This window comes from Bubalus bubalis, chromosome 14 (assembly GCF_019923935.1).
Source record: "Bubalus bubalis isolate 160015118507 breed Murrah chromosome 14, NDDB_SH_1, whole genome shotgun sequence".
Lineage (NCBI taxonomy): Eukaryota > Metazoa > Chordata > Mammalia > Artiodactyla > Bovidae > Bubalus > Bubalus bubalis.
The window spans coordinates 23,446,985-23,518,586 of NC_059170.1; the positions used below are offsets into that span (position 1 = coordinate 23,446,985).

The 71,602-nt window shown below is 48.3% G+C and overlaps 1 protein-coding gene across 1 annotated transcript; it reads right to left on the reverse strand.

The window, feature by feature from the left end:
* Positions 1-14,644: 14,644 nt before the first annotated feature.
* RSPO4 (R-spondin 4) lies at positions 14,645-49,490 on the reverse strand. The gene is made up of 5 exons (XM_044927777.2): positions 49,248-49,490; positions 21,927-22,115; positions 20,965-21,105; positions 17,664-17,849; positions 14,645-14,994 (listed from the first exon to the last, which is right to left on the reverse strand). Exons 1-5 carry the CDS (start codon positions 49,324-49,326, stop codon positions 14,891-14,893), a joined length of 699 nt encoding a protein of 232 aa, XP_044783712.2. The 5' UTR covers positions 49,327-49,490; the 3' UTR covers positions 14,645-14,890.
* Positions 49,491-71,602: the final 22,112 nt, after the last annotated feature.

The window sequence follows — 71,602 nt, forward strand, 5'->3', positions numbered from 1 at the left end:
CTAAATTGGAAACTTCTTTTTTTCTAATGACACTGTTAATAAAGTGAAAATACAATCCACAGATTGGGAGAAAATATTTGCAAAAACTATATCTGATAAAAAAAACTTGGTATCTGGAATATATTGGACTGGCCAAAAAGTTTGTTTGGATTTTTCCTCAACATCATATGGAAAAACCCGAAAGAACTTTTCGGCCAACTCAATAAAAAAACGAGCTTGCAAAATTCAATAATGAGAAAACAAATAATCCAATAAAAATGGGCAAAAGATTTAGAAAGATACTTCACCAAAATATAGATATTGATGGCAAATAAGCACATGAAAAGACACTTAATATTATCAATCATCAGTGAAACGCAAATGAAAGCCACAATAAGATACTGTGCTGTGTTGTTCTTAGTCACTCAATCATGTGTGACACTTTGTGACCCCATGGATTGTAGCCCACCAGGCTCCTTTGTCCATGGGGATTCTACAGGCAAGAATACAGGAGTGGGTTGCCATGCCCTTCTCCAGGGGATCCTCCCAACCCAGGGATCAAATCCAGGTCTTCCGCATCGCGAGCAGATTTTTTACAGTCTGAGCCACCAGGGAAGCCCAAGAATACTGGAGTGGGTAGCCTATCTCTTCCCCAGGGGATCAATTCACCCAGGAATTGAACCCAGGTCTCCTGCATTGCAGGCGGATTCTTTACCGGCTGAGTTACCAGCTATTCTTAAAGAGACGGGAGTAACAGACCACCTGACCTGCCTCATGAGAAATCTGTATGCAGGTCAGGAAGCAAGTTAGAACTGGACATGGAACAACAGACTGGTTCCAAATAGAGAAAGGAGTACATCAAGGCTGTATATTGTCACCCTGCTTATTTAACTTATATACAGAGTATATCATGAGAAACACTGGGCTGGATGAAGCACAAGCTGGAATCAAGATTGCTGGGAGAAATATCAATAACCTCAGATATGCAGACGACATCACCCTTATGGCAGAAAGCAAAGAACGAAAGAACCTCTTGATGAAGGTGAAAGAGGAGAGTGGAAAAAGTTGGCTTAAAGCTTAACATTCAGAAAACTAAGATCATGGCATCTGGTCCTATCACTTCACAGCAAATAGATGGAGAAACAGTGGAAACAGTGACAGACTTTATTTTGGGGGGGCTCCCAAATCACTGCAGATGGTGATTGCAGCCATGAAATTAAAAGACACTTGCTCCTTGGAAGAAAAGTTATGACCAACCTAGACAGCATATTAAAAAGCAGAGACATTACTTTGCCAACAAAGGTCTGTCTAGTCAAGGCTATGGTTTTTCCAGTAGTCATGTATAGATGTGAGAGTTGGACTATAAAGAAAGCTGAGCGCAGAAGAATTGATGCTTTTGAACTGTGGTGTTGGAGAAGACTCTTCAGAGTCCCTTGGACTGCAAGGAGGTTCAACCAGTCCATCCTAAAGGAAATCAGTCCTGAATGTTCATTGGAAGGACTCATGCTGAAGCTGAAACTCCAGTACTCTGGCCACCTGATGCAAAGAACTGACTCATTGGAAAAGACCCTGATGCTGGGAAAGATTGAAGGCAGGAGGAGAAGGGGGTGACAGAGGATGAGATGTTTGGATGGCATTACCGACTCTATGGACATGAGTTTGAATAAACTCTGGGAGTTGGTGATGGACAGGGAGGCCTGGCATGCTGCAGTCCAGCGGGTCGCAAAAAGTCAGACACGACTGAGCGACTGAACTGAACTGAACCAGGGAAGTGAGATACCACTACACACCTATTAGCATGGCTAAAATTAAAAGTAACGCTGATGCCAAGTGCTGATGAGGGTACAGAGCCACTGTAACTTGTGAAAACAATCTGGCAGTTTCTTATAAAATTAAACCTACAGTTACTATATGACCCAGCAATACTACTCCTTGATGTCTACCCAAGAGAAATTAAAATTGCGAAAAAATCAGACACAAACAGTTATAGCAGATTGTCTCATAATCACTCCAAACTGGAAACAACGTGGTCCTGCAACAGTGGTGGATGGATACAAGATGGAATACTACTCGGCAAAACAAAGGAATGGATCCTAGCAAAAATACAGATGAATCTCAAAGGCAAGATGTGAGGTGATAGAAATCAGACTCAAAAAGCTACATACTGTGTGATTTCGCTTCCACCACCTTCTGGAAAAGGCAAACCAAATGGACAGAGAGCAGTTTGATTAGTATTTGCCAGGGGCAGGTAGGGGAGGAGGGGTGGGTGGAGGAGATCAATTTAAAGGGGCAGGAAAGAACTTTCTAGGGTGATGAAGCTATTCCAGATCATGTCTGTGGTGCTGACTGCGTGACTAGCTGTTTTATTTCCTGGAGTAAATTGTATTTCAACAAAACAGTAATAAATTCAATATTGAATATTTTAGTATGGGAAAATATTTAAGGAAACCATACATTTATTTGTAAACTTAACTACTTCCAAATGCCCCACAGAGATAGAGATTGTGGCAGTTTGTTTGACCTCCTAGAGTGAGTGAGGGCAGGGCTTTGAAGGGTAGCAGGGCTTCCCTGGTGGCTCAGACAGTAAAGAATCCGTCTGCAGTGTGAGAGGTCTGGGTTCAATCCCTGGGTTGGGAAGATCCCCTGGAGAAGGGCAACCTACTCACTCCGGTATTCCTGCCTGGAGAATCCCAATGGACAGAGGAGTCTGGTGAGCTACAGTCCATGGGGTCGCAAAGAGTCAGACATGACTGAATGACTAAGCACGGCACAGGGGGTAGGGAATGGGGTGCTTCAGTGACCAGACGAGCCTGTGTTCTGGGGCTTTAGGGCCATGACTGGATGTGGATCTTCTGGGGCCTGTGCTTGTCAGGTCACCCCAGACCTCACTCTTGCCCAGAGTTACTTTCATTCACTCATCCCTTCAGCAGTGCCCAGGTCCCACCCTTGTACCAGACTGGAAACGGGCTCTGGGGACTCAGAGCTGAGTCAGACCCAGGCCTGATCCTCTTGGGGCTCTCAGTTTCGGGGTGAGACAGACACATAGAGTCAGGACCTCACAGGGAAGTTGGTGCAGAGCAAATGGGAGAGGTACTTGTCCTGCCTGGGGGGCTATCGGGGAAGACTTCCAGGAGGAGGCAGAGTCAAAGCTGAAACCTCCAGGATGATGGAGTTAACCAGGTGAAGAGGAGGGTGAGAGGACTCCAGGTGGAGAGCACAGCTGTGTGTAGGAGGTGAGGGGTAAGATGGGGTGGAGAGGGGAGTCACATAGTTCATACCTTCTGCAGCCACGGGTCATTCACTCTCGCTTGCAGTCGAGTTCCTCATTTCGGGAACAGTGCCATGACCCGGCCTCTCAAAGTGGGCAAGATGATTCAGGAGAATGTGTGTAAGGTGACCGAAGCACAGTTAGGTCTGCACCATGGGGGAAGAGGAGGAAGAGGGACATTTGGGGGCTTGAAGGGGAGTAGGGGGACGTCTGGTGGTAGCCTTTTGAAACTGGGTCAGAACCCAGGGGAGGAGGAAGATGTAAAAGGTCAAGAATTGGATAAGCAAGATCCTTTATATCTTGACAAAGGCTGTGAAGAAAAATTTCAAAGATACTAAGCAGAGAATGACTTGTAGGAAGGTGCATGCTATTCAGATAAGGTTACAAAGAAGGACTCACTGAAGAAGTGGCATTTGACCTGAGAGACTCAGAAGAAGAGATGGAGCCAGGCATGTGAAATCAAGAGGGAGCGCATTCCAGGCAGAGAGGTTAGCAAATGCAAAGACCCTGGGGCCAGAATGAGACTGGTGTGTTTAAGGAACAAAGGAAGCCAGCGTGGTTGAAACAGGCAAGGACAAGAGGACAGAAGACAAGGTCAGAGGGGGCATGGGGGCGGATTAGGTTGGGCCTTGTGGTCACTGTGAGCTTGTACCAGCCCTGACATAGTGCAAGGTGCCCTCCGGATCCTTGTTCCTGGTGGCTCCTGGCCCCCTGCTTCCTCCTCTGTTCTTGTCAAGGTCAGTGGGCAGGTTGGCCATCCCTAGATCCCTCCCAGTGCCCCTCCACCCACCCCGGCTCATCCAACAGTAAGGCCCACCCTCCCTGAACCCCCTTCTCATAGGATCCTCAGTCCTCTTGTTTAATGCTGGGTTAACATTGCCATTGCTCTCTACCACATCCCCCGAGATCATCAAGGAATCAGCAACATTCATTGACTGAATGGGTGATGAATGCATTGTTACCATTGTTAGGGAGGTGGCCCAAGGTGAGTATTCCTCCTTCTACTTTCTGGGGGCCTGAGCCTCAATTGTATCACCTGTAAAATGCAAGGGAATGTAGCCAACAAGAGTGTGAACAGATGCATGTAAACCTCAGCAGAAACTGGAGAAATGTGGGTTATGCAGTAAGAGACACAACCCCTCTGCCTACACCTACTGGACCGGTGGTTCAGATGGTAAAAATCTGCCTGCAGTGTGGGATCCCTGGGTCAGGAAGATCCCTTGGAGAAGGAAATGGCTACCCACTCCAGTATTCTTGCCTGGAGAACTCCATGCACAGCCAGGCTACCGTCCACGGAGTTACAAAGAGTCGCACATGACTGAATGACAAACACACACACAGTGGACTGGCGAAAATTAGGAAGCCAGGAGCTACCAAGTATTAGCGAGGATGTGGGAGATGGGAGTTCTTCATCCTGCTGGTGTTTGGACTGACATGGTGCCAACCCAGCCACCCTTCTCCTGCGTATAAAACCTGGAGAGATTCTCCCGCAGGCCCGGGAGGGGACCCTAAGAGGTAATGGGTCTCTCGCCTGTGCTGAGGTGTGAGGAAGGGACCAGTCAACAATAAGCCACATCTGATGTCACTGTAAGTGAGCCCCAGGGACGCGGGAGCAACGCAACTGGAGTTAAGAAACACCAGGTGCGTGGGGGGATAAAAGAAGATAGAAATCCGTAGCACGAGGCCATTTCTATAAATAAATGACCACAGACACCACAAAACATCCCCACATGGTTCACAAGGATCACGAGTATTCAAGCACACAGACTGGACCCGTAAGAGTGGGTGCCTGGGTGAGAGCGGAAGAGCAAGGAACATTAAGAGGGAAATCAGCAAGAGAGGGGTTTATGGGAACTGAGAACCATTAACTCAACTTTCTTGGCATCCACTCCATAAAAACAAAATGAAGATAAAATGGGTATGATGCAAGGGTGGCCATAGCAATGTTTTCCTCAATGAGCCAAAGTGGGCAGAGTACTCAGCGTGGACATGGCACACAGTCAAGCTTCTGAGGTGTGAGTCTTCCAGCCAGTGGCTCGTCTTCCTTCTCTAGCTTCCTAGGCAGTGCTGCCCTCTCGTGGCCAAAACAGTGATAACACTCAGGCCACTGCCAGTTGTTCGATCGCTCAGTCTTGTCCAGACTTACTGCGAGCCCATGGACTGCAGCATGCCAAGCTTCCCTGTCCTCTAGCTCCCAGAGTTTGCTCAAATTCATGTCCATTGAGTCGCTGATACCATCCAGCCATCTCATCCTCTGTCGTCCCCTTCTCCCACCTTCAATCTTTCCCAGCATCAGGGTCTTTTTCCAATGAGTCAGTTCTTCGCATTAGGTGGCCAAAGTGTTGGAGGTTCAGCTTCAACATCAGTCCTTCCAATGAATATTCAGGGTTGATTTCCTTTAGGAGTGACTGGTTTGATCTCACTGCAATCCAAGGGAGTCTCAAGAGTCTTCTCCAGCATCAAAACTCGAAAGCATACTCAGGCCACTACCAGGGAATCAGACGAAGGGTGTGAAAGAAGGAAGGAGGATGGAGTCACAAGAGGAAGGGGATTTCCGATTGGGAAAGATATGGATCAAGTGAGGCTTCCTGGAGGAGCATTTATGCTGAAGGATAGACACTATCTGGAGTCAGGGATATTGATGAGCTAATGAAAGAAAATGTGGAGTTATTAATATATTATCAAAAGCTGATTGCTGTGGACAGTGACTGCAGCCATGAAATTAAAAGTCACTTGTTCCTTGGAAGAAAAGCTTTGACAAACCTAGACAGCATACTAAAAAGCAGAGACATTACTTTGCTGACAAAGATCTGTACCGTCAAAGCTGGTTTTCCAGTACTCGTGTAGGAATGTGAGAGCTGGCCCATAAAGAAGGCTGAGTAAGCAAGAATTAATGCTTTCGAGCTGTGGTTCTGGAGAAGGCTCTTGAAAGTCCCTTGGACAGCAAAGAGATCAAACCAGTCAATTCTAAAGGAAATCAACCTTGAATATTCATTGGAAGGACTGATGTTGAAGCTGAAACTCCAATCCTTTGGCGAAGAGCTGACTCATTGGAAAAGACCCAGATGCTTTTCCAATGAGAAAAGGGGGTGACAGAAGATGAGATCTTTGGATGGCATCAGCGACTCAATGGACATGACTTTGAGCAAACTCCGGGAGACAGCGAAGGACAGGGAAGCCTGGCGTGCTGCAGTCCATGGGGTCACAAAGAGTCAGACACCACTTATGGACTGAACAACAGCCATGACTAAGCCATGCTGTGTGCCCGTCTTCACACTCCTGATATTTCATCCTCCAACACCCTGGGAGTGAGTGTTAACGCTTTTGGCCTTACTGACAGCTGTGAAAAGGAAGACTCAGGGAGCAAGGTGACACACCCAAGGATTCACACCCAGTCTGGGGGACTGGCTGGTATGCTCAATCGTTTTCACTTTGGGGTGGATCAAGGAAACCAGTGATCCCAGGCACAATTTACCCCTGAATCTTGGCATCCGAACAACCCTTTAGCAGAATTCCACATCAGGTTTGCACAAATAATGGAAATGGAACCCCCAGAGATAGAGGGAAGCTCGCTGTGGGATGGCCGGCAGGGCCTCACCTCGGAAGCTGCCTCTTGCTCTTTGGCAGGCAACTGGGGTGCCCACACTTGGGGATCAAAGGTGGAGTCTCACTCTCTGCACTCAAGGATGTGTCTCTAAGACCCTGTCTGAAAAATGCTTCATTTCAGAATTTATGTCAAAGCCTTTTGAATTTTTATTAAGGATATTATTTAATGACCAGTTTGCAAAATGTCTCCAAAGTATTTCATTTTTACTTTTTGGACTTGGTAATATATTTCTATCTCTTAAAAGTTAAAAGGAACAAGAGAAAAGCAAATCTCTTTTCCATGCCCTTTAACCGCAGCCCAAGCACACCACACTCTGCTGTGCAACTAGCCTTTCCCAGGTAACAGTGGGTCTCGGGAGCATTCTGGGCCAGCACATCGCCTGCTTCCTCAAGTTTCCTAGCTACACGGTGTTCATTCCATTGCAAGCTATGCGATTGTAGTGTAAACAGATCTCTTAGATATGTTCAGATGTTTCCAATTTTTTGTGATCACACATAGCCTGCAAGGAATAGCCAAGTACCGTGTATGCTTGTCCCTTTGCACGTGAACAAGGCTAATTAGAGGATAAATCACTAGAAGTGAATTTCCAGGTCAGGGGACATGCACAATGTAATTCTGATAGATGTGGTCCACTGTAGAGGCTGGGCTTCCCTGTCAGCTGTAGAGGCTGGCCTTTCCCTCTCTGTAGAGTTTGGGCTTCCCTGGGGAAGGTAGGAGTGAGCGCCAGAAGCTGACCCACAGCCCCGTGGTTTGAAATTCTGGCTCTTTGCCAATCAGATAGGTGGAAAATAGAAGCTCTGTGTGATTGTATTGTCATTTAATTTGAGTGAGCTTGACCATCTTCGCTAGTGCGTGTGAATTCTTATTCTAGATCAGTGTTTTTGCCATAAGAGAGCAAAGCCTTCGGGTGCCCATGCATGAATGAAAAGGCAGCCTGGTGGAGGGCAACGGTTTGAGCTCCCATTCCATTGCTTACTTTCTGAGACTCAGATTCCTTGTCTGTAAAAAAAAAAAAAAAAAAAAACAACAACAGGAATAATAATAAAATCTCCTCCAGAGAGATCTAGCAGAGCACAAATTTAAGTTTTTAATGTTAAGTGCCTGGCACAAGTTCCCGGCTCACACTTAGTGCATAAGAAATCTTTGTTGAGTGAATAAACAAATATGTCATAATAAAAACTTTTATTGAGCACTAGCTGTGTATATATAAACGCTTGCTCTTATATTAACCTATTTAAACCTCACAGTGACAATGGGAGGGACACCTATTTCCCCCTTCTACAGATGAGGAAACTGAGGCACAGAGAAAACCAGAGTGTTAGTCACTCAGTTGTGTCCAACTCTTTGCGACCCCGTGGACTGTAGCCCACCAGGTTCCTCTGTCCACGGGATTTTCCAGGCATGAATACTGGAGTAAGAAAACCAGAGGGTCTTGCCGAAAGGCTCAGCGATGGAGATGGGATTAGTGGCCTTGCTCTTTGTCCCTCCACCCTGGAGAGAGGTACCACGGTCAACCCCTGTTTCCATTGTCTGTTGCTATGAAACCTTCCAACCCGAGAGGTGGAAAGCATCAACCATTTTACTGTGCTCATGAGTTCTGAGGATCAGAGTCCAGACAGAACAGAGCAGGGCTGGCTTATCTCTGCCTGGGCCTTGGCTAGGAAGACACTATAGCTGGAGCTAGAAAGGCCAGGGCTGGCGGACCCACTCCGGAGATGGCTTCTTTAGTGGCAGGTCTGGTTGGATGACATTCTGCTTTGTGGGTGGCAGGTTGGATGGAAAAGCATTGCTAAAGGTGGGGCTGGGAGTCATGGAGGGCAGGGTGGGGAGCCAGCAGGTCCCAGGGCTATCCCCGTGTTCCAGGGTCTAACAGCCTAAGAGCCTTAGGAATTCTGGGCCTGGCACCCCCACGAGCAGCTTCCTCTCCAGGCCTCTCTGCACCTACTGTTTCCTTGAGCTGGGACCCTCCCCGCCCACCACATTCACACCTCCTCATTCATCAGTTCCCAGCTTGGCTCTCTGGCCCTGGAAGTGGAGCTCCCAGATTTGCTGTCCCTCCTCCTAGATCCTGTTCCCTGTGGAGGGGCCTTATCATACCATTGTATGGACTTGTCCACAGGCTGAAAGATCCAGGGACAAGATCTGGGTCCTTATCACCAACACCAAGCACAGTCCCAGGCACACAGCAGGCACTTTATGCATATTTACCAGGTGGATAAAGAGATGAGATCAATGGCTTTTGAATGGCTTTAACTTGAGCCTCAATTTCCTCTTCTATAGACTGTTTTCAGGGATGCTATGAAGGTGGCAGGAGATAAAGGATGTGAAAATATATGCGCATAAGAGGCAGGCAGAAAAATGGGAGTTCATATAATCTATACTGAGGGGAGGAAAGTAAAGAAAATGAGCTACTGCCCCTAAAACACTTAGCAGTGTCTGGCACACAGTAGCCGCTCAACACATAGAAGATATTCTTGTTATTAGTCAGCATTATTGGTATTACTTTTGTTTTTTTTTTTTTTGGTTATAAGAAAGCAGATTTCCTGAGCCAGAAGGACCAATAGCATGGTTTTCATACACGTGGAAATGGAAATGGAGACTATGAAGCTCCAGGAGTTGGGGGTGGGGTGGGGATGTTGTGAGTCTCGGCAGGAGGATCAGAATTGCCACCATCATGGAGACTGGCTATGGGATGTTGGGTGAGCGTCCTCTGCCGAGTCCGTTTCCCTTCTATGCGAGAAAGGGCCTGGGCTCCTGACCTCACGTCCGACGTCCGGAGCTGCGTGAATGCCACTCATCCCATTGCCACTGGTGGTCTGTTGCAAGCCTGTTTCTGGTTGGGCATCGCCCTCTAGTGACAGAAGGTGGGTAGAACAAGCACGTGGTGCCTGGTCAGGCAGGTATATGAAGTGAGCACAGGCCATGCAGAGAGGCCGCCTGGAGAGAGAGCCTTGGTGGGCCTCGCTGGAGTGGGGGGCTTACAGGGGTCAGGTAGGGGAGCCTAAACTTGGGCTAAGCTGTTGTTCTCTCCTTCTGGGTAGCATCCGGAGGGGCCATCCCCCAGAACCTCCCCATGTATTCTGTCTGACTGCCCTCTCTTGTTGGGTGGCCCCACCAGTTTCTGAGCTTCTCTCTGAGCTTGGTCTGTAAGAGGTGGTCACCTGGGAAGGTCTTCTTCCAAGGAAGGGGCTTAAATTCTGGGGAGATTGTGGGTGAGGCTGAGATTGTCAAGGCTGGATATTGTCACCTTGCTTATTTAACTTAGAAGCAGAGTCCATCATGTGAAATGCTGGGCTGAATGACTCGCAAGCTGGAATCAAGATTGCCAGGAGAAATGTCAACAACTTCAGATATGCAGATGAGACCACTCTTATGGCAGAAAGCGAAGAAGAACTAAAGAGCTTCTTGATGAAAGTGAAAGAGGAGAGTGAAAAACTGGCTTGAAACTCAGCATTCAGAAAACTAAGATCATGTACTTAATGGCAAATAGATGGGGAAAAAGTGGAAACAGTGACAGACTTTGTATTCTTAGGCTCCAAAATCACTGTGGATGGTGACTGCAGTCACAAAATTAAAAGATGCTTGCTCCTTGGAAGACTAGCAGTGACAAACTTCAACAGCGTATTAAAGAGCAGAGATATCTCTTTGCCAACAAAGATTCGTATAGTCAAAACTGTGGTTTTTCCAGTAGTCATGTACAAATGTGAGAGCTGGACCATAAAGAAGGCTGAATGCCAAAGAACTGAAGCTTTCAAATTGTGGTGCTGGAGAAGACTCTTGAGAGTCCCTTGAACTGCAAGAAGACCAAACCAGTCAATCCTAAAAGAAATCAACCCTGAATATTCACTGGGAGGACTGATGCTGAAGAAGCTCCAATACTTTAGCCACCTGATGTGAAGAGCCGAGTCACTGGAAAAGACCCTGATGCTGGGAAAGATTGAGGGCAGGAGGAGAAGGGGGCGACAGAAGATGAGATGGTTGGATGACATCAGGGCCACAATGGACATGAGTTTGAGCCAACTCTGGGAGATAGTGAGGGACAGGGAAGCCTGGCATGCTGCAGTCCATGGTGTCGCAAAGAGTTGGAGATGACAGTGACTGAACAACAGCAGGAGCTGGGGTGGAGGGGCAATGAACCGCCTGAGATCCAAAGGTTTTGGGAGGGGTTTAGGCCCTGAAGAAACTTCATCTCCTAACTTGAAAATGTTTAGAAAAAAAAACCTTGTCTATAGCCCCCAGTTGGGTGGGGCAGAGAACCAGGTTCTCTGAGGCAAAGAATATAGTCAGGGGATAGCAGGACTGGAACTTTCCACTCCTGTCTTCATGTCTTGGAATTTAGAACATTCAAAATCCTAGAATTTGATGCTTATCAGAAAACTCCATGTAGAATATTAACTCTGTAGAATCAGATTACGTCTTGAGATCAGAATCAGAAGTGCAGTCAACTCAACTTTAGACCTAGTAACCTGGGACTGGGAGTCAGCGTCCCTCGCCCCCAGTCTGGTCTTGGGATGAATGTTGCTCTCACTTCAGTTCAGTTCAGTCGCTCAGTCATATCCGACTCTTTGTGACCCCTTGGACGGCAGCACGTCAGGCTTCCCTCTCCATCACCAACTCCTGGAGCTAACTCAAACTCACGTGCATTGAGTCAGTGATGCCATCCAACCATCTCATCTTCTGTCGTCCCCTTCTCCTCCTGTCTTCAATCTTTCCCAGCATCAGGGTCTTTTCCAATGAGTCAGCTCTTCGCATCAGGTGGCTAAAGTATTGGAGCTTCAGCTTCAGCATCAGTCCTTCCAATGAATATTCAGGACTGATTTCCTTTAGGATTGACTGGTTGAATCTCCTTGAAGTCTAAGGGACTCTCAAGAGTCTTCTCCAACACCACAGTTCAAAAGCATCAATTCTTTGGCACTCAGCTTTCTTTATAGTCCAACTCTCACATTCATACATAACTACTGGAAAAACCATAGCTTTGACTAAACAGATCTTTGTTGGCAAAGTAATGTCTCTGCTTTTTAATATGCTGTCTAGGTTGGTCATAGCTTTTCTTTCAAGGAGCAAGTGTCTTTAATTTCATGGCTGCAGTCACCATCTGTAGTGATTTTGGAACCCAAGAAAATAAAATCTCTCACTGTTTTCATTGTTTCCCATCCATTTGCCATGAAGTGATGGGACCAGATGCCATGATCTTAGTTTTCTGAATGCTGAGTTTTAAGCCAACTTTTTCACTCTCCTCTTTCACTTTCATCAAGAGGCTCTTTAGTTCTTTGCTTTCTGCTACAAGGGTGGTGTCATTTGCATATCTGAGGTTATTGATATTTCTCCTGGCAATCTGATTCCAGCTTGTGCTTCAACCAGCCTGGCATTTTGCATGATGTACTCTGCATATAAGTTAAATAAGTAGAGTGACAGTATACAGCCTTGACATACTTCTTTCCCAATTTGGAACCCAGTCTGTTGTTTCATGTCCAGTTCTGACTGTTGCTTCTTGACCTGCACACAGATTTCTCAGGAGGCAGGTGGTCTGATATTCCCATCTCTTTAAGAGTTTTCCACCATTTGTTGTGATCCCCACAGTCAAAGGCTTTGGCGTAGTCAATTTGCTCTCACTGTCTGCTCCTAAATTTGTTCACAATTAGTTAAGTCTGGGACAGGGCCCTGAAATCTGAATTTTTAGGAAGCACCAGAAAATGCTGTTAGGCCATCTAGGCTTTTGTTGTTGCTCTTTAGTCACTTCAGTCATACCCGACTCTTTGCGACCCCAGGGACCGTAGCCCACCAGGCTCCTCTGTCCCTAGGATTTTCCAGGCAAGAATGCTGGAGTGGGTTGCCATATCCTACCCCAGGGAATCTTCTCCACCCAGGGATGGAAGCTGCGTCTCCGGCTTGGCAGGTGGATTCTTTACCAGTGGGCCACCTGGGAAGACCCCTCCCCCAGGTTAGGCAATGGATTTAACCCAGTTATGCCTCCTCTTCATCCATCAAAAGGGGGTATTGAGGCCCAGAATGAGGAAATGATTTGGCCTTGACCTCACCAATTGCCGGTGACAAGCTGAGACTTGGACTTGTGCCTCCCAGCACTAACCGCTCCCCACCCCCTGCCAACAGCAGCCCAGGGAGTTTAGACAGCTCTGGGGAACTGTCACACCTCCTAGGTGTCCCTGACCCTCTAGACGTGTCACACGGGCACAGATGGGTTCCTGGGGCCTCTCCTGTAATCTTGGGGCTGAGAGGTACGGGAGCAGGGGAGCACAGCTCTCGTCTGCCTCTGGCTGAGCCCCCTTCTCGTGAGAGGCCTGGAGGGGCTGAGGGCCCATTCCCCACCCAGTCCCTTACACACCCTGGTCCTCTGGCCCCCGGGCATTCCAGAGAAAACTACCGTACATGGTTTAGGTTCGATTACTCCAAATTTATCAGGATCGTGATTTTGCAACACCACTTGATGCCCAAGAAGCATCTGTGAATTTCTTTTCCCTTTATTAAAAAAAAAAAAAGTGGGGTCTTGAAACAACAACAGAGCATTTCAGAGGCACTAACTTTTGCAGAAGAGAAGCTAGTGGTCTGGCCAGGTGAGGGGCTCTCACTGACCTCAGGGAGACAAAGAGTGAGGCCTTGGGGGACACGGCCCCCAGAGTCTGCTGGAGGCAGTGATAGGGGATTGCCTGTGTCAGGTGGAGGGGAGCCTGAGGATGGGCGCTGTCTCTGGGTGGGGCTGTCCTTCTTCATCACCTTCAGCCTCTCCTCCGGCCTGCTGACACCCCCATTTCCAGGCCACCCTGGGGCCCTGGGGTCTCATGCGCTCCTTGTTCTTGGCTGCTGGCAATGCCAATGCAGGAAGCAGCACTTTCTGGGGAGTTAGGAGAGCAAAGGAAATGGGAGGCACTTGATGGTGGAGTGACAGGCAGTGAGGAGGTGCCTTGTCTTGCTCTTCCTGCTGGTGTATGGCCTTGGCTGGTGGTTGGAGGGCGAGCCACAGGCTGGGGTGTCAGGGGTGAGGTGGGTGAGGAGGGGAATCCTCCCTTACTCCTGACCCGACAACTTCCTTCCTCACCTCCCCAAGGCTCCCAAGGCTTCCTTGCAGCTGTGGGTGTGCTGAGCAGGTGAGCAAGTGGAAGGCACAGCCCATGGGATCCCTGGGTGACCTTGGCCAAGTCCCTTCTCAGCCTCAGCCTCCCAGAGATACAACAAGCAGGAAGAGCTGGAGGGAATGGAGTGGCCTGGAGAATCTCGAAGTTCCTTTCAGCCTGCATGGCCTCTTCTGGGATGAGCTGAGATGCAGGACATAGGTGACCAGCGGCTCGGGAAGCAGGGGCCAGGGCACCTTGAGAGGGAGGGTGCTGAGGGAGCACTGATGCGTGCAGCAGGCAGCTTCCAGAAGGGTGGACTCGGCAAAAGGCTGGCTGTCTGGCCAGAGGCCCTGTCACGGCTCTTCCATGGCGAGCTGGGGTATCCAGAAGCCCGCAGAGCCTCTTCCAGGGGCTTCCCAGGGAGGCTGGGGGCTGTGGAGATGCCTCTAGGGATGGGCTGGAGCTGGAGGCACCCATAGCTCAGGGTTCCAGAGTCTCCTCTGGAGTGGAAGTAGGGCTCTCAGGACTTAACCAGCCTGCCTGGCTGTGGCCTGGGCCCCGCTCTTAGAAACACCTTCTCTGCAATGGGGCTGAGGAGGGTCAGGGAAAGACCTAGAAAAAGAGGTGTGCTTTCTTTAAGGAGGAATAGAGAGTGAGGAGTTGGGGGCGGCGGGGTGCACAGGAGTTGGTCTCTGTCTTAGCATGTGCATGGTGGTTGTGGGGACACAGTGAAGAAAAATAGGAGGAAAGGAAAAGATAAAAGGAAAGCAAGAAAAAGGAGAAAGGAAGGGTAGGAAGGAGGGGAAAACCAAGGTGGCAGAAATGTAGGAAATGCAGGAGAAAAGAGAGAGGAGATGTGAGTGAGAAAAAGAGAACAGGGAAGGGAGAGGAGGGGGAACAGCTAGAGAGTGAAGGGGCGAGAGAGAACTCTTGGATTGGCCAAGGCCCTGGCTGCAGGTTGGGCTCCTAGGTGGGCGCTGGCCGGGGCCTCCCGTCCCCCCTGCCGTCCAGCTTCCGGTCCTTGCGCGGGCGCCGCTCTCTCTGGCCCTTCTTCCGATTGGGGTTTCTCTCTGCAACAAGAGCACAGAGTGTTGCTGCTGAGGCCATCCTGACAGATGAGGTGTACCCGCACTTCCCGAAGCAGGCTCGGAATGACACAGCGGTGCTGACCTGACAACCACTCCTTTTGAGAGTTGGGATGGCAGCATCACGTACCCTAAACCGGACACTCAATTCCTTAGAGGCTGAAGAGGGCACTGACTTGTGGGGCACCACCCATGCTGGGCATCTGCCTCATTTAGGGCTCGAAGTCCACGTGGAGCCCCCTTTGTCAAGAGCTAGGGTGGCTTTGAGGGCCGAGGGCCGTTGGGGTTGGGGGCGGGACAGGACCCGCCCACGTGCACTCACTGCGAGTTTTACCCGGCTCTTTGCTGGAGACGCAACACCTTTCACCGGGGTCTCAGCACCAACCTCCCCACTTAGCTCCCGGCCCAGCTCTGCCATCAAACAACAGTGACAGCAGCACCTGGCTGATGCTCCTGCTGTTGCCAGCTGTGGCTCCAGGTGCCCTGTGTATCTCACCTCCAGGATATCCGGGAGGCAAGGGCAGCCCGGATGCCCCATATGACGCCGTCACCGGGGTCTGTACCCACTGGCTCTCCCACCGTGGGGAGTGGATACAAACCCCAGACCTGCCGGGGAATCCTGACCCCGCTGTGCCCCCCACCCCCCACGGAGCTGGCGTGAGTGTCTAACACAAACACACAATCAAGTCCCATTTCTCAGATGAGGCCACTGAGGCCCAGGAGGGCCCTCACTTACTCAGAGGCACAGCCTGGGCTGGAGTTCTGGGCATTACTTTTGAGTGACTCCCAGCTCACCTGGAGCAAAAGACCACATCATCTCTGTGGCCTGTCCCCCAACCCCCGCCCTTGCTCATACCATCCTGGTCACTGGCAGGTTCATGCCACTGCCACACCTTCGCTCTGGCTCTGCCTTCTGCCTGGAATGCTCTTCCTGTTGTGAGCGATTATCAACAAGCAAGAAGATGGAGGCATGGGTGGGAGCAAAAAAGTGAAAGTTGCTCAGTCGTGTCCGACTCTTTGCTACCCCATGGACTATACAGTCCATGGAATTCTCCAGGCTAGAATACTGGAGTGGGTAGCTTTTCCCTTCTCCAGGGGATCTTTCTAACCCAGGGACTGAACCCAGGTCTCCTGCATTGCAGGTGGTTTCTTTACCAGCTGAGCCACCAGGGAAGCCCAAGAATACTATCCCTTCTCCAGCGGATCTTCCCGACCCAGGAATCGAACTGGGGTCTCCAGCACTGCAGGCTGATTCTTTACCAACTGAGCTATCAGGGAATCTGGTGGGACCAAGGACAGCCCTAAATTTCTGATTAAAAGTGTCTGCACATCCAGGCCATCTTCTTGCATCACTAGCCCCACACTCTTCTACAGGAGCTACTGGTTGCTTCCCCAGGTCTGGGGTCTCTTCGTTTCTCTGGTCCCATCTCAAACTCATCCCCTGTCCCCAGCTGCCCACCGTGTGTGGGACAGTTCCCCCGGAAGAAGGCTCATCCCATCCAGTTCCCTAACGGCTGCCCTAGCTTCACATAGTGAGGAATCAGCTCGCTCAGAGCCAAACTCTTGTCTCGTGTGTGAATGAATGCCAAGTGCTGTGGAACACTTGTCCCCTTGCTGACTAGTCTAGGGCCACCAGTGTGCTGTCAATCAGGAGGTGAGACAGCTCTGTTGAACTTTACAGAGAACTGGTCACCATTTGGGAAACTGCATCTCTGATGACAACACGGTGGTGCCTGAGGCCCTGACTGTGGACGGCTACCGCCTTCACTGTAATGTTACTTCAGTCAGTACTCTCTGGTGTGTTGGACCCAAGCACGGCCATAATGAAATTTGTTTCTCCTTATAGTTAGGCACTAGGCGTGGGTGCATGCTAAGTCCCTTCAGCTGTGTCCGACTCTTTGTGACCCTATGGATCATAGCCCACCAGGCTCCTCTGTCTGTGGGATTCTTCAGGAAAGAATACTGGAGTGGGTTGCCATGCCCTCCTCCAGGGGATCTTCCCGACCCAGGGATCAAACTCTCATCTCTTACCTCTCCTGCATTGGCAGGCACGTTCTTTACCACTAGTGCCACCTGGGGAGCCCAGCTAGGTCCTATACTGATTTTTCTTTTTTAATGACAAGTGCAAATAGGTCACATTATCCATGACTTTGTTTCAGAGTGTCAAGCAGTTGTCCCAAGTCCTTTATTATAGGAGGTATCAGTCTGAAGGGGTCTCAAACCCCTGCTGGAAAGGACAAGCTTGATCTTCATAAGGGGTCTGAGGCTGACCATTGCAGGTGGACACTGGGGAGGGCAATGCTCAACACACAGGAAGCTGTAGCTAGTGGGGCCTTCGGGCAGCCTTGTGCTGTGCTGTGCTGAGTCACTCAGTTGCCTCCGACTCTTTGTGACCCCATGGACTGTAGCTCACCAGGCTCCTCTGTCCATGGGGATTCTCCAGGCAAGAATACTGGAATGGCTGCCATGCTCTCCTTCAGGCGGTCTTTCCAACCCAGGGATTGAACCCAGGTCTCCTGCATCGCAGGCAGATTCTTTACCATCTGAGCCATTAGCGAAGCCCTCAGGCAGCCCTACAGGGACGCTTTGTGGGGTCTGGGTCCTTCAGTCACTACGCCCTGCCTGTTGCCCACCGTGCCAACCCTGGTGCTCACCTCCTGGGCAGGGCCTCCGGATGGGGCATTTCCTTGACTCAGACAGCACCTGGCAGGTGGCTGCCTCCTCCCGCCCGGCCCGGCCGGCCTCCCGCATGCGGGTCTCCAGGCCCCAGGCCGAGCCGCAGGTCTTCCCGTTGTGTGTACAAGGGCTCCAGCTGCCCCAGGGGCTCAGCTCACACTCCTCTGAGGGTGGGAGGGGGAGACAGACAGATGGATGGGGTCAGTTGACAGTGAGTGTCCCTCAGATCAAGTGCAGGGTCTGAGGGGTTTAGCTCCCTGAAGACACCATCTCCATGTGTTAGAGTCTCAGGCTACCATTAAGGAGCCAAAGGGGAACGTTTAAACAGCTACTTATGAGATCCTGGGATAAGAGCGCTACTAATGCAAACACAGGCTGCGGCGGACAGAAAGCCTAAGTGACCGACTGTGTGGCTTTAAAGGGGAAGGCTTCCCTGTGGAGGTGACATAGGAGCCAGAGGAAGAGCAGACTTATCAGGTGGCAGCGGAAAGAAGTGCATCCCAGGTAGGTGTGCACAACCCTGGAGTCCTGGCCATCCTGTGTGGGGCACGAGGATGCTGTAGTGAGGGGCAGAGGGGAGGTTCAGGATGGGAGGGACAGGAGACAGGCAGCAAGGTTGGCTGGGAGGCCCTCAGGGCCAAGACCTGGTTTCTGAACCTGATCATGTGCTTCTGACAAGCGCTAGGAGGTGGGAGTTACGCTGTGCTGTTGTCATGGACAACAGCAAAATGAGGTCATGGACAGAAAACGTAGGGAGTAATTTTTTTTTAATATATAGTATTCTTTCACATTTGGTTCTTTTAAGAGTCCTGGAAAAGTAGGCAGAGAATAGGGCAGCTCTTAATACCTCCACTTTGCAGATTAGGACACGGAGGCCTAGAGCAGGTAAGGGGTAAGCTGAAGCTCCAATCCTTTGGCCATCTTATGTGAAGAGCCAACTCATTGGAAAAGACCTGGATGCTGGGAAAGATGGAGGGGAGGAGAAGAAGGGGGCGACAGAAGATGAGATGGTTGGATGGCATCACTGACTCAATGGACAGAGTTTGGGCAAGCTCCAGGAGATGGTAAAGGACAGGGAAGCCTGGGGTGCTGCAGTCCATGGGGTCAGAAAAGAGTCAGACACGACTGAGTGACTGAACAACAACTAGGGAAAAGTGCTTGCGCAGCAGAACAGCAGGTGTTTACAATCCAGCAGGGCCCAGTAACCAGGTCTCCAGACCCTGGAACTACGGTCCTTCACAGACACATTCATCTGGGAAGCACAGACTGAGTATCTGCCATGTGCGCCCTGCTGTGCGGGGTGCCCAGGTGAGGCAGGGAAGGCACAGCCCCGGGTCTGCCTCCCAGAGCTCACCATCCACAGCAGAGGGGCTGGAAGGGCAGGGTGCTTGTACAGACCTGGGGAAGCCCCGGCAGCAGTAGGAGACCAGGGGGCCCCATCCTGAGCCACCTGGTGGGCTTCCTAGAGGAGAAGACTCCTGATCTGAGTCTTGAAGTGGGCATGGGGAGGTCAGCCAGATTCAGGGAGGGGCAGGAAGGACAAGTGCTCCAGTTGAAAGAAATGAAAGTGAAAGTGCTAAGTTGCTCAGTCATGTCTCTTTGTTGACCCCATGACTGTAGCCCGCCAGGCTCCTCTGTCCATGGGATTCTCCAGGCAAGGATACTGGAGTGGGTTGTTATTCCCTGCTCCAGGGTATCTTCTTGACCCAGGGATTGAACCTGGGTCTTCTGCATTGCAGGCAGATTCTTTACCATATGAGCCACCAGAAAAGCCCATAGTTGAAAGAAATACCCCAAACAAAATCCCCAGATGACTCTGCCCTCCATGGGGAAGCTGGAGCACAGGCTCAAAAGGGGGAGGAAAAACCTGATAGGGCTGGAGAGGTGGCAGCTGGTGACCACATTGCCCACAGCCTGGGGAACAATGGGAGCCACTGAGGGGCCTTGAGCAGAAGAGAAACCTGATCAGATTGTCATTCTCAGATCATCGCTCTGGCTTCTGGAACGAGAGACAGTGTGGGCTGCAGACAGTGAGACTGGAAGCAGGCATATGGGCAAGAGGCTGTGGCCAAGATCCTAGCAATGGGCAGAGAGTGGGGAGAGAAAGGGATGTTTGGGTGTAGAGCGGGGAAAAGGGAAAGGAAGGCTGGGGCAAGTTTGGGAGCTTTATTCTGCTTCATTTCCCCCAAAGTTGTTTTTTTTTTTTTTTTCTAACCACTTAACATCTGTATTTATTCTTGTGCGTTTTCCGTCTCTCCTGTAAAATGTCATGTCTACAAGGGCAGAAACTTTGTCTATTTTGTTCACTAATATGTCCTCAGTAACTTGGAAAGAGCCTGGAGCATAGAAGATGCTCTAGCAAATATTTCCTGAGTGGATGAACGAGATTGGATTGGATATAGGATGACAGGCAAGAGTCTACAGTGATGCCCATGCTTCCAGGATGGCCAGCCTGTGGCTGGTGGAGCAGGTCATTGATGGAGGAAGCCCATAGGAAGCACCAGGCTGGGGATGGGCAGGGAGGGAAGAAGGCACCCACAGGGCAGGTGAGGATGTGAGTCTGCTGCCCGTGAGAAAATGAAGCTGAGGAGAGTGAGTTAGGAGCCATCCGTGTTTGGAATGACCGTGAACATGAGCCCAGAGAGACTGTGTGGGCAGAGATATGTGATTCAGGTGAGAACGCTGGAGAACAGCCTCATAAAAGGACAGATCACAGAAGCGGTGCTCACACAGGAATCTGAAAGGAGTAGGGGGAAAACAGCAGTCATGACAACTAATATGACAGGTAATAATAATGACATATATTGAGCACTTACTGTGCCAGCTACTGCATTAAGTACTTTAAAGTGTATTAATTTACCCCTTACAACAACCCTCTCCCATGAAGTAGATTTTATGTTCTATTGTAATTGTCTTAACATTTGGAGAAACCGAAGGACACAGAGCTTAACTGACTTGCTCAAGTTCACTAATGGATGATTTTTAGAGATAGCATTTGAACCCAGGTCTTATTCCAAAATCAATACTCTTCTTCTGTGCTCTGCAGCCGCCCTTGGCAATAATAATGATGTAGATGTTGGTAGTAATAGTAATCATCACAATAGTGCCTATGATGGGTCTAGTGTATTGAAGGGTTCCTATGTGTCCCTGACACGGCGTTGGGTTTCCCATCATCATGTGACATTCTGCTACGGTTTCTTCCAGGTCTCCTGATACCCCTCACCAGCCCCTGCTCCAGGGAGGGAGGGGACAGGGCAGGGCGAGGATGCCCCCACTCACCCTGGCACTCCCGTGTGCTCTGCTGGGCCGCAGTGCCTGGCGGGCAGGTGGGCAGACACTTTCCCTTGTACAGGTAAAACCGCCTCTTGCACTGGATGCAGAAGTCCTGGCTGAAGCAGCTTTCACACGTGGCTCCGCATTCTGTAATACAGCCAGGACCAGCCCTGGTGAGGGGAGCTGCCTGGGGAGGGGACCCTCTGGGGCTGCCCAGGACTGGGGAGGGCCTCTGAGTGACCCAAGCTCTGTAGTACTGGGGTCCGGATTCAGTGTGTCTCTGGAGAAGGGAATGGCAACCCACTCCAGTTTTCTTGCCTGGAAAATTCTATGGACAGAGGAACCTGGCGGGCTACAATCCATGGGGTCACAAACAGTTGGACACAATTGAGTGACTAACATCTCATTTGAAACCCAGACTTGTCCACAAATGGGGCTGCATTTCAGAACTCCTTTTCTCATTTGAACTGAGGCTCAGGGGGGCAGGTGTCATGTCCAAGGTAGGTAACATGATTATATTGATTCTCTTTATCATTTGAGCTGAGGCTCAGAGAGAGCTAATACCTTGCCTGAAGTCACACAGTGAATCTGGGCTGGGAGTGAGGACTCCCTACTCCATTTCCACCAAAGCTCAAAGATGGTCATGATTTGCCCAGCTCACAGTGAAAACCAAAGTTAGGAGTTAGGACTCCTTTTCCCATTGAGCTAGGCCCAGGGAGAGTGAGTAGCATGCCAAAGGCCACAGAGCAAACTAGTGTAGAGGTGGAAGTTCCCTATTGTTAGTGTTGAGCTCAGAGAGGGCACTGACTTGCTTAGGGCTTCAGAGCCAGCCTGAAAGCAAGCATATATCTGAGTCTGGGCTCAGGCATACACTGCTTCCCTAGGGGTTGTTGTGTTGAGCGGTGGGTTGTGGACCAGGAGTGCGCAGGAGCGCAGTGCTAGCATAAGATAAGGGAGGGGCCACATACTTTTGCACCTGTTGACTTCCTGGCCGCGGACGCCGAAGTAGCCGGGGGGACAGTCGTGCACACACTTGCCGTACTGGCGGATACCCTCCCGACGGATGAACAGGAAGAGCCTCTGCTGGCAGGTTGAGCAGCCATTCTCCTCTGAGCAGATAACACAGCCTGTGCAGTTGCCCCCCGGACCAGTGCCCACTGCCAGCCAGACCAGGGTGGAGGGTGGGGAAAGGGAGAGAGAGAGAGTGAAACCACATGTGTCAGCAGCTCAGACTGTCTCATTGGGATAGAACAGTAATTGAGCACGTGGCCATTTAGATGACTGCACTTCCGATGCAACTAGATCATGTGACTTTGGTCATGTGACCAAAACCTGGCTAGTAGGTTATAAGGTAAAGCAGTGTGTGTGCAACTTCTAGAAAGCTTAAAGGGCAGGGGCATGCCCTTTGTCATCCCCTGATCCTTCCTGTTGGGTGGAATGTGAACACGAGGGCTGGAGCACAAGCATCTGTTTTGCATCATGTGTTAAAGATGTTGGAGAAATAAGATTAAAAGTTCAGTCACTCACTGACATATTTAATCTTCACTAATACAGTGTGTATTTTTGAGTGTGTTTGTGGTGCACATGCATGAGGGGGTGGGAGAAGACCCTCGTCTCCTTGCTGCCTTTGTGAACAATACCCCATTCCTCACTGACGCCATTATCAAGGGCTCCCAACATCCTCAAGTACAGCAAGTAAAGGGAAGGAACTTTTTGTTCCAGAAGTGGCAACCAAAGCTGGGGAGAAAAAGGTGAGAAATACCCTAGAAAGAAAGCTCCTCCAGGGCTTACAGGGAGTCTCTGCCATCCAACTACCTCTGATCATGCTGATACCAAGACAGGAGGACTCAGGAGAGTTAGGAGCTGTCAACTGGGGAAGAGGGGGTTGCTGTGGCTTCCCCTCACTTCCCAAACCCCCAAACCAAGTGAGAGGAGATGCAAGGGTACCCCTCACAGAGACTGTTGCCTGCAAAAGGGGGTGACCAGCACCTCACATCCCGGTTGGATGTTGGCTTTTGTGGCTCTGCTCCTTCCAACCCTGCTTTGAGCACAGAAAAGAGACCAGGAGAGGGAAGGGAGGCAGCAGAAGAAATTGTACATTCTTTATGGCCAGCATGAGGGGTTCTCAGCAGCAAGTCTCCCCAGGAGTAGTCAGGCTCAAGAAGCCTCACCCAAGAAGGCTGGTTTCTGGCAGGCGCCCCAGCAAGAGGCAGTATGGCAGACCATTGGTGGTAGGTGGGAGCTGGGGAGAGTCAGGAAGTCACCAGGTGTCATTAAGGGACAGGAAAGGGCCAGGCAGCTTGATAGAGGTGGAGATTAGGGAAACATGAAACTGTTGCGTGTTTATACCTCACCAAGTTCAGCTTGTTTAATAAACTAGTTACCTTGGCACTATGTAAGCCCACTGGCCCTGAGATGTGACCCCACCCACAAAGGGCAAAGAGAGCCTCTATTGGCTTGAGGTGATCTCTGCCGCCTGGCAGAATAGGACTCAGATTAGAAATTATGTTCAATGACAGAGAAGCAGAAGGGTATTTCCTGAAAACTGTTTGTGGTCGGAGACAGCCTGACACGGGCGTGGGTGGTACTGCCCATTTTGCAACTGAAGAAACAGAGGCTCGAAGAGGTGAAATGACACACCCAGCATCCCCCAGAGTCAGTGGTGCAGGGACCCACGTCGGTCAGCACCACACTGCCACTCGGCACACTTGCTCAGGGCCTCCTCTGTGTCAGGCAGAGCCTGGGGCTGCAGGCATGAGCAACACGTGGCCCTGCTGTTCTGGGACCTTACAGCCTGGTTGGGAGGGTTGCAGCCCACAAAATGACTGTAATAGCAACGCAGATGGTGCAAAGCAAAACCGCTACTAACTGTTGTCTTTCGGAAGAGTTTAGGGATGACGCATCCCAACCCCTGCAGCTTCACTGGGGACCCAGAGGCCAGAGAAGGTGGAGCCTTCCCCAAGCTCAGGCAGCCAAATAGCCAAGAAATTCCAATTAGAGCTACTGCAGTATTTGTAGAGTGAGATTTCAACATGCTGCAGAAAAAACAACCCAACAAGGACTCACCCCTGACCTGGGAGGGTTGTCAGTGTGTGTGCATGCATGCATGTGTGTGGACAGGTGATGGATCTCAACTACCATCATTCATCACCAGCTCTTTGAAGAGCTGTTGGCTCTGCCTCTTGCTGCATCCCTGATCCCAGCCGTTGGTAGGGTGCCCTCTAGTGCCTTGCTGTTGTAATGACACCCCTGACTTTTTGAATCTGACGGCCTCACTCCGGCTTTCATCACATCTCTATACTCATAGGAGATGAGTCCAGAATATTCTTTGGAAGGACTAATGTTGAAGCTGAAACTCCAGTACTTTGGCCACCTCATGTGAAGAGTTGACTCACTGGAAAAGACTCTGATGCTGGGAGGGACTTCAGTTCAGTCGCTCAGTTGTGTCCAACCCCTTGCGACCCCATGAATTGCAGCGTGCCAGGCCTCCCTGTCTATCACCAACTCCCGGAGTTCACCCAGACTCACGTCCATCGAGTCAGTGATGCCATCCAGCCATCTCATCCTCTGTCGTCCCCTTCTCCTCCTGCCCCCAATCCCTCCCAGCATCAGAGTCTTTTCCAATGAGTCAACTCTTCGCATGAGGTGGCCAAAATACTGGAGTTTCAGCTTCAGCATCAGTCCTTTCAAATAACACCCAGGACTGATCTCCTTTAGAATGGACTGGTTGGATCTCCTTGCAGTCCAAGGGACTCTCAAGAGTCTTCTCCAACACCACAGTTCAAAAGCATCAATTCTTCGGCACTCAGCTTTCTTCACAGTCCAACTCTCACATCCACACATGACCACTGGAAAAAACCATAGCCTTGACTAGACGGACCTTTGTTGGCAAAGTAATGTCTCTGCTTTTCAATATGCTATCTAGGTTGGTCATAACTTTCCTTCTAGGGAGTAAGTGTCTTTTAATTTCATGGCTGCAATCACCATCACCATCTGCAGTGATTTTGGAGCCCCCAAAAATAGTCTGACACTGTTTCCCCATCTTATTTCCCATGAAGTGATGGGACCAGATGCCATGATCTTCGTTTTCTGAATGTTGAGCTTTAAGCCAACTTTTTCACTCTCCTCTTTCACTTCATCAAGAGGCTTTTTAGTTCCTCTTCACTTACTGCCATAAGGGTGGTGTCATCTGCATATCTGAGGTCATTGATATTTTTTCTGGCAGTCTTGATTCCAGCTTGTGCTTCTTCCAGTCCAGCATTTCTCATGATGTACTCTGCATATAAGTTAAATAAGCAGGGTGATCATATACAGCCTTGATGTACTCCTTTTCCTATTTGGAACCAGTCTGTTGTTCCACGTCCGGTTCTAACTGTTGCTTCCTGACCTGCATATAGGTTTCTCAAGAGGCAGATCAGGTGGTCTGGTATTCCCATCTCTTTCAGAATTTTCCACAGTTTCATGTGATCCACACAGTCAAAGGCTTTGGCATTGTCAATAAAGCAGAAATAGATGTTATTCTGGAACTCTCTTGCTTTTTCAATGATCCAGCGGATGTTGGCAATTTGATCTCTGGTTCCTGTGCCTTTTCTAAAACCAGCTTGAACATCTGGAAGCTCATGGTTCATGTACTGCTGAAGCCTGGCTTGGAGAATTTTGAGCATGACTTTACTAGCATGTGAGATGAGTGCAATTGTGCGGTAGTTGACTATAACTCATTAGAAAGGGCAATGCTGTTCCTCCCATTTTCCCACGGTTACAGATGTAGAGACTTGAGTGCTAATTTTATGAATAATAAGTGATGACAGCTACAGTTTGTACAATGTTGCTTTAGAAAGATCCAGACTTGATGGCTCCTCAACTTGACTATGCATAAGAATCTCCGGGGAGGCTTGTAAAGCCTCTAGGCCCAGGAATGTACATTTAAACAAGACCAAAATAGACATAATTGGCATTGTGTGTGTGTCTTTTCTTGCTCACAATCGTCTTTCCATGAGAACCAGACCTGGAAGCTATGTTTGTACAGCTTGACCCTGTTCCCTAGCCAGTGGTGGACAGGCTGTATACCAAGGCCTGACAAGTCATCCAGGCTGGGACCATTAGACCATCTCTCTAGAGAATTTTGACTGTGGGTGGACAGACCATGGTTTAGGATGGCCTCTTGACCTAAGGACATTTGCAGGAGGGCAGGGTGGCCTGTTCCAGTGTACAAGTGTGAGAAGCTTTGGTGGGCACTAACACTCTTTTCTAGTAAAGGCCCATCTCTGACTTTGAGGTTCATGTGGTACCATCTCTGTCCAGATGCAGCTAACGTGGGCTTGAGCAATCAGCATCTGGTCCCCTTGACTGCAGTGATTGGTCCAGACACAGGCAGGTGTTTCGATGGAAGCTAGTCTTAGGATTGTGTGTGTGTGTGTGTGTTTACACTCTATTTGATTTGAGAAGATGTAGACCAGAGTTGGTGGACAACGCATGAGGGGAGAGGGTCCCAAGAATGGAGGCCACACAAGAGATTGCCTGTGCATCTGATCTATTCCTGGGAGGGTCCATAAAGTCTCTTCTCTTCTAAAACCATTTTGAGTATGGTTTTCTGTCTCTTGCAGACAAAGACTCCTGACTACACAGAAGCACACACACACACACACACAGAAATAAATTAGATGCAGAGAGAGACAGAGAGAGGGGAAAAAACTTCATGGGGCCCGGATGGTCAGAGTTTCTGAGCATCTTCTAAGTCCAATTTCTAGTCCCTGAAGTCTTGGCTCACTCCATAGTCCCAAAGAAAGTCACTAGTTAACATGAGGTAGCTCTCCTCATGTCAAATTACAATCAGAATGCTCTAGGTCACCAGGAAAGTGGAGCCCAACGGGTCATGGTGGAGCAGCTCGGCTTTAGCAAGGCTGAGGGCCTGAAGCTCTGCCGGATCAGCCTGACCACACGGCACACTAAGGGGCCCTGGGGTTCTAGGGCACATGCTTTGAAAACCCCTGGCTCCTTCTGTACCTCAACTGGATGCTGGCCTTCATCGCTGCCCTCTCTCCCCTCTGAGGCACATTTCTCTTTGAAGTATCAGTATTTGAGCTCTGATTGCAACCTCCCTGAGTTTTCTTGGTGCATCACAGGGGATGACACCCCATGTGATTTCTCTTAGTAAGTATTTCCCTTCATCAAGACCATCCTCCCGCAGTCAAAGTACCAATGGCCCTGAAAGGATGATCTTGTGTTGTTCCAGCATCCAGAGGGGCTTGAAATGACATTGGAGTCACTTTGTCTTTCCTCAAGCAGCCAGGGGGATAAGTTGAGACTTGGATGTCCATCCTATGGAGAATGACAGTGTGCTTTTTATCACACTGGGGCTGGTAGTTTACTAAGGGATGCAGGCTTATAACAACTCTGAGCACGTGCATTAGACCAAGGTTCAGTAATCCATCCATCCATCCAACCATTCATTCAACAGATAGCTAGTGAGCCTCTACTCTCTGTGAGGTCCAGTGCTAGGGACTCAATGGTTACGAAATGTGGCAGTGATCACGGGAAAAGTACTTCAACTCTCTGGGCGTCAGTCATTCTAGCTGTGAAAGGGGGTGGGACTTAACTTGCAGATGTGATGAAAGCAGACGGTATAATACATGGAAAAGTCTTAGCATAGAGCGGTTCACCCTTGGGATGGTGAAGGGCTCAGGCAGAGAAAGAGGAGACAGCTTTGATCTCAGGTGGAGGGCAGTTTATTCTTTCTGTTGGGATCAGGGAATGATCTGTGTTCTTTGAAAAGAGGGTTCCCAATCTCAGGGTCACCCATGTCCTGAGAATGACCGCAAGCCCCTTGTTTTGATGGGAGTCAATGGTTCAGTGTTTGCATGTGATCACTATATTTTTTTCATTTAGGGATATGAGTGGATTCAGAGTCATCTCTGCATTATCATGCCTCCTGCCCACCTTTCCCTGAGGGGGTCAGAGGCACAGGGTAACATCTAGGATCCTGAAAATTACCTGGTCTCTCAGGCAGGCCCATCTCTTGGCAGCCCACAATGAGCCTGAAATTGACAAATCCTCAATACCCAAGCCAAGAACTTCAGCTATACACTTAAAAAAAAACCAAAAAACTAATTCACTAACAGTTAAAAAATCAGATTTCACATAAGAAGCTGGAAAAGTTATGAATACTTGCCCACACACCGGACCTGCATTCCCGCAGGGCAATGCTTGGCTGGAATTCCACAGACAGGGCCTATGCTCTCCGGTTTGCCAAGGTCCCCACCACTCCCTGTTATTATCCCTGACACTGAGGGCAAAGGTCAACTGCCATGTATTATCATTCTTGGGCGCCATGTATTATCATCCATGTATCTTACAGCTGCTTCATTCATTCACATTAGAAGGCAATGCAGAGTAGGGGTTCCCAAACTTGGGCATGCATCAGATTCACCTGGAGGGCTGGTTAAATCACTGATTGCTGAGCCTTCCCCTCAGTTGCTGATTCATTAAGTCTGGGTAGGGCTTGAGAATCTACACTGCTAACAGGTTCCAACTTTAAAGTGGAGCAGGGTTTAGATCCACACTGCTTGCATTCAAGCAGCTCTGCCCTTTATCCTTGTTCACGTCCCCTTGAACTAGTGCCTTAGCTGCCCTGTGCTTCAATTTTCCCACCTGTAAAATAGGGATCACACTGACCAACCTGAGAGAACCCTGAGGACCTGAGCAGGCCTGACAGTTAACGAGGGTCTCAGTAACGTTGCTATCACCACCTGCCATGCCTCCATTGGTGTTTGTGATCTCAGACTTGCTTTGGCAATCAGCGCAGAACTTTTAACTTGATGTCAACATTTTTGAGGTAGAGTTTCTTCACATTTGGGGTGTGCCCAGGGAAGTGTGTGTTGCATGAGAACAGTGTGTGTCGTGGTGGACTACAGGATTTAACACAGCTGTCCTGAAGGACTCACTGGGGGAGAGGAGGATGGAGAAGAAGAAAAAGAGACCACCATAGCCTATCCCAAGGTAGGGCAACCTGAGGAGGGCCAGGCCCTTGAGAAGGATCCAGAACCATGTGTGTGTGTGGGACCCCCACACAGAGTGCTGGACGGCGCATTCTCCTATCCCCGCCTGGCAGCGGAAGATGCATGTCACCGATGACCAGAGGAAATAAACAACATCTGGGCTCCCATCTGCCTGCTCAGATCGCCACATATGGGAGGCAGTCTTTGCCACTGGAGGCTGGCTCAGAGGACCCCCAGGCACATTCCTGCCTTGGGAGCAGATTTCACCATCCCCTGCAAGGCATGGGCCCTAGCAATGACTCCTGATTGGGGAGACCAGGGTGGGCGGGTGTGGGGACACTGTCTCAGCTTCCAGCATGACAAACGCCCATTTTCTGGCTGTGTGATCTTAGGCAAGTGGCTTCACTATTCTGAACCCGAGTCTCCTCTTTTGCAAAATGTGGACAATAGTAGCAACCACCTCCCAGCACTTGTGAGCTCATCCATGCTGAGTACTTAGCAAGCTCATGGCAGACAAATGAGCACTGTTTTAGCACTTGATTGATGGGAGGTGCATGGGAAGCACCCCAAGGGGCTCCCTTGAGAGCTGGGAGTTCAGCTTGGCTCATTCTCCTTCAAATTTCCAGTCTTGCACACTGCTGCTGCTGCTAAGTCGCATCAGTCGTGTCCGATTCTGTGCGACCCCATAGACGGCAGCCCAACAGGCTCCTTTGTCCCTGGGATTCTCCAGGCAAGAATACTGGAGTGGGTTGCCATCTCCTTCTCCAATGCATGAAAGTGAAACATGAAAGTGAAGTCGCTCAGTTGTGTCCGACTCTTAGCGACCCCATGGACTGTAGCCTACCAGGCTGCAGGTGCCTGCTATTTCTTAAATGAATGAATAAATGATGGCTTAATAAAAGTTCTCAAAAGCTGTTCTCAGGGAAGCTGCAGTCTAGTTGGAGGAACTTGGTTCATATATTGCGAAGAAAGCTGATGATGTCTGCCCAGCAGAGCTCAGAGCTAAATGAAGGACCCAGGCAGCCAGGAGCTGGGTTCAGACTGTAGTTCATCAGGGATGGTTTTCTGGAGAGGCAGATGTGGGACAGGACTGGTTTGTGTCAGAAGAAAGGTTTCCTAATAAAGGTGAGTTTATGACAGTACAGGAAATCCCCTACATACGAACCTTCAGGCTGTGAACTTTCAAAGATGCCAGTGTATCCAGAGAAAGGATGAAGAGAGACAAGGGGAAGAAGAAGTAACTGAAGAGCTGAAGAGGCTCACAATGCAGGAGATGGCAAGGGGATGTTCTTTATTTGAGAAGATTGTTCGTTTTTGAGAAACAGGACCTGAATGCAGAAAGGTCCGTGAAGTTTGCAGCAGCCGTTCAGAATGCAATTCAGTGCTACCATGTCATCTATGATGAGAGAAAAAGCTACTATCCAGATGTCACTGGATCAGTTTTTCAAGAGGGGCAAGAGGATTGAATCCAGCAATGAACCAGAACCTGTGCCATCAGCGTCAGGCGTGAGTGAAACTGCAGCTTGCCCCTACCTCCTATGGCTGATGACCCTTCAGCTCCACCATCTCCCAGCTCCCCTCCCTCTTCCAGTCAGTAATTTTCTTGCCTCTTCACTTGATGCCAGCCCCTGTGTGCCAGATGTAGTACTGCACTACTGTGCTTTTCAAGGAACTGTACTGGAAGATTAAAAATGGTTTTTTTTTGTGTGTGTGTGTGTTTGTTTTTATGTATTAGCTGTGTGAAAAGGATAATAAAACTGCTATAGTACAGTACTATATAGTGAATTGTTAGTTGGGTACCTTGGCTAATTTGTTGGAATTACAAACAAATTGGACTTAAGAATGCACTCTGAGAACAGAACTTGTTTGTATGTAGGGGACTCACTGTATATAAGTTGGTGGCAGGGAGGGAGCTTGGGTAAGAAGCAGAGAGCAAATCCTTGCTACAGTGTCAATACACGACACCAAGGGTTTAACGGGTAGAACCCTCAGAATATAGTATAATAGGCACACATCCAAAATGGAAACTTTCAATACTTTCCTCCCTCTGCCCACCCCAAACTGCCCCTCCTGTCCATATGGGTCAGTGGCTACTCCAGTTGTGGTCAGACATCTTGGAGTCACCCTGCCTCTTCTCCTTGTGTTACCCCATAGACAATCTATCAGAAATCAGTCTACACCAATGCCAATTACATTCCCTCCCAATCGCCACTTGCCCTGCTCCAGCCATGCTGGCCTCCTCCTTGCTGTCCCTCAAACATGCCAAGACCACTCCCAACTCAGGGTCTTTGCACTCGCTTGCCATTCCCTCTGCCTGGAATGCCCTCCCTACATTCATCCACAGGGCTCACCCCCTTGGGGTCTCTACTGGAATGTTCTTCCAGATGAGACGTCCCTGACCACCTGCCTGAAGTCACACCCATTGCAGATCCCTGTCTCACCCTGCTTTGTTCTTCTTTGGCACTTATCTCCATCTGATATGTGAGGGGTTGGTGTGAGTTTTTGTTATCTCTTTCCCACCACTGAAAGGTGAGCTCCAAGAGGGCAAGGATAAACCACAGTGCTCTGCACAGACTCTTCAGCATCTTGCTTTGCTCACTTAAAGTATCCTGGCGAATCCTGCACATCACTGCCTTGTCCTTTTTTATAGCTGCTACCCCCTCCATGTAGAGACGCTGCATGGTTCATTAGGTACAATGATCGTATCCACTTCGGAAGAGGAAACTGAGGTCCAGAGCAATGCTGCTGCTTGCTCGAGGTCACTTATTAAGAGGTAAGTGACTTACTAAGAGGTATCTGACTGGATAGTCCAACACAGGCAGTGTGACTGCAGAACCTGAAGGCCTCACCTCAAGGCCACACTGCCTTCCCACCGCCAGTGTATCCCAATGCCTCCTTTAATCCTCCACACAGAGTAACAGGTCCCCTTGCTAAGGCCTTGCTCAGTTTCCTGTGCTGTGCTAAGGCTAGTCTCCTTCAATGTTCATTTGACCTTGATAGAGACAGGAAATTAGCCAGACAGTGGCAGTATAGGCTGTCCCAAGACTGACCCTGCCCTTCTGCATCTCATTCAATCTCCCTTCATCCCGTGCTCATCTCCCCTTTTCTCCATGACATGGAGCAGATCAGTACCTATGTGTTCAATCAGGGGGCCAAATGACTGTTTCCCTGTCCTTCAGGTCCCCTCCAGGCACTCTCTGAGTGATTCTCTTGCTACCACCTGGACTTGGAGGAGTGGGTAAGTACCCTGCCCCAGCTCCTGCTTGAATCCTTCTTAGACATTGGTTTCCACTGGCTGGGGAGGTGGGGAGATGGAGGCTGGTAGTGGAGCCAGGGCTCACACACACATCTGCTGTTTCCCAGCCAGTGGTGAGCCTTAGAACCAAATCCACATCAGAATCCCCTGGGGCTGTATGCATTTTCCTCTTAGACCCTGTATCTCCAATTAGTCTTTTAAAGATAACTGCTTATTTTACTGCATGTGTGCTCAGTCGCTCAGTCGTGTCCGACTCTTTGTGACCCCCCCCATGGACTGTAGCCCACCAGGTTCCTCTGTCCATGGAGTTCTCCAGGCAGGAATGCTGGAGTGGGTTGCCATTTCTTTCTTCGGGGGATCTTTCTGACCCAGGGATTGAACCCCGCACCTCTTATGTCTCCTGCATTGCAGGTGGATTCTTTATTACTGAGCTACCTGGGAAGTGGTTATTTCGTCAGTTACTACCAAATAGCCTATCTCTTTGAAGATATTTATTATGCTTATTGAAAATTAAAAAAAAAAAGAATCACCTGGGCCTGCTTATTTAAAACAGAGGCACTTCCACTCCTCGATGTGTACTGTTGGTTTAACACTTAACGGTGGTTCACCTGGTGTCATATATGTATGAACTCATGTGATTTTAAAATAACCACTCTGTGAAGTCAGCCAGGGCTTCCTAAACTATTGAGCATACAAAGTGCCCAGGGGTCTTGGGTTCAAGTGTAGATGTTGATGCTAAAGGTCTGAGGTGAGGCCTGAGAGTCTGCTTTTCGACAAAGCTCCCCAGGGATGCTGATGGCGCTGGCTTCCAGACCTCATTTTAAAAAGCAAGAAGGCAGGTGCTGTTATCACTTCTTATTTTATGGGAAAGGAAAAGTGAAAGTGTCAGTCGCTCAAGTCATGTCCGACTCTTTGCGACCCCATGGATTGTAGTCCGCCAAGGCTCTCCAGTCCATGGAATTCTCCAGGCAAGAATACTGGAGTGGGTACCCATTTCCTTCCCCAGGGAATCTTCCTAACCCAGGGATCAAACCCAGGGCTCCCACAGTGCAGGTAGATTCTTTACCATCTGAGCCACTAGGGAAGCCAAGAAACCTGCCTTTAGATCCCAGTTCCATACTTCATTCCTTGGGCCTGTTACTGGACCTCGGTTTGCTCACTGTAAGCTAGAGGCAATCATCCACTCACTAGAAAGCCTGTTCTTTCCACAAATATGTATCAAGGACCTACTACGAGCCAAGAAGTGTTGTAGGCACTGGGGATCCATCAGAAGACAAGACAGCCCTCTCCTCATGGAGTCTGCATTCTAAAGGAGAAAGAGAGGTCATCTGAGACAGTGACAGGAAGTGAATGAAAGGAAAGAGTGAGCAGAGGAGAGGAGGGTCCGGCCACAAGACAGGACTCACTGAGACATACAAGGAACGTATTCCTGGCAGAGGGACCAGCAGGTACAAAGGTCCAGGGGCTTAGCATGGAAGAGGGCAGTGAGGCCAGAACACAGAGACTGGTCAAAAAGGCAGATCAGCCCAGATTGAGGTGCTGGGCTCAGAAAAGGCTAGTTCTGGGCTTTCCTGGAAGCAAGACGGGAAGATCCTGCAGGGTGCAGGCCAACAAGAGCCTGCATCTCAAGAGGTCCCTTTGGGGCTGAGCAGAATGGATGGGAAGGGGTAGCAGTGGGAGCTGGGAGCCCAAGTTGGAGGCCTGTGGTCATCTGGAGGGTTCTGGACCAGGCTATTGGCTGTGAGCAGCAGATGGACAAGTCTTGCTCAACGGTAATTATGAGAATTAAAAGGTAAGCAGTCTAGTTCATGGTGCAGCAGGTAGCTGGTGTGAGCTGCAGTCAGCTCCCCGTCCTCAGCTCTAAAGAGACCTGATCTGAGAATCCCATGACGGTATCTAGTCTGCAGCCTCCTCCAGAGGAGCCTGAATCCCTTCTGCTCCTTCACTTCATTGGCTCTGGTCGTGCTTCCATGACCTGCGGTGGCCTCTTGACATTCACAGGCCACTGGGACAAAGCCTCACTCACATCTTGCTGTTCAGTTGCTCCCTACACCTGCTGCATACCCGCCACCTCCAAGCTGGGCTGAAACCTGAGGCCCTGTCTGGATGGCTCCCCGGGTCATTCTCAAAGGTGAGAAACACAGAAAAGGCATCTGCCAGCCCAGGCCCCCAGACCAACTGCCCAGCTCAGGAAGTAGGAGATGAGGGGAGGCAGCATGAGGCAGGCAGGAATCCAGGTCATATACATCTGAGTTTGAATCCCAGCTCTGCAACCTTGACCCTGGGGGGTCCCTCTCACTTCTCTGAGCCTCACATCTCAGCTGCAAAATGAAAATGATGCTATCAAAGGGTTGTCTGGAGGATGAAGGGCAGTAATAACCTACAGAGCACCTAGCAGCATGCCCGGTTCATATGCCAAGGACTCACCAAATGGGAGTCAGCTTTATCCTCGTTGCTGCCCTGGGTTCAGCTCAGCAATTCCTGGCACAGTGAATAAGAGCTCTGGCTTCAGAGCCCCAGCTCGGCTTCCAACCCAGATGGATGGGGGCTGTGGAAACCTGGGCACGTGGCCTCACCTATATGGATCCTACTTTCCTCTTCTGTAAAATGGGTCCTAACTCCTGAGGTTATGGGTAATTAATGCACACAAATTTCCTGGCACACAGTAGGTGCTCAAAACTGGTATGATGCCAGCAGAGAGGAGCTGAACGGAAGAAGGTGACAGAGGCTTTGTCTAGGAAACCTCTCATGGTCCTGGGGTACTGTCTCCACCACACCAAAACCCAGTCAGTTGGAGGGACCTAGGCTTGCAGGGCTGGGAAATTCCACACCCACTGTTAGCTGGTCTCAGTTTTCTCATCTGCAAAATGGGGATTGTAATCCTTCTTATCCATTTAAAGGCAGGAGTAACAGCTAGAACCAAGACAAACAGCCACAGCCAGAGATGCTGATCTCTATGAGCTCCTATAGACCCTCTGAAGGACCAGGTCTGCAGAGGGGCAGAGCCAGGCCGATGCCTGCTGAATATCTACAGCATGCAGGACCCTGTGCCATCAGGTCCTTCTGTTAAATCACTGCAAACCCATCACAGCCTTGCAAAGCTGGGCTATATTTACCCACTTTCACAGACTGAAAACTGAGGCTTAGAAAGGTAAAGCGGTTCACCCAAGTACTCACAGCAAAGAGTCAAGTGGGATGCAAACCAGAGCCCTAGCTCCTAACTGCTGGGAGCTGTACCTCCCTGATGGCCTGTCAGCCCCTTCCTTCTGTCTCACGCCTGGTGGCTCTCCAAAGGTAGAAAAGTGCCACTGAAAGTCACACATCCTAGAGCCCAAGGCCCACAGAGAGGGGCCCGGAGCTGTGTGGTGCAGGGTCAGACAGGAGGAGGAGAGGAGGTCGCAGGAATGACTCAGTGGTCTTATGCCTGAGACCACCTGCACTGCAGATGGAGGCCTTAGCAGCATCCCCAGACCGTCAATCTTCAAGTCTGCATTACTCACAAATGTCCTGAGTGCCAGTTTCTTTCTTTTTCCTTTAACAGGGAGGGGGCTGGAGGGAGGATTATTGATGCATGAGAATAAGATGGTCCAAGAATTGAAACCATTCAGAGAAAGCAGCCCTGGCAGAATGTCAGCCATTGGTGGGACGCTCCACTCGTGGGGAAAATATCAAGCCAACTCCCCCTGACCCGGGGCTGGTGTATCCAGCTGATACTTCTCCTATTCACTCTGTTGGGCCTGCCACCTTCATCAGTCAAGGACAGAGTCTGGCTGACAGCAAGGGTTTAATAGATGTGTGCCGGCTGAAATGCAGTGACCCAGGGACAACCAGGAATGAAGGTGGACAGAGAAGAGTCACCTGCATTTGAGAGTTCCAGGAGTATCCTCAGGGAAGGCCCTAGGGCCGCTGCATCAGGACTGAAAACACTTGTCAAGGAAGAATCGCTCATAGGAAGGGTGATCTGCTCAAAAGACAGAGTTGGGAACTCACACCCTTCTCATGAGACCTTTCTACGAGGAAATTTTGTAAGATCAAACAGCCCAGACCATAAGATAGAAAAACTCCACTCCTACCAAAAAAACCTTCAAACCCTTTCTTGAGCAGTATTATAAGTAACAATGTCTACTCTCCAAAGTATATACAAAGTTAGCAGTTGGGATAACAGATTAAAGAAAGATACCTTCCATGTGAAAATCAACAGGAGATTAATATGTAGGTAATACAAGGAAGTCTTATAAACTGATGGCTTCCCAGATGGCACATTGGTAAAGAATTTGTTTTGCCTATGCAGGAGATGCAGAAGACATGGGTTCGATCCCTAGGTTAGGCAGATTCCCTGGAGTAGGAAATGGCAACTCACTCCAGTATTCTTGCCTGGAAAATTCCATGGACAGATGAGCCTGGTGGAGTACAGTCCATGGGGTCACAGAGTCAGACACGACTGACCGACTGAGCACACACATACCTATAAACTGATGAAGAAAATTCAGGAAACCCAATAAAAAAGTGGGCAAATAAAAACACAATAACATTATCTTAAAAGAAATTAACAACCCAAAAAGTAAAATTAAAAGATTTAAAATAAAACATAACTTAAACTAATAAAAATTTAAACTAAAAAGGCATTTTAAAATAAAAGAGAAAAATAAAAAGCTTAGACAAATAAAATGTAAGAATAAAATAAAAATAAATTTGTAAATTTAAATAAATTGCATTAACCCCTTGCAAGAAAATTTGAGGGCAATTTCATTTGATAGTAACAACCATTTAGAATGCATCAGATTGTTTCTGCAAAAATGTTCACCATATGAAATTCTTACCATGTTTGTTCATCTGAGTTTGACATTTCCTGGGAAAAAGATTAACATTTGATACAACCCTAATAAAATCATTTTTTAGACAAGCTGAACAAATCCACAAAAGACACTTAAAAGGAGTTCATATAAAGTATTTATTTATAACTGCCTAAATTCACTAATCTAAGGAGATATGATAAGCAAATTAGATATCATGCAAATAACACAGTTTATTAGCTTTTTATCCACAAGATGATGGCCAGAACAAAGACAGTAAATTATAAAGTGCTAAGGCACTATATATAAAACAGACAACCAACAAAGATCTAGTGGATAGCACAGGGACCTACACTTAGTACTTTGTAATGGCCTATAAGGGAAAAGAATCTGAAAAAAAAAAAAAAAAATATATATATATAGCTGAATCACTTTGCTGTATACCCGAAACTAACACCACATTGTAAATCAACTACACTTCAATAAACTAAATACATTAAAATTAATAAAAATAAGATGTTTAAGTAAAATGAAAATTTTAAAATAAGTGAAGTAAATGTTAAGAGTAAAAATAAACATTGACAATTTGTAACCATTTAAAATGGAGAAGAAAATGGCAACCCACTCCAGTATTCTTGCCTGGAGAATCCCATGGACAGAGAAGCCTGGTGGGCTAATGTTCATGGAGGCACAAAGAGTTGGACACGACTTGAGTGACTAAGCACAATCATTTAAAAAGTAAGGAAAAAATACGATAATACAAAATAAGCATTATCAGCTCAACTGAAGCTGATAATGTGCTATGAATTAAGTCTGTTGGGCTCACATGTCTGCCAGAAGCAGGCAAGAGGGGAGGAGGAAGGAAAAGTATGTCTGAAAGGCAGCATCTGACTGCGTTTTTCCAGCTGCTGTGGGCAGAGGGCAGGATGTCAGGCCTCATCACATCATTTATACGTTTATAATGTGCAAGCAACACACACACACACACACTTCTGTCTTCACTGCTGTTCTCTGAGGTCCCCCTTCATAGAGGAGTGAACAGAGGCTCAGAGAGGGTGAGTCACTGTGCTATAGACACACAGCCCTTAGGGCCTCCCTAGTCTCTGAATCTGGGCTTCCCCAAATAACTTTCTTTTGAAGAGTTAGGTCTGCCAAGGACTTTCAAACCCAGGCAGGGGCTTGTCTGATGTTAGGCTGGAACGTCCTGGACAGTAGAGCAAGCCAACTTTCCTATGACGCATGACTGGTGTCACCATTTATTAGCACCTACTGTCTCCCAGGTGGGTTACATGCACAATTTTGATCTTCAAGACAATCCTATGATGTAGATGCTGCTATTGTCACCGTGGTACTGACAGACAACACTGAGATTCAGTAATGAAATATCTTCACACGAACATGGCAGTAGCAGAGCCGGGAGCTGAGCCCAGGCCTGTCAGAGCCCAAATCCCGCACTCCCTGCCCGGCACTAGACACTCTTCTCACCAACTGAGCACTCACTATGTGCCGTGGGTGCCTTTTGTGCCCCATCTTGCAAATTAGCCACCAGAGGTGACCTGCCCAACATCACTCAGCTGGTGAGCAGCAGAGCCCGTGGCCTTCGTGCCAGTCAGTCGACCTCCCACCGCTCATCTGGGACATGCTGGAGACAGCCGTGCCTGCCTGCCAACAGCAGAGCAGGCTGCAGAAGAGCAGTTGTGACATTCCTTTCTGGGTGTCCCCACCCTGCGGATGTGGGCACTGCAGTCAGTCTGCAGGGAAAGTGGAGGCTTCTGGCGAAAGGGAGTGGTTTCCCTACGTGGTCTGTGTCCCCCAGGCTTGCACATGCCTTTCTTCTGAACTAATGAAACAGAACCCCCCACCCACAAAAACCCAGAGAGGCCCCCACCAAGGGCCACAGAGCAGGGGCCCCGTGAATCATGCGACATTATAAGAAATCATCCCAGGGTGGGTGGTGGTGGCCTGGCCTCAGGCAGCAGTGCCCAAGATGAGGGAGCTTCCCCCGTGCAACGGGAACCAGACCATGCACTGTGGGACCCTGGAGGAATCCCCAGGGTGGGGCCGAGGGTGTGTGTGTGTCCTGGGTGGTGCTGATGGCTGCACAGAGCTGAGACAAGGAGGCTCCGGCCAGGGAGACCTGGAGTGGGGGGCACATCCCAACCTCTCCCCATCCTGGCTGTGTGATCCTGGCAAGTTGATAGCCCTCTCTATGCTTGGAAGGCCTCTGTAGAACTACAGGATCCAACTACCTCGTGGGCTATTATCTGGATGTACTGGGAGAAGGCCAGGCAGGGTGGCTATGGACCCAACCTTTGGAATCAATCATCTGGGTTTAAATCATGGCTTTGCCAAACTTACTTGCCAAGCTAGTAGACTGGAACATATGAAATCACTAATATTTGGCTTTTTTCAGCCTATAAAAATGGCAGTTTCACATTCTTTAACTAATGCTCCTTTCTCTCTTAATTTAGTCTCCTCGTCTGTGAAATGTGGATAATAACATCCTTTTCCAGGTTGCTGCAAGGACTAAATAAGGCTGGGAGGCAACTGAGCTTGGTAATTGGAGTCTGGGCTCTGGGACTAGGAAGGATGTAAATTTGGCTGTGTGACCTAGGGAAAGTCACTCAACCCCTCTGTGCCTCAGTTTTCTCATATGTAAAATGGGGACGATAATAGTACCCACATCACAGGTTTCTTAGGAGAATTTAGTCAGTTTATATGCATAGTGCCTGACATTGGTAAATAAAACAACACAGGTAACAGTTGGCATAGAGGAAATAACCGTAAAACAAAATCAAAAAGAGACTTTCTAAACCTTTGTTGCAGTGAAAATTAAGTACCTTTAAAGAAACAAATAAATGTTTTTAGGAACATATATGTGTGTGGATATATACATGAGGGGCAGTGGTAAAGAATCCACCTATAATACAGGAGACATAAGAGACATGGGTTCCATCCCTGGGTTAGGAAGATCCCCTGGAGGAGGGCATGGCAACCCACTTCAGTATTCTTGCCTGGAGAATCCCACAGACAGAGGAGCCTGGTGGGCTACAGTCCATGGGATTGCAAAGAGTCAGACATGATTGAAGCGACTGAGTAAGCACACTTAACCCGTTCCTTCTGGTTAACTGAGGTGTGTGTCCCCATGAGAATCCCTCTGACACATAAACGAGGTGTGTGTCCCTGGGTATCCAAGAACCTTGGGCTTTTCTACGTCCTAACAGTGTCCACAGTCTGGGCTCTGACAGAAGGACTCGCTTCAAGGGCATGGCGGTTCTGCGTGGGTCCCGGGCCTCCACCAGGTGCCTCTCATGGAACCACACACCCAGGCCACAGACCCCGTGTGGCACTCAGGTAACCCTGGAGGCCCTTACAAGCTCCTGGACCTGGGCTGGCCTCTGGTTACTAAGAAACCTCTGCAGAGCTGTGCAAGCCCTCTCTGTTGCACCCTCTCATCTAACATTTCTTCTGGGCCTGGGAGAAAGACAAAGCATATGGAGCATTCCCAAGTGACACGAGCAACTGAGGCTCTGAGAAGCTCTAAACCAGACTGCAGGCTCCGGAGCAAGTGCCTTCTTCTGCCTATCCAAAGCCACCCTCGCGGCCCTGCCCCCTGTCCTGCATCCTCACCTCCACCCCGGCTGGGTGATCTTGGCTGAGGTACTTCCTCGCCTGGAGCTCCATTTTTTTTTTTTTTTTTTGTTTACACAAACATGGGTCTCCAAGGCCTCAACTGGCCTTTTCAGCCCTAGCATTCCATCATTCGATAACCTGTCTCCAGAACTCCAGAGAGAAAATGGAAGTTGAACTGTTTTGCAAACTGTGAAGACCTATATGAATGAGCGGGTGGGTACTGGCAGCATTAGATGGACTTTCTGGAGCACTCTTTAGTAGGGGGGACCTGCTCCCATGGTTCTGGAATCAGGAACATTGGCTATGTGACTTTGGATAAGTCGGTTTCCCTCTCTGAGACAGCCTGCTTCTTCTGTAAAGGAAGAAAGGTAACCATATCCACCCGGCAAGGCTGGGGGAGGGTCGATGTGAAAGGAACATACAATGTCCAGCACTCAGCAGCTCCTTGGGGATGTCTGATGCAGGAGGACATTTAGACCCTGATGGATCATTCCATTTCCTGGGGCTAAAGTCCACCTTGAGAAAAGAAAACATCTTGGGAAGGACATGGCCATCAGATTCAGGGCCGTCAGAAACAAGCGTAAGGACAAATATGTCGAGGGCAATTGCTACTTTAAAGGCAATTTAGCCTCCTGTTTGGAGCTCCAGAGCCAGACTTTTGGGGTTCACATGCCTACGGTTGTGTGACCCACAGGGCCTTCAACTCCCCATCTGCAATCCCAGGACCCCCTGGAACCCTCCTCTCAGAACTGTCGGGAGGACTGCACTGGGCTCAGCTGATACAGTGGCCTCCACACTTTTTGGACAATAGTAAAAATTACATTTTTATGTCAGTACACACACAGTACACTGAGTACACACACCCCCTTATCCACACTCACACATACCACATCCATGTGCATACACATCTACATACGGGTATACACATGCAGCCACACATTCACATATATATGGAAGCAAAAACCCATTTCTCAAAATGATAACTCATCTTAACATCTGCAATGCATTCTGATATTTTCCATGAAGGGGGTTGGCAAACTATGGCCCATGGGCTAACTTAGTGGAAACAGTGTCAGACTTCATTTTTTTGGGCTCCAAAATCACTGCAGATGGTGATTGCAGTCATGAAATTAAAAGATGCTTACTCCCTGGAAGGAAAGTTATGACCAACCTAGATAGCATATTCAAAAGCAGAGACATTACTTTGCCAACAAAGGTCCGTCTAGTCAAGGCTTTGGTTTTTCCTGTGGTCATGTATGGATGTGAAAGTTGGACTGTGAAGAAAGCTGAGCGCCGAAGAATTGATGCTTTTGAACTCTGGTGTTGGAGAAGACTCTTGAGAGTCCCTTGGACTGCAAGGAGATCCAACCAGTCCATTCTAAAGGAGATCAGTCCTGGGTGTTATTTGGAAGGACTGATGTTGAAGCTGAAACTCCAGTACTTTGGCCACCTCATGCGAAGAGTTGACTCATTGGAAAAGACTCTGATGTTGGGAGGGATTGGGGGCAGGAGGTGAAGGGGATGATAGAGGATGAGATGGCTGGATGGCATCACCGACTCGATGAACATGAGTTTGGGTGAACTCCGGGAGTTGGTGATAGACAGGGAGGCCTGGCGTGCTGCGATTCATGGGGTCGCAAAGAGTCGGACATGACTGAGCGACTGAACTGAACTGAACTGAACTGAATGGCTTCTTTATGTATGGCTGTGAGCTAAGAATGGTTTAATATTTTTAAAGGTTTGTTAAAAAAAAAACAAAAACAAAACAGGAAGAGTATGTCCTACAAAGCCTAAAATATTACCTATCTGGCCCTTTGCAAAAAAGTTTGCTGACTTCACTCTATTTTATTCTACTCTATACTCTGTTTTATTCTATTCTATGCCACTTCAGCATTCTAAATGCTAGTTGCATTTACTAAATTTATTTCCCAGATCTGCTGAATGATTCCAAACCTCAGTTTGAAAAGCTCTGAATCAGCGTGAGCTTCAGTTTTTTTTCACTAAATGGAAGGATGGAAAGATGGATGAAGAGAGAGCGGACTAATAGATGGATAAGACGAGGCAGGCGAACAAACTGAAGAGGGTCCCCTTATCCTGTGACACCTCGGCTGAGCAACGTCCCACCTCTGAGTCTCAGATTCCTCAACTGAGATGAGGACCACCGACGACCAGCCTCTCTGGGCTATACTGAGAAGCAGCAGGATCCTGTCTGTGCCATTTTTTTTCATGATGGATTCATTTCTGACACCTCTAGGAGATGCTGAGCTCTCTGACAACAGGGACTGGAGTAGAAAACTGCTCCAGTAGTTCTTGACTACTGGAGTATTCTTTTTTTTAATTTAAATTTATTTATTTTAATTGGAGGCTAATTACTTTACAATATTGTATTGGTTTTGCCATACATCAACATGAATCCACCACGGGTGTACACGTGTTCCCCATCCTGAACCCCCCTCCCACCTCCCTCCCTGTACCATCCCTCTGGGTCATCCCAGTGCTCCAGCCCCAAGCATCCTGTATCCTGCATCGAACCTGGACTGGCGATTCATTTCTTATATGATATTATACATGTTTCAATGCCATTCTCCCAAACCATCCCACCCTCACCCTCTTCCACAGAGCCCAAAAGGCTGTTCTATACATCTGTGTCTCTTTTGCTGTCTCGCGTACAGGGTTATCGTTACCATCTTTCTAAATTCCATGTATATGTGTTAGTATACTGTATTGGTGTTTTTCTTTCTGGCTTACTTCACTCTGTATAATAGGTTCCAGTTTCATCCACCTCACTAGAACTGATTCAAATGTATTCTTTTTAATGGCTGTGTAATACTCCATTGTGTATACGTACCACAGCTTTCTTATCCATTCATCTGCTGATGGACATCTAGGTTGCTTCCATGTCCTGGATATTATAAACACTGCTGTGATGAACATTGGGGTACACATGTCTCTTTCAATTCTGGTTTCCTCAGTGTGTATGCCCAGCAATGGGATTACTGGGTCATAAGGCAGTTCTATTTCCAGTTTTTTAAGGAAATCTCCACACTGTTCTCCATAATGGCTGTACTAGTTTGCATTCCCACCAACAGCGTAAGAGGGTTCCCTTTTCTCCACATCCTCTCCAGCATTTATTGCTTGTAGACTTTTGGAGTATTCTTGACTGGAAAATCCCATGGACAGAGGAGCCTGGCTGGCTATAGTCCATGGAGTCGCAAAGAGCCAGACACGACTGAGCAACTGAGCACTGACAGCAGGGACGATGGAGCACAACTCTGCTGTCCTCGCCAACACCTAATTTAGGGCCTGATCGCCAGGAGGGGCTCAGTAAACATTTCTTTGTGACGATGGTGACAGGCAAATGGCATCCGAGGCCCTCCATGACAGGATACTGGAACTGTCTGCAGTCAGACCTCCACCAGCTCTGCCACACAGCCCCTTTGGCCCTTCCCACCGGCCAGACCCTCCGCTCCGCCTGCGAGAGTCCCCAGCTTCTATGCTACTGCTGCTTCCAGCTGACAAATTCCCAAGACCTAGCCCTCTAATGGGGCTCCTCTCAGATGCCCCCTCCTTGCCACAAGTCTCTCTCTGAAGATACTGCCCTGGACATGCACGTGTTCCAGATGCAACAGATCAACTACTGTGGGAAGGGATGCCAGTAGCCCCCTCACCAAACAGAGGGCATGGTAGGTGCAGCCATGCTCGACCTCCTCACTGAGCAACTGGGGTTGGGGGAGGGATTGGAAGTCTTCATTTTCTTTATTTTCTGTGTGTGTGTGTGTGTCTTTTAGAACTGAGAAACATCTTGCTGCTGCTGCTGCTGCTGCTGCTAAGTCACTTCAGTCGTGTCTGACTCTATGCGACCCCATAGACGGCAGCCCACCAGGCTCCTCCGCCCACGGGGTTTTCCAGGCAAGAGTACTGGAGTGGGGTGCCATTGCCTTCTCCAGAGAAACATCTTAAGGATCTCCTAAACCAGCTCCTCTTCAGATGTGGAAAGTGAGGCTCTGAGAAGGGAAGACCAACAGAGCTCAGGAGACATCTTCTCAGAATCATGTCAGACTGATTTGAGCCTGTTTTACTACCAACCCTCCTCCTTGTATTGAGGGTGGAGGTCCGACTGCAGACAGGGCCAGTGTCCATTCATGGAGGGCCTCAGATGCCAAACTCCAATACTTTGGCCGCCTGATACGAAGAACTGACTCATTTGAAAAGACCCTGATGCTGGGAAAGATTGAAGGCGGGAGGAGAAGGGGATGAGATGGTTGGATGGCATCACTGACTCAATGGACATGAGTTTGAGTAAACTCTGGGAGTTGGTAATGGACAGGGAAGCCTGGCGTGCTGCAGTCCATGGGGTGGCAAAGAGTTGGACATGACTGAGCGACTGAACTGAACTGAACTGAACTGAACTCCTCCTTGTAGCCCTTGGCAAGTCTCTGATAGGATTCACTTCCTTTTCTATGCACAGACTTCGGAGCCTCCAAAACTCTGGGTCCACCTCCCAACTCAGCTGTTGGGAGTTCCCGGGCAGGTCTCTGTCTCTTTCGGAGCCCCAGACCTCTTGTCTAGGAAATAGGATGCAGGCAACGCCACAGTCAGACTTCACAACCCACACGCAGAGTTCCTGGCACGTGCTCGCCCTAAGGGTCTCCTTTGGTGGCTGGGCAGGGGTAGGTTTATCTCCACCCAGGGGAGAGGGAGGTGAGATATACTTTGCTCTGTGCCCAGCCATGGCCCTGACCTGGAGACTAGAAACCCAGGTCCTCCTCTATCACGGCCAATGCCTTGGGCACCTGCCTTCTGGGTCTCAGTTTCTCAGTCTTTGGGCAGGGGACAGTGCTGCCTGTCTGGACATAAACACAGGGGTTCTCAGTTTGGAGAATTATTATATTCAGTCCATCTAACAGGCCTCTGGAGTGGGCACTGCCATAGTCACTGTACAGATAATTTTCTTTATTTGTAAAGAAATCTCTATTTCTAGAGGCTCAGAGAGGGGAGAAGGGCAGAGGGGAGATTCAACCCACACGAGACTCCCTCCCCCCAGCCCAGGGAGCATCCGCTCTGCTGTAAAATGGAGGGGGAAGTGGTTGAGTCCTTATGAAGCACCTACTGTATGCCTTCGGACCCCTTTCCCTGTGGCTGTGGTGAATCGGCCCAAACGCCAAAGAGGTAGGCACAACCATTCCCATTTCACAGATGTGGAACTGAATTGGAGAAGGCATGTGGCCGGCCCCAAATCACACATCCAGGGCAAGAGAGGGCCCTGAATTCCAGAGCTCCTCCCTCTGCCCTTTGCTGCCCCAGGTCCAGAAGGATCTAAAGGCACCATGTGAATGTGGGGGACAATTGCATCCACAAGGCCCCTCCCTGGCAGGCCATAGACACTGAGGAGAGTCGGGGATAGCCTGTCTTCTCCTCATTGCCTAAATGCGGCTCCATATCAAGGCAGGGTTACAGACCAGGACCCCTCACCCTGCCCGACTCTCCTATTGCCGGGACACCCCAGCATGTTCAAGAGAAACGTCCCCATCTGGTTCTGATTCGTTTATACTTAATTAATCAACATGTTGTTTTGTAAGAGTCACTTGAGCTCTGAGAACCGTTCTCAAGCCTTTTCTTTTCGTCTTTCTTGTCTTGGAAACAGAAAAATTAGGTTTCATCAAAAAACAGTGATGTTGGAGCTTGACGAAGCACGGGTCTGTGGGAGCCAGGCCCTGAGGGTGACAGCTCAGCCTCGGCGGCTGCTGGGCCCAGAGAACGTTCCTCTTGACCTTGCAGAGCAGGTCAAACGCTGGAGGGGAGGTGGGAGAGGACCAGGGAAGGGCATCCCTCCACACTAGCTACTCCTCAAGGGCCCCAGGTCCATTTACCTTGACACTCCCAGACTTCCCAACACAGAGCCTGGCTCAGGGTCTGCCCTGTAATGCTTATTGAATGAGCAAGGGAAAGAGAGAGAGGAAGGAAAGAAGAAAGGAAGGAATTAAAGAAGGAAGGGGGGCTGGGAAGGAGGGGAGAAGAAAGGAGAGGAAAGGAGAAAAGAGGCATTGCTAATATCTAGGTGCCTTCACGACACATTCTCGGCCAAAGTTAGACCAGAATGTCAAAGCTGGGAAGACCCTTGGGGATCTTGTGTGGAAGTTTCCAAGCAGCTGTCTTATGAAAAATGGTCCCTAATCTGTAACTGGTTTGGGAAAGGTCCTATTCTCTGTCCTCTGCCTCTTCACCACGAATGCTCTGATAAGTCCCGCCATCAAGAAATCTGCTGAAGCCAGCAATGCTCAAAGCTGTTTGGCCAAGACTCCTATGACTGCCTTGCAGAATAGGTTACAGGAAGCTTTCTGCTACCTCCTACCTCCACCCTAGTGCCAATGGGGAAACCAAGGCTGTGGGTAGGAGGTAGGTTGGAGGAATCCACTCTCCCAAAAGGAGTAGGGGGCGGGGTGGGACTAAAATCCAAGGCTATCTCCATTGCACCTGACAAGTAAACAGAGTCACAAAGCCTCTCTCCGAAGATGCTGCCCTGGACATGCATGTGTTCCAGATGCAACAGATCAACAACCACAGGGAGGGGCGCCAGTAGCCCCCTCACCAAACAGTGGCCATGTAAGGTGCAGCCGTGCCCAACCTCCTCACTGAGCAACTGGGGATGGAAGAGGGACTGGACGTTTTCTTCTTCTTGATTCTGTGTGTCTGTGTGGCATGTGTTTGAGAACTCAGAAGCAGCTTAAAGCTCTTCTAAACCAGCTCCTCTTCAGATGGGGAAATTGAGGCTCTGAGAAGGGAAGACCAACAGAGCTCAGGAGACATCTTCTCAGCATCATGTCAGACCAGCTGGGATTCAAGCCTGCTTTGCTACTAACCTGCTGGGCCACCTTGGACAATCAGTTTTTCTCTCTGAATCTCAGTTTCCTCATGCAGAAAATAAGCATCCCCCCCACCCACCCTGGGCTGTTGTGAGTGACCAATGACATGATGGGCAGGAAAGGAGAATGACTACTGCATTTGGCTACTCACTTAACAGACATGCTAACTCACTGAGTCTTACCCACATCTGCCCTGTGAGTTGGATATGAAGATCATTATTCCTATTTTAAAGAGGAGTTACTGAGGAGAGAGGTGTTTTACACTTTTAATTTTTTTTTTTTTTTTTTTGGTCTTTCTGAGAACTGAGAAAATCTTAGAGAGCTTCTAATAGACAGATGTTCAAAGAGAAAAAGTGACATCCCCAAGGTCACTCAGCTGGTAACTGAGGAAGGCAGGCTGACTCCAGAGCCTATGAGCTTTACCATAAAAGGGCTGTTTGCAGACCAGTGTCCCCATGAGGTCGCAGACTTCCCCCAGCTCACCTGAAGCCCACCCACCTCTCCCTTCCCTGGACCCCTCTGTCTAGTCACGCCTGGACCTGGAGTCCTTCAGACCTCAGTCTTTCTCTCCCACCCAAATCCACGCCTCCATTCTCCAACAACCACTCTCAGCCTCCTGTTTCACTCCAGGAGTGATTTGGTCTATTCAGGGCTTTATACTAAAAGGGACTAGAAGCCCCCAGAGAGCAGTCTTGTTCTCTTTCCCATGCAGCCTTGCTCAAACCTAACACCAGAGCTGGAAAGAAAGAAGACACAGGGTCTTATTCACCTGCTGGTCAACTTGGCAAAGTTACTCAGCCTGTCTGAGCCTTGGCACCTGGCTCTATGAATAGGATGATCCCTATGTCATGAGGATGTGGTGGGGACTCCCTCCGTGCGTGGAAAACCCTGGGCACAGAGGCTGGCATTTGGCCCTCAACTCTCAGACTGCCAACTGGACGGAGGTCAAAGGGCTGACGGCTCAGGTGTGGGACTCGCTTACCCACCTCGGTCTGCAGGGACAACCTCAAACTTACCTCCTGGGACATTCTGACTCCCGCAGGGAGGGAACATGGCATAGAGTCCCAAGGTGAGAGTGCAAGGGGCCCCCGACTTTGTGCCTCTGGTACATTTATAATCTGAACCTTGGTTCATCCTCTTAGTGGCCCTAGGAGGTCAAGATGGAAAAACTGAGGCTCTTGGAGGGTGTAGATGTCTTCCAGGTTATCCCAGAATAAATGTTGTCAAACTCCAGTCTCCCTGAGCTCACGCAGCTCAGGCCCTCACCCAGGGGGAACCTACCAAAAACTACTGCCTTCTGAGAAATCATGCAGAGATTCAGGGTCTATACTGGGGCTGAAACTGGGGCATTGGGACTCCCAGCTCAGGGCTCTTTACCTCACCTCCTGGCTCCATACTGATGCTTGGGATGATTTCTGAGCCACTAACTCTGTCCCCTAGTCCCTTCCACCCCTAGCCTGTGTCACCTGAAGCTTCTTGTCTCTGCAAAAGTCACTTTCCTCCCTCCCAGCAATACTATTATTACAGGGAGTGGGCAGCCTGCCAGCTCTTTCCCTCCCTAGAGACCCTTCTTGGTCCAGCTTGCCCCACAGTATCCTGGGGCCTCAGTCTCCCCATCTGTAGAGTGGGGTTGACAGCAGTCTGGAAGAGCTAACGGTTTGGGGAGCTGGGCACCAGACAGATGCCCCCAGAGCCACCCCTCGACTATCCTGCTGCACTGCCCGGCCATCCTGCCGGCTGCCCCTCATACCTTGCTTCTTCCTTCGGTTCAGGGGGAGCATGTCCACGGCGTGGGCGACAAGCAGCAAGAGGCAGAGTGGCGCCCGCATCTGGGCAGCCTGGTCCAGGCGGGCGTGCGGGCGCCCTGGGAGAACCGACGACCCAGTGGCTACCCTGCGGCGGCGGTGCGGCGGGGCGCGGGGGCTGATCCCGGCGCATCCGCGGGCGCGGGGTCAGTCCCGCCGCCAGGCACCCGCCGTCCGCCCAGGGCCCGGCCTCCAGGTCGAGTGAGGGCGTCGGCAGAGCCCAGACGCGGCGGGCTGGGAGGAGCTGGCGCTTCGGGGGCGGCGCGTTAACTCGCTAGGGGCGGGCGCGCGGTGGGGGCGGAGGGGGTCGCCAGGCCAGGGGCCGAGAGGTCGGTCTGTCGGGCTGTGAGCGCTCTGGCGTCGTTCCTGCGCTGCCCCGTGGCGGACACAAGTATGGTCCCCCACGCCACACACACAGGTACAGACGCTCAGACGCCAGGTGACCCTGTCCTGCTCTCAGCCTCTCCCTCCACCCCACTCTCTGCCTCCGATTTTCTTTTTCTTCTTTTCTCCTAAGCCTCAAAGTGACCAGCACCTCATAAATTCTCCAGGGAAGGGGCCCGGGGCCTGGACTGTGTTTCCTCCAACCTTATCTACAGGTTGGGAGCAGCTGGCCCAATTTTAACTCTTTCAGGCTGAAATTCCTCCTTCTTCCCAACAAAGGGTACATTTCTGCCTCCCGCCACCCTGCCCACTGAAAACTGTAACAGTAATTAATAATACTGCCTGTCACTTTTGAGGCCTATGTGCTTGGCGTTGTTCTAAGCACTTTATACAGAATACAGTCTTCAAAACGACCCAGTGAGATTCTGTTCTGATTAACTCCACTTTACCGGCGAGGAAAGGGAAGCTCAGAGAGGCTGAGTGACTTACCTAAGATCACACAGCAGGTCACTGGTCTGTCGGGGTCCAGTGTCTGTACCCTTTTAGCTACTACTTGGGGAACTTACCCTCGACAGTCTGTTGCTGAAACATTGTTCTTCCTTTTACCTGTGTGTGTAATTTGATTAAAAACAAAAAGGTAAATGCTCACATCTCCTTCTCCAGCCCCTTATTTTCATCCTTAGTGAGATCCCCAGTGCACTGAGGACATTTGAGGGCGTGCCAGGGGAAGGGAAACAGTGAGGCCGCTCTGCCCTGGCCGGTCTTCTTCCATGCTAAGTCGCTTTGGAGAAGGAAATGGCAACCCACTCCAGTGTTCTTGCCTGGAGAATCCCAGGGACGGGGGAGCCTGGTGGGCTGCCGTCTGTGGGGTCGCACCGAGTCGGACACGACTTAAGCGAGGGCGTGTCAGGGGAAGGGAAACACAGAGAGCGAGGCCGCTCTGCCCTGGCGGGTCTTCTTCCATAGGGTTCCACGAACACCAACAAACAAACTCATAGGGGTCTGGGTAGAATGTCAGAGCCATCCCTCCCAGTGGTGCTATATTCTACAGATGGGCCACCGAGGCCTAGGGATGGGTGGTGCCTAGGCCAGGAAGCCCAGAAAATCTAGGGCAGAGGTGGGATGGCATCAATGTGTCCCAGCATGTTCCCCATCCACCAAGCCTAACAAGTCCTCTTGTTCTCACCTCTTTGATATCCGCCTTCCCCTCTACCCCTCCTTTCACCCCTTTCATCCCAAAGATCTCAACTCCTTTCAGTATTTCACAGATGTCTCCAAGTCTCTCACACCTCTGAGCCTTTCATGAGTGATCTCTTCATGGAATGTTGGCCTACATTCCATTCCCCTTCCCCGCTGAATAATTCAGGACCCATCCTGAATATACCCTTCATCCAGGAAGCCTTCCCTGAATCTCGGGCCAGTCCAGGGCCTCCTCTGGGCTTCCACAATCTCTCTGTCACAGCTTGGATTACATGAGATAGTAACTATAAATGTGTCTGTCCCTTCCTCTGAATTGTTAACTCTTTAAGGCCAGAGATGAGGTCATATCTGGATGCCAGAACCCGGCTCACGCTGGGCACAGAGGAGGTATGCAACTTGTTTGTAGAGTGAATGAATGAATGAGTTCTCCAGATTCAAGAGTCTCTCAGCTTATACATGGAATTTGGGTATGCAGAGAAATAAGGTGACCCTAGAAGATCAACCATTAGGAAACTGGAGAGTCAGCCCCTACCCATCCAGGTTGCTCAGTGGTATAGAATCCACCTGCAATGCAGGAGACCCGGGTTCAATTCCTGGGTCTGGAAGATCCCCTGGAGAAGGAAATGGCAACCCACTCCAGTATTCTTGCCTGGAAAATCCCATGGACAGAGGATCCTAGTGGACTGTAGTCCATGGGGTTGCTAAGAGTAGGACACGACTGAATTACTGAGCATGTACACACTGCCTGGAAAATTCCTGATATCCTCAGGGCCTGTCTCCACTCTAGGTTACCTCCTCTAAGGGGGCCCTCTCTGACTACTCCAGACAAAATAGGATGCCTGTGCCCTTTGTCTCTTGGTCCTGTTTTAATGCCTGTAGTACCAAGCACTACCAGGCCTGTTCATGTTTGAAATTTGCTTGTTTGTGAGTTCCATGAGGGCAGGAATCTTTATTTTATCCTTGCACTGGACACATAAACTGCTAAATAAATATCTGTGAAATGAATAAAAGAATGAAAAAAAATGAATGAGTGAGTGCCCACTCATCCCTTAATTTATTGTGGGACCTCAAGTACCTCCTATTCTCTCTCTTGGCCTTAGTTTCCCCATTCATTCAGTGGCACAGATGAGATTTTGTGTTCTCTTCCGATCCTTTCAGAATTGGTATTTCTAGGGTTCTAAGAGCCAGAATTCAGGTCCCCACCCAACCTAGAGCTGCTCAAAGGGTCTTGGGTTCTCTGTAACTGTAGTGGGGAGGGAGCCTGGGAATTCCAGTCTGCCATCCAGCCGCCCTCTCCGCATAGGGAAGACATCAGGGTCAGTGGTGCTGATGGCAGAATAGGAGGTGTACATACCAGGAGCCGTCAGTTAAGGAACTACTGGACGCTGTCACAAGTAAATGAAGCTGGATATAATGGCTGCACCGCATTATGCTCAGAGTGTGTATTCCTGATCAGCAAGTCCTCCTTTGCAGGATAGCCAGGACCTCAGTTCCTTCCAGCTTGTGCTATGCTGTCTTTGTTGTCGCTGTTTAATTGCTAAATTGTGTCTGACTTTTTTACGACCCCATGGACTATGCCTCCTGCATTACAGGAGGATTCTTTACCACTGAGCCACTACGTGGCTTAAAGCTCACTGTGGAAGGGGCAGGGCATGGAGGACCACCTACGGGAAGTAAAGAGCGTGTCCTTCCGTGTCTCATTGGTCAGAACTCAGTCATGTACCCCATATACCTGCAAAGGTGGCTGGGAAATAACAGTCTAGCCATGCCATGTGCTAAGGAGGAAAAGCAAACGTTTGGCGAACCTCTGGCCAGTTTGCCCCATTGGGCCACGCTCACCCCAGTGATGTGGTGGCTCCTGTCTGTGTCACTTCCAGCCCCTGTGAGCTCTTCTTCCTAAGCAGCCAGAGGACCTGGCTCTTCTTCCAGGTGCAGCCCAAACTCCTCTTCAGAGCAGCAAGGGCTGCTGGATGGCTCCTGCTTGAGTGACTTACTGTCCTGGTTGGCCAGGGATTGAAGAGATTCCTGGGATGCAATTTTATCTCCTGTACAGTTTCCTGTAACCATCACCACATCTAAATACCTAACAGGACCATCACAACACTCCCTTACTCATGCTGTTCTTTAGGGCTGCACCCACTCCCTCCCCAACACCCTAATCTTTAACAAACCACTAATCTGTTCTCCGTTTCTATAATTATGTTGTTACACTTATGTTATATAATGGAATCGTGCGGTATGTGTCTTTTTGAGACTGGCTTTCTTCACTTAGTATAATTTCCTTGAGATTTATCAAGGTTATTGCATGTGTTAATAGCTGTTTTTTACTGTTGAGCAGTATTCCATGATATGGATGTTTTATATATTTTGCTTAGCCATTCATCCATCTAAAGACATTTGAATAATTTCCAGTTTTGGGTTAATAAGTATAAAGCTACTATGGACATTTGTGTACAAGTTTCTGCCTATCTTCTTTGGCAAATGTCTATGAATGTCAGACATATTTGCCCATTTTAATTAGATTTTCTTAATTGTTGGATTTTAAGAATTCTTTATACTATATGTTATTTGCTAACATTTTCTTCTAATCCGCAGTTGGTCCTTTCATCCTCTTGCCAGCATCTTTCATAGAGCCAAGGTTTTACTTTTGATGAGGGTCACATGATCAGTTTTTTCCTCTTTTTTTTTCCCTAAAAGTCTTACAGTAGTGGTTTGCTTATTTATTTATTATTTTTGGTTGCACTGGGTCTTTGTTGCTGTGTGCAGCTTTCTCTAGTTGCAGCAAGCCAGGATTATTCTTCATTGCAGTGGCTTCTCTTGCTGCAGAGCACAGGCACTAGGAGCATGGGCTTCGGTAGTTGCAGCTCACAGGTTAAGCTGCTCTGAGGCCTGTGCGATCTTCCCAGACCAGAAATCAAACCCGTGTCCCCTGCATTGGCAGGCGGATTCTTAAGCACTTTACCCCCAGGGAAGTCCCAGGTGTACATTTTATGGATCACGCTTTTGGTGTCAAATCTAAGAACATTTGCTGGTCCCAGGTCTCAAATATTTCCTCTTCTTTTTCTTCTAGATGTCATATTGTTTTACATTTAAGTCCATAATGCATTTTAAATTAATTTTTGTATAAAGGGTGAGGTTTAAGTCAGGGTTCATTTTTTGCCTATGGATGTCCAATTGATATGCTGAAAAGACTGCATTGCCTCCATTGAACTGCTTTTGCTCTTCTGTCAAAAAGTAATTGTGTATATTTATATGAATATATTTCTAGGTTATCTATTTTATTTCACAAACTATGTGTTGTTTTGTCTGCCAATACCAAGATTATGGTAGCTTCATAAGAAATCTGAAGTTGGGTAGACTGATCCTACCCATTTTATTCTTTCTCAGAGTTGTTTGAGCTATTCTAGTTCCTACGCCTTTCAATATAAATGTTATAATAATTTTGTCTATGTCTGCAAAAAATCTTGTTGCATTTGATCAGAATTACATTAAACTTGTAGATCTATTTGGGGAAAATTTATATCTTAACTATGTTGAGTCTTCCAATCCGTGAATATGTGTCTCTCCATTTTTTAAGATCCTCTTCGATTTTTAAAAAAAATCAGTGTTTGGGATCATTTTCAGTATACACACACACATACACACACACGTGTGTTTTATTAGATTTACACCTAAGTATTTCTTTTCTTTTCTAAAAAAGCAATTGTATTTTTAGTTTTGCTGCCCATTTGTTCATTCCTAACCTATAGAAATGCATCTGGTTTTTAAAAAATTGCAATTTGACTGATTTGCAATATTGTGTTAGTTTCTAAGGTACACCAAAGTGATTTGGTTTTCTTATACATATATTCTTCATCTTGTTCTTTTTTTATTCTAGGTTATTATATGGCGGGCTTCCCAGGTGGCGTTAGTGGTAAAGAACCCACCTGCCAATTCAACAGACCTAAGAGACATGGGTTTGATCCCTGGGTCAGGAAGATGCCCTGCAGAAGGGCATGGCAACCCACTCCTGTATTCTTGCCTGGAGAACCTCATGGATAGAGGGGCCTGGCAGGCTATAGTCTGTAGGGTCGCAAAGAGTCAAACACAACTGAAGCGACTTAGCACACATGCACACACACATAAGATATTGAATATAGTTCCCTGTGCTGTATAGTAGGACACTGTTATTTATTTTATTTTTAAGACTTTTTTTTTTTTTTTTTTTTTTTTGCTGTGCCATAATGCTTTTGGGATCTTAGTTCCCCGACCAGGGATTGAACCCAGGCATGTGGTAGTGAAAACAGAGTCCTAACCACTGGACGGCCAGGGAATTCCCCTATTTTATATATTGTAGTTTATATCTGCTAATCCCAAACTCCTAATTTATCCCACACACTCCCTCCTTTCCCCTTTGGTAACCAAAGTTTGTTTTCTATGTCTGTGAGTCTCTTTCTGTTCTGTAAATAAGTTCATTTTGTATTATAGTTTAGATTTCACAGTAAGTGGTATCATATGATATTTGTCTTTTTCTATTTGACTTACTTCACTTAGTATGATTGTAGTTCCATTTATGTTGCTGAAAATAGCATTATTTCATTCTTTTTTGTGATTGAGTAGTATTCCATTGTGTATATATACATGAATGTTGAATCAGCCTTTCCACCCTGGAATAAACTCTGCTTAGCCACGGTGTATGATCTGTGTGTGTGTGTGTGCGTGTGCACACGTGCACGCTCAGTTACTCAGTCGCAGTTGACTCTTTGCACCCCTGTGGACTGTGGCCTGCCAGGCTCCTCTGTCCATGGGATCCTCCAGGCAGGAATACTGGAGTGGGTTGCCATTTCCTCCTCCAGGGGATCTTCCCAACCCAGGGATCCAACTTATGTCTCCTAGCGTCTCCTGTATTTGCAGGCAGATTCTTTAGCACTGAGCCACCTGGGAAACCCATATGATTCTTTTTATATATTGCTAAAATCTACTTGACAATGTTTTATTAAGGATCACTGCTTCTGCATTCATGAAGGCTGTTGATCCCTGCATTTTTGTCTGAGTTTGTCTGATTTTGGTAGTAGGATAACACTAGCGCCAGTAGCACCAGAAGAGCAGAGCAGACCAGACTAGAGTTGCAAGCTCCGGAAACCAAATGGTCATTGCAGCTACTGCCCCCAAAGTAGGTGAGAACCTATATGTACACCTAAACAGTGAAACTGCCTACTAAAATTAAAGACTTAAAATAGGCCTAGGTATAATATAACAGCCCAGATTTCTAGGATATGTAGAAAATTAACTGTCATACCAGAAACCAGAAAACCATAATTTGAATGAGAAAAGACAATTAACCAATGCTAATACCTGATGATTCAGATATTGGAATTATCTGATAAGGATTTTAAAGCAGCCATAAAAAAATGCTTTGAGAAGAAATCATACGTTCTTTTGAAAAAATGAAAATGGAAGATCTCAACAAAGAAATAGAAGGTAACTAAAAAGAACCAGAAAGAAATTTATAAAACTGAAAAAATATTTGAAACAAAAACATTGCTAATAGAATCAATAACAGAGTGGAGATGCCCAATGATGGACAAATACCCCAGCTCCCTCCTTCAGCAAGTGGGGGAGCCTGAGACATGGTCTACGCTGTCTCCCAGAACTCCCCAGCAGGGTTGAGTTCCTGTTGTGCCCAGTGGTAGTTGTCTTAATGATCCATGGATTGCCTTTAGGTCCTGTTTCACTCATTCTCAGCCCTGTGTTTCCCAAGATCAATTCCCAAGAAAAGTTCTTGAACTCCAGTCTGTGTCTCAAGATCTCCTCAGCAACCCAAACCAATACAGTATCTTACTAATTCTTCTGACCACTCTTGAGGTGTGCAGGTAAAAGCAATGCCTATTTCAGAGTAAATCTTCACTAATAATTTCCATTATCTATACCAGTTTCATCATCTATAAAAGAGAGTTGGGCTTCCCTGGTGGCTCATTACGATAAAGAATCTGCCTGCGATGCAGGAGACATGGGATTGATCCCTGGGTTGGAAAGATCCCCTGGAGAAGGAAATGGCAACCCATTCCAGTATTCTTGCCTGGAGAATTCCAGGGACAGAGGAGCCTGGTGGCCTAAAGTCCATGGGGTCACAAAGAGTCGGACACGACTGAGCAACTAACACACAAAAGAGAGGCACCCCAGCTTCTTCCACTGAACTTTGTCTTGTTTTCTTAAATCACAACCTCTGCAACAACCCCTGTCTTTCTTCTTTACTTGGGCTATTTTTTCCCAGGGGAAGGCTAGCAGCCTTGGCCCTGGGATGCTCAGGCAAACAAAGGCACTGTTTTAAGCCAGCACTGCCCCCCACCTCACCAACCCCAGTGGAATCACAGCCTCCATGGTAGGTTGGGGTTATTGTTTTTAATACCAGTGTGAAATAAATTGAAAAATTACCCATAAAATACAGGTTTTCAACAGCTGGCCTGAAATTTCTTTCCATAAACAAACAAGTTTAAAGAGATGCCTTAATGCCACCCACCAACTCCTCCCCCAGTCTTTTATGTCCCCCTGTGGGAGTGGGGTCTGCTGAAAGTCTCGCCTCCCGGGCACAGGCAGGCTGCTGGGGGCCACGGGTCATCCCTAGGCCCTTTGCTAACCTGCATCTCTTACCCTAGTCTGTCTGTTCCATGAGGAACCTCTCAGACTCATCCCCCTCCCCCAGTTCCCATACTGAGCATAGACTTGGAAGCCAAACTATCTAGGTTTGAAACAGAGATTTCATAAATATTTTTAAGCAAATTACTTATCTCTGCTTCTGTTTGCTCCACTGAAAACAGGGATCATGTTAGTACCTACTTCATAGGGTTGTTTGAGGATTAGAATAAATGTATATGAAGCTCTTAGAACAGTGCCTGGCACGAGGCCACTCGGTGTAGCTGTTAGCTATTATTAGTTTTACAGGCAGAAGAGAAAGTAGGATAGAAGATGGAGCAGGAGGCTTAGTGACATTTAGATTTTCCACAGTGAGCCTTGTTTGGGGTTTCCTCTGGGGTGTTTATGTAAACATCTGCCCAGTGCCCTGCAGTTTGCAAAGCTTGCTGACATCTGCTCTTTCATCCCGCCTGACATTTAACTGCAGAAGAATACAGGGCACGGGTTATGATTAGCCCAGCTTACAAAAAGGAAACTGAGGCCTAGTAGGTGAACAGACTCCCCCCCCGAGTCTCAGAAAGTTGTAGACACCTATTTGGTGGTTCGAGGACCCAAGATGAATCCTGATCCTGGGTGTAACACTCTACCTCGATTCTCATCATAGACTGAGCCTTGGTCCTTCATCACACACTGATTCTTGACCCTGATCTTAGACTGAATCATAATCCTGGTCCCATATGGGGCTTCGACCCCATTCTTGATCATGGACTGAGTCCCAGTCTAAGCTGTCATCTTGGGATCAGTTGGAACCTCGAATATTGTTTCACAGTAGATGCTGACTTCAGGCTCTGATGGAACCCTGATCCTATGACAGACTGAATCCTGGTCCTTCTTATAGCCCGAGAGTCATACTCCTAGCCCCATACTGACATATGATCCTGGTTTCATCCTGAGCCTCCACTCTGGCCCCAGTCAGAGCCCTCAGTGGCATCTCTAACCTGGGACACTACTTCTAGCCTCTTTCTGCATCTACTCTCTGAATCCCAATTTCCCCTCTTCCCCAGGATTTAGTCCATTGCCTGGAAGACAATGAGAAAGAAAACTGCTCTCAGCACCCTTTGGAGAAGACCCAGGCATGAGAGCAGGATTTACAACCTCTTACAGGAGGCAACACCCTCATCTCCTTACCTGTGTTTGAAAACCCCCCTAATCCCACCCAGAGCCAGCCTCGAAGACCCAAGTCCTCCTGACGCCAGAACTCTGAGGAGTTCTATTGTTTGGGTGGCTTTCAGTTCTGATTATTTAATACAGTAGTTCATGGTTTTACACTCACAGCCCTGGTCCGCTGGGATAGGGGTTTTCTTGCTTTTGCGGTTAAAGTTGTAACACTTTTTCAAACAAAGGGAAAAATTTTTAAACAACAGTGAAAATATTTCTAAAACATGTTCACTATCAAGTTGATCTCTCAGGAATTGACTGGGGGAGAGAAGGGAAGGACAGAGAGAAGTTTTGCACAGTTGTGGGAGGCAGGTCTCTGGTGGGCTGGGGCAGATGTGCAGGGACCAGCCTTGGCTCTGGGGAGATAGGGGGGAACTGAGTGCAGAAAAGTGGAGGAAAAAGTCAAGGTTCATACCTCTGAACCTTCCCACTCTAGAAATTGAGCCTCTTACTTGCTATGCACCCTTAACTGTGAGCCTCACTTTTTGTCTGTGAAATGGACACAATACATCTGCCCAAGGAAGACTCTGGAGATCAAATGACGACTGCAGAGTACCCAGCTCAAGTCCTGACTTGAGTGGGGGTGGGTGCAAATTATAGCAGTTGCTATCATTGTTATTATTTATACATATTTATATATAAAAATATGTATATATATAACAATATAAAAATATATTTTTTGTCAGCTGAGAGGCAGTAGAGCTTGGTGGTAAATGGAGGCCAGCATCAGACCACCTGGGTTCAAGTCCTGGTTCTATTACTTATTTATTACTTGACCTTCTGATGGCTCAGCAGGTAAAGACTCCACCTGCAATGCAGGAGTCACAGGAGACACAAGTTCAACCCCTAGGTCAGGAAGAGCCCCTGGAGTAGGAAATGGCAACCCACTCCAGTATTCTTGCTTGGGAAATCCCATGGACAGATGAGCCTGACGGGCTATAGTCCATGGGGTTGCAGAGTCAGACATGACTGAGCATGCACGCATGATATGTGACCTTGGGCAATTTGTGGAACCCTTCTGTGCCTTAGTTTCCTCATCTGTAAAATGGGAATGGTAATCAAGTTATTGTGAGGGTTAAAATGAGTTAAGGCATGCAAAGCACTTAGAACTTGCCTGGCACATTGTAAGTGCCTAATACGTGTTGTTGTTTAGTCACCAAGTCAGGTGAGCATTTCAGGCAGTGGAAACAGCAGATGCAAAGGCTCAGAGGTGGGAATGAACTTGGGCTCAAAGTAGTGAAGGGAGGTAGAGTGGCTGGGGTGGAGGGAGCAGGGGGTGGTGTGTGGGAAGTGGGGCAGAGCAGAAGCACTGGTGGTAGGCTTGGGACATGCACAGCCTTGTCGGGGTGTATTCCCAGGGAGATGGGAGGGATGGGTGGTGGTGGGGATAAGGAAGCAGGAGCTGCCACCTTTGAGGAGGACTGGGGAGGGACAAGATCAGACACTAGCATTAGAAAAGCTAGAGTTCTGGGTCCTTCCACTCTCTCCCCTTAATTCTCACAACAACCCATTTCACAGATGGGGAAGTGGAGGCCCCAGAGAGTCACACAGAGGGAACACAGATCTGGCTGCCGCTAGCTCCAGAGCTCTGGCTCCCTGATCTCCCCCTTGTCTTCTCTGGCATCCGACTCCCAGCCCTAAGGATCCTCAGGACCCATAGCCTCCCGCAGCCCACACAGTCCTCAACCACCTTCTTCCTAGCCAGCTCAGCCAAAATTGGGCTGAGGAAAAAGTAACAGGCATCAACCCTCCAGTTATCTTCAGTCCCCTTAATCCCAGCCCTTACCTGGGGGCCTCCCTAGTCTCTCTCCAATTCCTTGTAACTTCGGACCAGTTCAGTTCCTGGGAATTCTTGGTAAAGATATCCACAGTCCCAAGTCTCCCGCTCCTGCCATTTCTCCGGCTCCATCAGTGGGTGCCCTGCCCATACCATTTGGTGTTCACCATTTAGATACTTGCTGGCCAGACCTTGGGGCTCTGACCACCCACCAGGCAGGCTGGGAGAGTTACCACCCTGGGAGATGGTAGATAAGCCTCAGCTTCCTTGCCCCTTGGGTGGGATGACCCTTGTCTCCAGACTTCCCAGTAGGGATGGAAACCAGGTTGCTCACTTGCTTTCTGGGGTCTGCTCCCAAGTAACCCATTTGCACTTGAACTCTCAATGGCACCCCACTCCAGTACTTTTGCCTGGAAAGTCCCATGGACAGAGGAGCCTGGTGGGCTGCAGTCCATGGTGTCACTAGAGTCAGACACGACTGAGTGACTTCACTTTCACTTTTCACTTTCATGCATTGGAGAAGGAAATGGCAACCCACTCCAGTGTTCTTGCCTGGAGAATCCCAGGGATGGGGAAGCCTGGTGGGCTGCCGTCTATGGGGTCGCACAGAATTGGACACGACTGAAGCGACTTAGCAGCAGCAGCAGCAGCAGCAGCAGCAAGATAATCACCATGGCTAGTCAGTTTTACCTGTGAAATAGCTCTCAAACCCAGATCCTTCTCTCCATCACCTCTGTGACTGCCCACCTAGTCCAAGTGCCCAGCACTTCCTGCCTGTATGCATGGGAAGGCCTCCCAGGTTGTCTTCCAGTTTTGCCTCTGCCTCTGACCCCCAAAAGCCAAAGGGATCTGATATAAAGGAAACCAGGTCATCTCCTTCTCTGCTTAACACTTGCCTGCAGGGCCCACAGGATGTGGTCCTGCTGACCTCTTCTCACCTCTCCCCCGGGCCACACTGGTTGCCTTCCTGCTCTTCAGACACACCCCCTCACAACGGTCTTGGAGCCTTTTCTCTTGCTGTTCCCTCTGCCTGGAACACTCCCCAGATCTCCCACGCTGAGCTCTTTCTGGTCCTCCTGTTCTCAGCTTGAATGTCACCTTCTCGGGGAGGCGTTCCTTGATCACGTAATCAAGGAGTCCCGATTCTCCATCGCCATGCTCCGTCCCTTTAGCCTGCTTCATTCCCTTTAAGCCTTTTCCCACCATCTGAGTTGGCCATGTGGATTTGCTCTCTTGCTGACTCTGACTATGCTCCCAAAGCAGGGACCTTGTCTGCACACAATGGGCTTCTTGCCCCAGGCCCTCGGCTGGCTTCTGAGTCTAGCTATGAGTTTGGTGATGTCCCCGCTCTCTTGGAGTTGATAATCTGATTGGACAGGGGCTGGGAGTGGCAGACAGATGATGCACCAACTGTGGAAAACGCCACAAAGGAAAAGGACTGGGAGAGAGAGAGTAGCCAGCTGGGGGAGCAGTAGTGGTTTAGCCGCTCAGTTGTGTCCGATTCTTTGCGACCCCATGGACTGTAGCCCACCAGGCTCCTCTGTCCATTGGATTCTCCAGGCAAGAATACTGGAGTGGGTTGCCATTTCCTTCTCCAGGGGCTCTTCCTGACCCAGGGATCGAACCCAGGTCTCCTGCGTTACAGGCAGATTCTTAGGGGTAATATTCTCTAAGAGAAAGGGAGATTGGATATGGGGTCCTTGTCTCAGGTACCAGCAGGAAGCTTACCAGCCCACATTTGGGTGTTTTCTGCATCCCTGGTTCTTGGTTCTTCTTTGTGTGAGGAGGAGGGAAATATGGCTGCTCATGGTCCTGAACTAGCCAGAATTCCTACCCCTGGGTCCCACCGGCTTTGCTGGCTTCCTTCTTCTCTTGGTCCAGCTGGCCAGCTCTGCCTCCCCACCCTCCTCCACCTGCCTCCAGTCTCTGGTCTCTGTCCTGTCCACCCCACTTTGCTCCCATCTTCACTTCACTTCTCTCTGTCATCATGAAACATCTCAGAAGTTTTGCCCATCTGTGTGGTGGCTGCTTTCTCACCCTCTTCTCTCTCCATCCTCGCTGAAGGTTTGGCTTCCACTCTTCCTCTGTACTCAGCGGATCTGGTCACTTTTTGTCAGGAGATCCACTTTTTTCTAGGACTCTGCAGCTGGTATGGGTGGGGGCTTCTGGCTCAGAGTCTCCCAGGAGGTTGCTGTCCAGATATCAGCTGGGGCCGCCCACACCTGAAGGTTTCGCTGCAACCAGAGGGTCTGCCCCCAAGGTGGCTCACTCACATGGCCAGCAAGCTGGTGCTGGCGCTTGACTGGGGATCTTGGTTCCTCTCCATGTGGGCCCCTCCACAGGGCTGCTTAAGTCTCCTCGCTACATGGCAGCTCATTTCCCCAGTGAAGGAGTCCATACTAAGCACTTTACACACAATCTCTTTTAATCCTCACAACATCCATGCTGCTGCTGCTGCTGCTAAGTCGCTTCAGTCGTGTCTGACTCTGTGCGACCCCATAGACTGCAGCCCACCAGGCTCCACCGTCCATGCGATTCTCCAGACAAGAACACTGGAGTGGGTTGCCATTTCCTTCTCCAATGCATGAAAGTGAAAAGTGAAAGTGAAGTCACTCAGTCGTGTCTGACTCTAGTGACACCATGGACTGCAGCCCACCAGGCTCCTCCGTCCATGGGACTTTCCAGGCAAGAGTACTAGAGTGGGGTGCCATTACCTTCTCTGTACAACATCCATAAGGGCCCCAAATAATGATTATATACATTTCTCAGATGAAGAAACCAGAGTTCAGAGAGAAGAAGTAACTTACCCAAGTCAAGGGCACAGCTAGGATTCAACTTCAGGTTCTCTCTGGTTCCAAAGCCCTACTCCTTACTACTGGGCTGCCTCTCTGAATCATCACAAAGTTCCAGCAAATAATCTGTGGCTGGGAATCACTTTGATTTGATTTGATTTAAATCTCCTCTTACTGGTAGCCTGGTCCCACTCACTCCATTGTGGGTGCCGCCCTTTTTTAGACCCTTTATCAATGAGTCACTGGTGTTACCCATTCTTCCTTCCCAATATTCTCGCCATCCCCTTCTTCTTTTTTCCAGCCCTACACTTTCAGTCTTATCTTGGGCCATCTGGTCTTCTACCTGGAGACAAAGTCAGAAGAGGCAATACTTTCTGCTGACATTCTTTGATCTTACCCACCCAGTCTACACTCAGCTCTCCTCTACCCATCCTCTTAGAAGACAGAGATGCAAAGGATGACCCCATAAGGCAGAATTCATTTTGCATATTTTGCAGATATGGAAATAGAGGATCAGCTAAGGTAACATAAGGAGTGGGGAGAGGACTGGAACAAAAACACAGGCTTGTCTTATTTCAAACCCTATGCTCTTTCCACTCTACCCACTGACCCATCAACTCATCCACCCACCCTCCTATCCTCTCATCCATCCATTGACCCATCCACCTATCAATCAGTCAACCCATCTTCCCATCTACAAACCTATAATTACCCATCTTTTTACACTTCCATTCTCTCATCCATCCATCTGTCCATCTATCCATCCATCCTCCCATGCTCCAATCCACCTATCCACCCATTTATTTGATAGTTACTGAGAAGTTACTACCATCCATCAATCACTATTCTAAGGACTGAAGTTGGCTTTGAGCTAGACAAAGTCCTGCCCTCTTGGAGTTCACATTTTGGTTGTGGGAGGCAGACAACAAATAAATACACTCTGCATGTGAGGCTTAAGTGCCTCAAAGAAAAGTAAAGAGGAGAGGAATGTTGAGAGCAACTAAGACAAGTTGATGGGTTAAGGAAGTCCTCTCTGACAAGGTGTCACTTAAGCAGAAGTCCGAAGGAAGTGAGGAAGCAAATCTTTGTGACAACTGCAGAGAAGAGTATTCCAGGTAGAAGGAACAGCCATGCAAAGGCCTTGAGGTGGAAATGGGCTTCATGGGCCTGAGAATCAGCAGGGAGGCTGGTGTGGATGAAGCAAAATGAGGGAAGGAGAGATGGAAGAGGAAGAGACCGGTTAGGCTAGATGTCCTCCACCCTTGTTGGTCACTGTGAAAACAGTTTCCCACACTATCTGAAAGTAGAGCATTCCTATGAAAACTTTTGTAAGCCAAAATGGAGTAGGATGAAAAAACAATTGCCTTAGGATACATGATGCTGAAGCTGAAGCTCCAATACTTTGGCCACCTCATGCAAAGAGCTGACTCATTGGAAAAGACCCTGATGCTGGAAAAGATTGAGGTCAGGAGGAAAAGGGGTCAACAGAGGATGACATGGTTCAATGGTATCACCAACTCAATGGACATGAGTTTGAGCAAACTCCAGGAGATAGTGAAGGATAAGGAAGCCTCGCATACTCACAAAGAATCGGACACGAGAGCAACTGAACAACAAACAACATCTTGCTGATGGATATGCACAGTATAAACTGAGATAAAGCACAGATGCTCACAGACACAGTTCAAAGCTATGGTGGTTTGATACTGAGATGCTGAGTGTAGTTCTGGGGGGATGGAGCTGGGTGCGGCCCCTCTCGCTGCCCAGGCAGTGTGCTGCCTTGATAAGGACTTGCTGCAAAACAAACGCTGAGTGCTATTTTGTCTTCACTTTTTTTTTTTTTTTTTGTACAAGTGAAAATCCTCTTTGGATTTATTTTGGTTAGTGTAAACAGGTACTAAAGTAGATGTTTCATAAAAGCAGAGTGATCTAAAGTGAACTTTCATAAAGTGGGGGATGCCTATAAATGAATTCTGTTTCCATTGAGTTAGCCAACAGGGTCGCTCCAATAATAGATTGATTCCTCATCTGCCAGGGAAGGGGCCACAGAGCTGTGGGCATCAATACTTCCTGATCTCTCTTTTCAACCAACCAGCCCAGTGCCTTTCACAACTGCCACTGGAGCTGGCGCCAGAGACAGGTGCCTAGGAGGCTGAGTCCTGTGCCTCAGTTTCCACAGGAGATGAGCCTGTCCTTCACTGGGTGAGGAAGGAGAGGGGCTAATCATTCCTGAACACTATTAACATCTCTCAACCTATTTCATCTTCACCACTTTCCAAAGTTGGTGTCATTGAATCCATCTTATAGAAGAGGAAATTGAGGCTCTGAGAGGTCATGAGCTTGCTTCAGGTCACATGGCCAGGAGATGGCACCAAATTCACCCATATTTCTACTTTTTCAACTCTACTCAATTAAATCTTTCAAAAACTTAGCTTGAGTTCCTACTGGGTGCTGGACTCAGCATGAGAGACACTTGTAGCCTTATGGCCAATTTTGAAGGCCAACTTCCTAGTCACCTGGCACAACCCACCATTCTCTTGATGGGAAACAAGAGACCCTCTGAAGGTACATCCTGCAGGTCACACAGCTTAGAGAGGAGGAGGCTGGGAGAATAATAGCTTATTTTATTACACCTCTGAATGGTCAGAAAGGGAAAGGACCCATATTTTCCTCCACAACTTTAGTAACTTGACTTGGAGCTTGACAACAGATGTGTTCCCAGACTGTTGCTATAAACCAAACCAATTTTCTCTACCGATTGTCATTGTGTTTGGGTGCATAGAGCCTAGGAAATAGTTGTGCCTATTCTGAGGTAATAATTCCATCAAATAAGCACATCTGATAAAAGGGGGAATTTATTCATCAACAGATTTCTTAACTGATCAATCAATTGATTTCTATGTCCCTATTGTACAAAGGGTTTGAGGCAGCTTAGGAAGAAAGTAAAGGGTGAAAACTGGTCATCTTCTGTGATTCTTACATTCTGCTCATCAAGGAATATAAAAAAAAAAAAATCCAGCTGCTACATAGCTGGGGAACAAATTCTTGGTATGGAAGTAATTCTGCTAAGGCCAGCGTCCTCAGAGTACATTCCAAATGCTTTTCCTATTTTCAAATTTAATTAGGAGACGTTTCTGTAGTGTGAGTCATCTTTTAATAATGGGGGGGTGTTTATTAGGGAGTGGGTGGGAAGGGGACAGGACAGTTGGACAATTCAAATCTGAGCTCCCTGGGTGTGTGATCTTGGGTGAGCCACTTCACTCTCTGAGCACCAGCTCCTTTGTCTGTAAATTAAGATTTAGGTAGCAGAGAATTGGGGAATGCTAGCTCATACGGGCATCCCTGGTAGCTCAGCTGGTAAAGCATCTGCCTGCGATGCAGGAGACCCTGGTTTGATTCCTGGGGCAGGAAGATTCCCTGGAGATGGGATAAGCTACCCACTCCACTTTTGATGGGCTTCCCTGGTGGCTCAGATGGTAAAGAATCCACCTGCAGTGCAGGAGACCTGGGTTCAATCCATGGATTGAGAAGATCCCCTGAAGGAGAGCATGGAAACCCACTCCAGTATTCTTGCCTGGAGAATCCCCGTGGACAGAGGTGCTTGGCTACTGTCCATGGGGTCACAAAGAGTTGGACACGACTGAGTGACTAAGCACAGCACAAACTAGATTATACATATGAAAAAACTTCCAGCATTGTCTTCTTTTCCCATTCCTCTTCTCACTTAGTCTACTAATCAGTCTTGGGGACCATGGGAGGAATGTTGTTTTCTTCCTCCAGCATGAACTACAGCCTTCCAGAGACCATTCAGCTGCTCCTCTGAAATGGCATTTCAGATCAAGTCAGATGTACCTTCTTACACTGGCACGTCTTTATCTCTCCACACAGAGCCAAGCACATAGCTGTAAAAATGTCTTTGGATAGGGTGGGAAGTTCATTCACAAGAGGGAAAAATCTCCTGGGTTGGGAAGGAGCCCTAGAATATAAGTGCTAAGATTTGGTTAAAGGGTAAGAAGAGGGCATCTGGGAGTTACAAACTGCAAAAGCCAGAGTATGGAGGCAGGACTGAGCTGAACAATGCTGTTGTTGAAGGTGATGGTGGTAGATTATAGTCAAAGAGAGGGAGAGAGCACAAGAGCTGGAAGGGAAAATATGAGCTTCCATGAAAGAAAAGGGATTCACTGGCTGATTCGTTTTGGGGATGAGCATCTCTTCCCCCCTGCTGGAGAGATCTCTGCTTCTCTGGGACAACAGGCATTGGTCAGTGCAGGGTTTGCCCATCGTGCTTTCTTACTCCCTTTCCTCTGTCTCTTGGGAACTCTTTTCCAATTCTGGGAGTCTGGATGGAGGTGTCAGTCAAGATGCCTGTCATTCTGGCTACAAGAGGAGGGCTTTCTAGTTAGACTAGAACTGGAGCCATTTGGAATCTTTTCTTTCTGTTGGGGCTACAGAGAGGATCTCCCTCTTCAGGCTATTGCAGTGTAGTCTTGGGGATGTTGTTTCATTATTTATACCACATGGAGCAAAGCTTGTCTGAAGCAGAAAAAAATGATGCTACCCAATAGAGATACAGAGAGAAGCAAAGCTAAGTGTAGGGGGAGGGCTGCCAGTATTGGCCATGTGTCTGCATCTCACCATACCCACAGCCCACTGGACGTGACCTTTCTGGGATTGCTACATTCCCTTTGTTCAACAAGATTTCTGAAATAGGGAACTAAAATACTTCTGATTGATACAGTTGGCAAATCGAGACAGACCTCCTCTTTAGAAATAGCCAGAGCAGGAATGGAATGCAGTAGACATGGAGAGGCTGAGTGAAGGTCTAAGATGTTCTGCTGACTCACTGCAGCCCTTGCTCAAGTCACTGCCCCTCTCTGGGCCTCAGATTCATCATTGGTGGTGAAATGAACAGGAAATAACATCATTTATTTATGCCTCATCTTGTTGTGATTATATTTTAAGGCAGCTTACAAATATTAAGAGATTGAGCCAAAGCAAGAACGACACCCAGTTGTGAATGTGACTGGTGATGGAAGTAAAGTCTGATGCTGTAAAGAGCAATATTGCATAGGAACCTGGAATGTTAGGTACATGAATCAAGGCAAATTGGAAGTGGTCAAACAGGAGATGGCAAGAGTAAACATCAACATTTTAGGAAGTAGTGAACTAAAATGGACTGGAATGGGTGAATTTAACTTAGATGATCATTATAGCTACTACTGTGGGCAAGAATGCCTTAAAAGAAATGGAATAGACCTCATAGTCAACAAAAGAGTCTGAAATGCAGTAGTTGGGTACAATCTCAAAAATGAAAGAATGATCTCTGTTCATTGCCAAGGCAAACCATTCAATATCACAGTAATCCAACCCTATGCCCCAACCAGTAATGCTGAAAAAGCTGAAGTTGAACAGTTCTATAAAGACATACAAGACCTTCAGAACTAACACCTAAAAAAGATGTCCTTTTCATTATAGGGGACTGGAATGAAAAAGCAGGAAGTAGAGAGATACCTGGAGTAACAGGCAAATTTGGCCTTGGAGTACAGAATGAAGCAGGGCAAAGGCTAACAGAGTTTTGCCAAGAGAACTCACTGGTCATAGCAAACACCCTCTTCCAACAACACAGGAGAAGATGCTACACATGGACTTCACCAGATGGTCAACACCGAAATCAGATTGATTATATACTTTGCAGCCAAAGATGGAGACGCTCTATACAGTCAGCAAAAAAACAGACCAGGAACTGACTGTGGCTCAGATCATGAACTCCTTATTGCCAAATTCAGACTTAAATTGAAGAAAGTAGGGGAAAACCACTAGACCATTCAGGTATGACCTAAATCAAATTCCTTATGATTATATAAGTGACAAAGAGATTCAAGCAATTAGATCTGATAGACAGACTGCCTGAAGAACTATGGATGGAGGAGGTTCATGACATTGTACAGGAGGCAGTGATGATCAAGACCATTCCCCCAAAAAAAGAAATGCAAAAAGGCAAATGGTTGTCTGAGGAGGCCTTACAAATAGCTGAGAAAAGAAGAGAAGCTAAAGGCAGAGGAGAAAAGGAAAGATATACCCATCTGAATGCAAAGTTCCAAAAATTAGCAAGGAGAGACGAGAAACCTTCCTCAGTGATCAGTGCAAAGAAATAGAGGAAAACAACAGAATAGGGAAGACTAGAGATTTCTTCAAGAAAATTAAAGATACCAAGGGAACATTTCATGCAAAGATGGGCACAATAAAGGACAGAAATGGATGGACCTAACAAAAGCAGAAGATATTAAGAAGAGGTGGCAAGAATACACAGAAGAACTATACAAAAAAGATCTTCATGACCCAGATAACCACGATGATGTGATCACTCACCTAGAGCCAGACATCTTGGAATGTGAAGTCAAGTGGGCCTTAGGAAGCATCACTAAGAACAAAGCTAGTGTAGGTGATGGAATTCCAGTTGAGCTATTTCAAATCCTAAAAGATGCTGTGAACGTGCTGCATTCAATATGCCAGCAAATTTGGAAAACTCAGCAGTGGCCATAGGACTGGAAAAGGTCAGTTTTTATTCCAATCCCAAATAAAGACAATGCCAAAGAATGTTCAACCTACCACACAATTGCACTCATATCACACACTAGCAAAGTAATGCTCAAAGTCCTCCAATCCAGGCTTCAACAGTATGTGAACTGTGAACTTGGAGATGTTCAAGCTGGATTTAGAAAAGACAGAGGAACCAGAGATCAAATTGCCAACATCCGTTGGATCATAAAAAAAGCAAAAGAGTTCCAGAAAAACATCTATTTCTGCTTTACCGACTATGCCAAAGCCTTTGACTGTGTGGATCACAACAAACTGTAGAAAATTCTTCAGGAGATGGGAATACCAGATCACCTGACCTGCCTCTTGAGAAATCTGTATGCAGGTCAAGATGCAACAGTTAGAACCAGACATGGAACAACGACTGGTTCCAAATTGGGAAAGGAGTATGTCAAGGCTGTATATTGTCACCCTGCTTATTCAACTTAAATGCAGAGTACATCATGAGAAATGCTGGGCTGGATGAAGCACAAGCTGGAATCAAGATTGCTGGGAGAAATATCAATAACCTCAGATATGCAGATGACACCACCCTTAAGGCAGAAAGCAAAGAAAAACTAAAGAGCCTCTTGATGAAAATGAAAGAGGAGTGTGAAAAAACTGGCTTAAAACTCAACATCCAGAAAACTAAGATCATTGCCTCTGGTCCCATCACTTCATGGCGAATAGATGGGGAAACAATGGAAACAGTAAGAGACTTTGTTTTGGGGGGCTCCAAAATCTCTGCAGATGGTGACTGCAGCCATGAAATTAAAAGACACTTGTTACTTTGAAGAAAAGCGATAACCAACCTAGATCAGATCAGATCAGTCGCTCAGTCGTGTCCTACTCTTTGCAACCCCATGAATCGCAGCACGCCAGGCCTCCCTGTCCATCACCAACTCCCGGAGTTCACCCAGACTCATGTCCATCGAGTCAGTGATGCCATCCAGCCATCTCATCCTCTGTCGTCCCCTTCTCCTCCTGCCCCCAATCCCTCCCAGCATCAGAGTCTTTTCCAATGAGTCAACTCTTCACATGAGGTGGCCAAAATACTGGAGTTTCAGCTTCAGCATCATTCCTTCCAAGTAAATCCCAGGGCTGATCTCCTTCAGAATGGACTGGTTGGATCTCCTTGCAGTCCAAGGGACTCTCAAGAGTCTTCTCCAACACCACAGTTCAAAAGCATCAATTCTTCCGGCTCAGCCTTCTTCACAGTCCAACTCTCACATCCATACATGACCACAGGAAAAACCAAAGCCTTGACTAGACGAAACTTTGTTGGCAAAGTAATGTCTCTGCTTTTGAATATGCTATCTAGGTTGGTCATAACTTTCCTTCCAAAGAGTAAGTTTCTTTTAATTTCATGGCTGCAGTCACCATCTGCAGTGATTTTGGAGCCCAGAAAAATAACCAACCTAGAGAACACATTAAAAATCAGAGACATTACTTTGCCAACAAAGGTCCATCTAGTCAAAGCTATGGTTTCTCCAGTAGTCACATATGGATGTGAGAGTTGGACTGTAAAGAAAGCTGAGCACTGACGAATTGATGCTTTTGAACTGTGGTGTTGGAGAAGACTCTTGAGAGTTCCTTGGACTGCAAGGAGATCCAACCAGTCAATCCTAAAGTAAATCAGTCCTGAATAGTCATTGGAAGGACTGATGCTGAAGCTGAAACTCCAGTACTTTGGCCACCTGATGCAAAGAACTGACTCATTGGAAAAGACTCTGATGGGAAA

Excerpts from the sequence above, each read along its gene's own strand:
- RSPO4 (XM_044927777.2), bottom strand. The coding sequence starts at position 49,326 with ATGCGGGCGCCACTCTGCCTCTTGCTGCTTGTCGCCCACGCCGTGGAC. Across the intron at positions 17,850-20,964 it reads GAGCACACGGGAGTGCCAGG|AGGAGTGTGAGCTGAGCCCC; the intron begins GTGAGTGGGGGC and ends TCCCACCCTCAG. Across the intron at positions 14,995-17,663 it reads CCGGAGGCCCTGCCCAGGAG|AGAGAAACCCCAATCGGAAG; the intron begins GTGAGCACCAGG and ends CTCTTGTTGCAG.